Below are 72089 nucleotides of genomic sequence, written 5' to 3'. Positions count from 1 at the left end.
CAATTGGGGGGGGGGGGCGGATTTTTTTCAGAAATATTTTCCCCGATCGACCGCTCGAAGATGATTTTTGGTTTTTAAAGGGGTATTCCTAATAGTCACTTCTTAGCTTTATTCTTATGAATAAACATTAATATATAATACCATAATCCTTATTTATAAAATGCGAGCGCAAAGCGCGAGCTAATTTTATTTTTGAAATATTTTGGCTTCTAAAATCTTTAACATTCTTGGCAATGTTTGTTATCCTGAAAAAAAGATGTGTATGCAACATGAACGTGAAGCGCGAGCAGAAACGAACTGATGGAAAAGGTACTGTTAAAGACTGCTTGCAGTTAGCCATGAAGACGCTACATGTTTTACAAATCAAATAATGCGGCCGCTCGAAGATGATTTTTGGTTTTTGAAGGGATAGTCCTAATAGTCGCTTCTTAGCTTTATTCTTATGAATAAACATAAATATATAATACCATAATCCTTATTCATATAATGCGAGCGCGAAGCGCGAGCTAATTTTATTTTTGAAATATTTTTGTTTCTTAAATCTTCAACATTCTTGGCAATGTTTGTTATCCTGAAAAAAGATGTGTAACATGAACGTGAAGCGCGAGTAGAAACGAACTGATTGAAAAGGTACTGTTAAAGACTGTTTGCAGTTCGCCATGAAGACGCTACATGTTTTACAAATCAAATAATGCGAGCGCGAAGCGCGAGCTGAATTTTTTTGGCAATCTTACATAAGAAATGGAAATTCTAGGCAGTTTAGTGACTTAAACATAATAGATATATATCAAACAATAATGATACTAGCGCGAAGAGCGAGCGGAAAAAAATGAGATTTAAACCTTGTGAACGAGACACTCTATTCAGGTTTTGTAAATAACGAAAATGATGAGTATTAAAGTGGGGATCTTCCTTACATTAATAATGCGAACGCAGAGCGCGAGCAGAAAATTTTTATATACGTTTTGAACCGTCGAAAATGTACTTGTTAAGGACTTTTTGCACTAAGCCATGAAGACGTTGCTATTTCAACAATCAAATGATGCGAGCGCGAGCTGAAAAAAAGACTTTTCTACATAAAGAATGTAAAATTTTAATCAATATTTGTAATCGTCAACAGGATAGGTCAGTGGCGTAACTACGGGGGGGCATGGGGGGCACGTGCCCCCCCCCCCAATCGACTGGCAAAAAAAAACGGGGAAAAGGAGAAAAAGAGGGAAAAAGGAAGAGAAACGTATAGTGGGGGAAAGAAGAAATTGTTGTTTATCATAGTGTTATATTATGTTATATAACATAAGAAGCATTTTTTCACAACTTTATTTGCTTAATTGTGTCTTCATTGTTCCTGGTGCTCACATAGACTTTTTAACGAGATATATAAAACTGCTGTACTAAAGCCTCCGGTTTTCAAATTAATATACAACAAAATAATAATTAGAGTCATTATTGTTTTAAGTAGTGATATATTCTTCTTTTTCATGACTACTGAAAGTTATTGCCCTATTTTAAGGTCTTGATATAAAACATTTCCTGTCCGTGCAAATGTTCGCATTACTAGTGGATTGGTGAGATTTCTGCTCTTCATGAACTCCTGAAATCAGTCCTTAAAATGTCAATTTTTCTGATCTGAATATCAAAAAATTTTAGCTCGCGCTTCGCGCTCGCAGTGTTTCATTAGTGAGATGCGTATGATAATCATGATTACAATGACTTCAAAAAGTGTTCCATGTGTTTAGATGTAATTCTAACAAAATCAGCAAGCGCTTGGCACTCGCATTAGATTACTATGATGAGATATGTATACTCTGACTTAATGGATTCGTAACTATAGTCCTTAAAATATCCATGTTTGGGGTCAATATATACAAAAATTTCAGCTCGCGCTTCGCGCTCGCATCATTTGCTTAGTCAAATACGTAGGGTCTTAGAGAATTCCTACAAACAACCCTTACAATGCCCCTCTTCAGGTCTATATTTCCTAAATTTTCAGCTCGCGCTTTCGCGCTTGCAGTATTTGATTAGTAAGATACGTATGATAATCATGATTACATGACTACAAAAGGTGCTTCATGACTGTGTTTAGATGTAATTCTAACAACATCAGCAAAGGATGGCACTAGCATTAGATGACTATGGTGAGATATTTATACTCTTAATGGATTCTAAAATATAATCCTTAAAATTTCCTTGTTTAGGGTCAGTATATACAAAAATTTTAGCTCGCGCTTCCCGCTGGCATTGTTTGTTTAACGAGACAGTTAAGTATCATGATCACAAAACAATTTGCTTATAATGTCAATTTTTAGCCCCCAATATCAAAAATTTTCAGCTCGCGCTTCGCGCTCGCATTATTTAATCAGTGAGATACATATTCGTTTGATGGCACTGCATGTCCTTAAAATATCTCTATTAGGTCAGTATACCTGACAACTGAGCGCGCTTCGCGCGCTCCCTAAGTGACCCGAAATTTTTGCTGGTGCCCCCCCCCCCAATGCCGTGACCAACGGTACGCCACTGGGATAGGTATATATTGATGCGAGCGCAAAAAATAAATCGAGATTTAGACCTAAAAACGGGACAGACTATTCATGTTTTGTAAATCATGAAAGAATGCATAGGGGGTCTACCTACATAAATAATGCGAGCATAAAGCGTGAGCGGAAAATTCAGCTCTATATTTCAAGCACTTTGGATATGGATCGAATTTAATAAAAAGCTGATATCTTTAATTATCATTACTTTGAGTTTTAACATAGGACCGGGACATCCTTAGGACATGGATATGAAAATGATGACTGTCTTCACATTCCTCTTGCTTAGTGCGAGACGAAACAAAAATGACAGTTTAATCAAAATCAATCTCTTATTCAATAATGCCTAAGGGTGCAAAATCTGATGATATTATGGCCTGTAAACCATGAAAACTGGACATTTCAAGCACTTCTGTAATTATAAATAGGATGCATCAAGTTAATATATTGTAACCATTAATGCGAGCGCAAATCGCGAGCCAAAACTTTTGATGAACTGTCATGAAAAGGGGATTTTAAGCAGTTTATTGTATAATCAATATAGAGACATACATAACTCGCCAATCAAAATGCGAGCGTGCAGCGCTAGCTGATAAGTTTTGACAATCAGACCAGAAAAGGGATACTTTGAAAATATTATATAGTGACATGAAATATTTTCTTAATTATTTTCCAAGCCTTCCCCTCGTCTTATTTTATTCACTTGTTGTCTTCATCTTATGTTTCCCCCTCTTTTTCTCCTCTCTCCTCTCTCTCTCTTCCCTATTTTCTCCTTTTTTCCCTATTTTTCTGTTTTTTTGCTCCGCCAATAGGGGGACCCGGGCCCCTCGCCCCCCCCCCCCTGGATCGGCCTATGTCATTGCAGCTGATCAATAGGTTAGAACGGCGTAACAAAAAATATGCAAAGCTTTGGAGCGGATTTCTTTTTTTTTTTCTCGATAAGAAGAAAATGCTATGCTTTGGAGCGGCTTTCTCTGTTCTTTTTCTCGATAAGATAAAAATGCTTTGCCTGTGAACGGAAATTTGAGTGTAAAAAGGGGTCCCCTCCGCGGCACATACCCACCACGCATCATATACTGAGTGCCGCCCCCCGGGGGGGTTATTGTGCAACACTTTAATTGGCCTATAAATAACAGCGTTCATTTTGTGGGATAACTTAAGCTTTTTATAGCTATTGTTGATTCTACATTGACACTCATGTCGGGTCGGATTCGAGAACAAGCGATTATCGTACATTGTTGGAAGAAATGGATAATTATTACGCAATATTAATTACATCAATTTCCACCTTGAAACGTACAAGAAGTATTTTTAAAAACTATTAAGAGGTTTTTATCTCAATATTTCATACTTTTTGTGTCGGAGCAGAAAAAAACATGCGATTACCGTACAATGTCAGAAGATGTAGATTATTACGAAAAGTAATTAGATTCTTTTCGCCTCACAACTATTTAGAATTATATACAACCTGTTATTTCAAAATGTTTCATACTTTCACACCTTCTTATTGTCGGGTCGGATTCGAGAACAATCGATTATCGTACATTGTTGGAACAAGAAAATAAGGCCTATTACGCAAGGGAAATTTTCATTGTATATGAATCTTTCCATCTCGAAAGGTATCAGACGTATTCTCCTAAAAATAAAAGACCCCTTTCAGCTCATCATTTCATAATTTTATATCTTCATTTCGTTGGGGGTCGGACAAAAAAAATGACTGCTTAAAGTACTTAGATATTCATGAAGACATGCATGAATGACAAATATTTTAGGCAATATTTTGTCATCATGAACATATTCGTATTTCACTCTACAATGCCATCAAAACGGGATATATTATAAGCGCCATTTCAATCTTGAACATGGTGTATTTTCACATAAAACAGGTAACACTAGCGGAATTTTCAATTGTTACCTTTTTTCCCCATCAGTACCCCTCCCGCTCGGTCTCAGTTTTACAGCCCTTTTCATGCCATTTTCGCTCTAATATAGTCCACTCTGGACCTTGGGGTTTGGAAGGTCCCTTTCCCAAAGCTAACATAGAGGGCACATGTCTCCCACTCTCAGCGCCAATCCATTCATCTTCCCTCCCCACCAAGTGAGTGAATTGGCGCTGATTAGAGAGTGCGAGTCAAAAAAATAGCTTTGGGAAAGGGAACTTCCAAATACCAAGGTTCAATGTGGACTATATTCATTAATGTCCGAGATTCTCCGTTTTACAGCCCTTTTTATACCGTTTCCACTTTATTAATTCATGTTCAAGACTCTGATTTTGAGCCCTTTTCATGCAGTTTCCACTTTATTCATTCATGTCCGAGGATCTCTGTTTTACGTTTTCGCTCCATGCGTGTCCGAATCGGGGGCTCTCCGTTTCAAAGCAAAAGCGTAGGCGGGGGGGGGGGGGGGGGGGAGGCTGCACCGAGTGCAAGTGTACCCTCCCAATGAGGCAGAGGAGTTCCGATACTGGCAAGCAAAACGAAATTTTGACAAGGGCGGAAGTCCCAAGGGAGACGCGTCCCCCTACCCAAAAGAGTAGGGGGGGACGCAATATAAAATTCCCCCCTACCATTTTTGGTCTTTTATGATGGAAAGAAATACATCATTCAAAATCGAATTAACATGTATTTTGGACAATGAGATTACCTTTTTCGGTGTATGATTATTTTTTTTTTGCTTGTCAAATTGTCCAGCCGCTGGTCCCCCTACCCTTGGGGAGAGCTTTCCGCCCTTGAAAGCTGATTTTCCAAACTTTAGTTTCACCTCTGTGCACCCCCATATCACTTGAGTCCCAAAATGCACACCTCACCATGTTCAAACCAGCCTAAGCCCTTGCTATCCCTTTTGCTGTCGCCGTTTTCGAAAAGATTTCCTCATTATCATAACAATAACAATTATAATATAAGAAGAATGATTAATCAGAGGGGAAAAATGACATAGTTATGGTTTTAAATCATTATCAAACAGGAAAGAAATATATTACATATACGATGCACTTGTAGTGTTTTTTTTATATAGTCATTAAAATTATTTTAATTATCATTTCTTCTTGAATAATGATTGGTTAAAAGGAACTGGTGGTTCGCTAAAATATCCCCTTTTATTCTTGAATAGATCTATATGTACACAGAAGTTTTGTTTTCCGTACGAGCTTCGATGTGAGTTACCCTTAAAACCCTAACAAAAAGAATGAATGGGACACTAGACCACTATTATGACTTTGCCGGTAAGTGATTATCTCCTGATAAAGTATCCACATCACTATAAGAATTGCTTTTTATATACGCCGAATTTGGTCTCATCCCAGTGGGCGTTTCTATCATGGCGATGGTAGTCAAAAGCAAAGTAACTCACATGCGCCTAGTTGTTAATAGATATGTTTACCTTTGTGATTAGTTTACCCTATTAGTACATGACATGAATCTGTACGCTATTTTGAAAACACTGTCTTTCCTGTTTTCTCTTCTGCACCCTCCTTACTCCTTAAGCGCCGACTGCCTTAAGTACTTAGACATCACAAAAATAATCAGTGACCACGAAAACGATGTCGAGGTGAGGAATATGATGACCACGGTAAAAATAATACAAATGATCAGAGAAAGACCTGCGCGGGTGGTCAGCGATGTCGGAGAGTAAAAAATAGCGCCGATGGCCGTAAGCACTCAGACAACGAAAAATAATATATGACCACGGGAGCAATGACGTGGTGGGAAATATGATGACCAAGGTAAAACTAATATCAGTGATTAGAGAAAGATCTCGCCGGATGGTCAGCGACGTCAGAGAGTAATTAGCGCCAACGGCCGTAAGTACTAAGGCATCGGGAAATAATCTATGAACGCGGAAGCGATGTCGAGGTGTGAAATATGACCAAGATGAAAATATTATCAATGATTATAATAGAGAAAGAGCTCCGTGGATGGAGAGCGATGTTATCGCTAACGGAGCTGACGGCCGTAACTTTTAGCTGAATTGGCCCTCATGCATTTAAAAATGTTAAAATCTTGCATTTGATGTTAATTAACAAGATCACAATTTCTTTAAATTGATGACTTGCGGATGGTTTCGAAATAGTTTTTCTTTTTTGATAATAATTTAGTTTGGTGTCGCATAACTGATGAAATTGTTTATAATGCATGAAGCAGTAGAAGCGGGAAATGACAGCACTATTTTAAAGGCATGTGAGAGGTAACTTTATATCGCAATAACGTTCGCTTCACGCAACCCGGATGTTGTCAGCAGTAATATCGATCCATCACACTAGCGTACTTAAGGGGAGGGGGGCAGGTGACAGACTGCCCCCCCCCTGACGAGTCACAAGCAAAAAAAAAGAAAAGAAAGGAAAGAAAAAAGAAAAGAGTGAAAAGGAAAGAGAGAAAAAAGAGTGAAGGGGAAAAAGAAGAGAGAGGTTAAGATAAAGGGGAGAACAAAAACTGGATTGCACACTGTCGAAAAAATTGATAAACTGTAGTCAAGCACACGGAGCTGTTCCAACTGATTTGTTTTTTAGTTCCACCATCTTTGTCGGTAAATGTCAATTTAACTGTAATAGTCGATTTGACATTTTCCGAACCTAGAAATGTTCTTTCCGATGAAGTTTTTTTCTTGATTCGTGTTTGTATGGGGTCCTAGAACAAATTCAGCTTGGTTGCCAAAAGTTGCCATTTGGGCAATTTTGCTAATTTGCATAAATCCAAAATGGCCGCCAGATGCCATCTTGAAAACCTAACTTTTGAACCCCTGTCCACAAAATGATGAGTAATGACTCGTTTTAGGGGTTTAGAGATGTGTAGAACTGATTTCTGTAATCATTTTTGCAATATAAGGTCATCTTTAGGTCAAATCCAAGATGGCCACCATATGCAATCTTGAAAAATTGACTTGTGTTCCCCTTGCCCCAGAATGACGAGTAATACCTCTATTTAGGGGTTTTGGGGTGTGCAGAATCCATTTCTGCTTTCTATTTTGCAATATAATGTCATCTTCAGGTCAAATCCAAGATGGCCGCCATATGACGCCATCTTGAAATATCAATTTTTGAACCCTTTGCCCCAGAATCATGAATAATAACTCTATTCATGAGTCATTAGGTATGTTGATTCAATTCATGTAGTTATTTTGCACAAAAGATAATCTTCAGATCAAATCCAAGATGGCCGCCAACCGCCACCTTGAAAAATTACTGTCTGAGGCTTATACGTGTTAGAACTAATGTAAAGGGATTTCAGTAAGAATACTCATTTCTTTTATTAATTCTCAAGTTCATTTCAACATTAATTGCTCAACTTAGAATGAATCCTCTTTAGGTTTGGGCTATCCATTTCGAGTGTATTTTTTAAGGTCCATTCATACCTTTGTACTGAAGAGGCTTTTAGGGTCTTATATCAATTTGAAAGTGTTTTATCAATATTATTTTTCTAAATCAATGTGTCCAATAATTGGTAGGCATCAGTTCGCCTTAAAAGACGATGGTGTAGCGCTAGGCCTTACATTTTCGAGAGTGACTATAGAGCTCCACTCTAGAGTGGCAGTCTCAGTTCGAGCAATTTTTAACAGATGAAGGAGGATGGCACTGAGACACGTTTATATAGAGATGCTGCCCTAGCCTTCCTCCTAGGCCTTTGGTCTGCCAATTTAGCATTCCGATTATTTTCTGACGTCTTGACCCCTGTACTTAGTAGCTCTCCATAGAATGGATGGCGACTATCATCTACACCTTCATAAGTGTTAGTGTCTATGCCGGCAAGTTTTATGTCATATTTGCATGTGTCTTTAAAACGGAGGTGTGATCTATCGATGGGGTGAGACCAATCACACAGCTTACCTTACCTTGGCGAATCCAAGAAGGGATTCGCCAAGGTTTCATGGGGCAAACATGCCCCAACCACCTGAGGTGCCTTTGACTAAGGAGCGAGAATAAGCTTTTGATGCTAGCACGTACGCTGAAGGACCTCTGTATTTTTTACTTTGTCCTGCCATTTAACGTGCATGATACGTCCGAGGCAGCTGACATGGAAGGTGTTTAGCCACTTTTCTTGGTCGGCGTTCGTTTTCCAGGACTTACTTCCGTGCAGGAGCTTGGCCATGACTGTGACAGATTTTACAATCCTGATGCTTATATGCTTGTCCTGTGAAAGGGGACAAGAGACATATAGTCGGTCCAAGGTAGGTGAGGAGTCCACCATAACCAGACGAGTGTGTGCTGTTGATATACATATCTGGAGGACAGTCGGTGTCTTGAGTCTATCAGGATTTCTGACTGTCTCAAAGTCTGATGGATGGTCCAAACCCCTTACATGCACAAGACAGGCAGCTGTTATGTATGACTAGGTCTTGTACTCCCACTTCTTGAGAGGCAGGGGCGACATCGTTTCCGTAAAACATTTCACGAATGAGAACAATCCTGACCGTGGAACAGTCTTGGGGAGCCTATCTTCTGCAGGAGGCTAAAGAGTGCACTCCTGCTGACCAAGTCAATGGCTCTTGTCAGGAGGAAAAGTCCAATAATAATTATAAAGGAAGTTAATAATTAAATCAATTTTTTTGAAAAAAAAAATACGGAGAAATCACTTTTTAATTCAAATAATACTTTAAAGTCATTTCACTGGAAAAGTATGGTTGCACAGAAATAAAAAAAGGGATCAAAACTCCCGAAATCATAGCCCAAACCTTGAATGGTTTAATTCTAAAGTAAGCGGTTAATGACGAAATCTATCAACCATCTGACCATCTTAGACATGACTTGACCTCGAACTAAAAATGGAGTGATTAAAAGAAATGAATCATTCTCACTGAAATCCCCTTACATGAGCTCCAATACATAACAACAACCTTATTAGGGACAGCACTTCTTCAAGGTTCAATAGTCTCGGAAGTAGTTTTTTTTACTTCTTAATATGGCGTTTAGTGGTCATGTTGGATTATTTTGACCTGGAGATGATCCTACATTGCAAAATTATGAACAGAAATTGAATAAACATACCAAATAACTCACGAAAAGAGGGATATTATTCATGATTCTGGGACAAAAACTTGAGAATTAATAAAAGAAATGAGTATCTTACTGAAATCCCTTTACATTAGTTCTAACACGTATAAGCCTCAGACAGTAATTTTTCAAGATGGCGGTTGGCGGCCATCTTGGATTTTATCTGAAGATTATCCTTTGTGCAAAATAACTACATGAATTGAATCAACATACCTAATGACTCATGAATAGAGTTATTATGCATGATTCTGGGGCAAAGGGTTCAAAAATTGATATTTCAAGATGGCGTCATATGGCGGCCATCTTGGATTTGACCTGAAGATGACATTATATTGCAAAATAGAAAGCAGAAATGGATTCTGCACACCCCAAAACCCCTAAATAGAGGTATTACTCGTCATTCTGGGGCAAGGGGAACACAAGTCAATTTTTCAAGATTGCATATGGCGGCCATCTTGGATTTGACCTAAAGATGACCTTATATTGCAAAAATGATTACAGAAATCAGTTCTACACATCTCTAAACCCCTAAAACGAGTCATTACTCATCATTTTGTGGACAGGGATTCAAAAGTTAGGTTTCCAAGATGGCATCTGGCGGCCATTTTGGATTTATGCAAATTAGCAAAATTGCCCAAATGGCAACTTTTGGCAACCAAGCTGAATTTGTTCTAGGACCCCTTAGGAACACGAATCAAGAAAAAAACTTCATCGGAAAGAACATTTCTAGGTTGGTGTATTGAGCCTATGAGACTGTCAAATCGACTATAAACTTTTATCGGTAAATTGCTATTTTTACGCAATGCGACTTTTAGAGCTCTCTGAGCATGGACTGGGCTGACCAGGGACAGGAAAAGGGTAGAGAACAACTTGTAGGTAATATAATTATGATAATAAAAAATTCGCTCGCGCTACGCGCTCTTATCAATTTTTTATTTGGGTAGTACTGGGTACCTAAGATAAATGTCTAATTTTCAGGTTGAAATATAAAAAAGATTCAGATCGCACTTCGCGCTCGCGTCAATTGATTGGTTAGAAACCAATTTGTTCATGGTTACTAAAAGTGCTTAGAATATCCAGTCGGAATATCAAAAAGTTTTAGCACGCGCTTGGCGCACGCACGATTGACCCATCTTATAAAACTGCTGGGAATGTCTAGTGTCCAGTTAGGAATATAAAAATGTTTAGCTCGCGCTTCGCGCTCGCATATTTTATTAAGGAATATACCCATGCTATTAATAGTTAAATGCACAAAATGTATTGTTTTAGGGCTACATTTTTAAAAAAATTTCAGCTCGCGCTTCGCGCTCGCATCAATTAATTATTAAGTTAGAAACCAATTTGTTCATGGTTATTAAAAGTGCTTAGAATATCCAGTTCTTAAGTTGGAATATCAAAAGTTGGAAAATCAAAGCTTTGCGCCCGCACGACTCTTTAGATACCCATCTTGTAAAACTGATTAGAATGTCTAGTGTCTAGTTAGGAATATCAATTTTTTTTAGCTCGCGCTTCGCGCTCGCATACTTTATTAAGGAAGATACCCATCCTATTTATAGTTAAGTGCATAAAAATGTATCGTTTTAGGTCTCAATTTTTAGAAAATTTCAGATCGCGCTTTCCGCTCACAATTATTATTTTCTAAATTTAAATGTAAATTGTTAGGCACGTGCAATTTATTTTTTGGGGGGTGGGGCTGTCAAATGTTTGTTAACAGAATGTTTCCCTTGAAAATCCTGGAAATGCCCCTGCGTTGAATATAGATGAGTTCTGTTCGTCGGACGTCAGTAATCGGTACTGATATCTGTCGGGTAAAAGCCTAACTATACCCCTGCTTACACATTCCTTTGGTTATTACCGTCCCCCTTTCTATCCTATGTACCTGATCCCTTCATCCGCCTATCTATCTTTTCCAATTTCTTCTGACATTCCTGCCAGTGAATGAGTGATTTTCCCCATATCTAGTGATATATCATGTTGCATATTTTTTCACGTTCATATTTTTTTCATGAGTGAATGCATACATTTATTTTTGTTTTAACTGTGTATATGGAAATAAAACAAATGCATATCAATACATGAATACAACTGATTTCATTGTCAAATGCCTATTTTATAACGTCTCTAAATGAGCAGAATTGGGAACATAATTTGAACACCTTCAAAGAGAAATGAAAGAATTTAAACAAAGGGCCTAAGCATTGCAATAAGCACTCGATTAGACATATATCGATCACGATCCAATACATTTCATTTCTGGAATGATATACAAAAAAAATAATAATTTCGAAAATAAACTGCAATCGCCCGATAGCAAATATCAGTAATAGCAAGATCCCAACTGTTTTATTGGGCACCCCCTTGGTAACCTTTTCCACCATCAGTGCCACTTCCAGATAGACATTCAAACTTGTATGGAGGTGGGGGCTGCAAAATACAGGGCAACGGGGACTACGAGGTGCCCAAATATCCTCGTGTATTGGTAATTTGATGACCGAATGTACAATTTCTGTAAGTTTCATATCATGTAAAAAGGCTAAATAATATTTGGAAAAAAAATGTTTACACCCTGAGACCAGCACAACGCATAAGGAATTTTTAATGACGTGTGGTTATTAATCCCATTATTCCCATGCTACTTTATCCTAGATTCTTATATAAAAAAGGAAAAGGGGCATAATGACCGAAAGATTTAAATAAATGCTTGGTTCATGGTTAGCACTGACTATTAATCGACAATTGATATAACAAACAGTTTCTCTTTATATATGAAGCACCATAGCCTGATTAGATAACTTGACGTCAATATAATGAGGGGTATTAAAAAATCTTAACTTATATGGTTTGCTTGTATTACTGTTTTACATGTAAAATATTCTAATAGATATGACCTTTGTAGTTGATGCCATCGACGATGATGTTACGTAGAAGTCATCATGATAGCTACCACGGAGTGTCAGGTTCTTAAGATGATTCATCTTACAGATGAACTGAGCGAAATCACGTGATGCAGAGGGGCGTTTACTGAGATCCTCATCATGCCAAAGATCAATCTGATCAATCTGATATCACAGTAACATAAAATGAAGCCAAAATTACTTGACGCTTCTTATATAACAGCGAACACTGACATCATATATGAATTGTTTTATCCACAAATTAATAAATAAATCCGGTAATGATAGTATTCATGGTATGCAAATCGATATCATGTAGAAGATCACGCATTTTAAATGTTGATCATTGCATTTGCACGTTTCCGAAAATGTCACTTATAATACTTTGGGAAAATAGATCCTGCCAAAGAAAATCCGGATAAAACAACGTATTTTTTAAATCTGCTATAAATGGTAATTTTACTCTTCTTCAAAAGGTAAAAATGTTATATATCCTAAAAGAAATTTTGATAACAACTAGGGTTTTAACATACAGGCCTATTCGTCGTATAAAACAAACTTATCATGATTATAATGGAAGATTTATAACTATTTCTTGGTTCATGGTTACAATTGATTATTAATTGACAGTTGATAAAAAAGAAAATTCAGTAAAGACAATTTCCATTTATATGAGACATCATAGCCTCATGAGATAACTTGACGTCAATAGAATGAGGGATATTAAAAATCTGAATTTATATGGTTTGCTTGAATTACTCTTTTACATGTAAAATATTCTAGTAGATATGACCTTTGTAGTTGATGCCATCGACGATGATGTAACGTAGAAGTCATCATGATACTGACAGTAGAGTCTGAGGTTCTTCAGATGATTCATCTTACAGATGAACTGAGCGAAATCACGTGATGCAGAGGGGCGTTTACTGAGATCCTCATCATGCCAAAGAGTCTCAATCTGATATCACAGTAACATAAAAATGAAGCCAAAATTACTTGACGCTTCTTATATAACAGCGAACACTGACATCATATATGACTTGTTTTATCCACAAATTAATAAACAAATCCGGTAATGATAGTATTCATGGTATGCAAATCGATATCATGTAGAAGATCACGCATTTTAAATGTTGATTATTGCATTTGCACGTTTCCGAAAATGTCACTTATAATACTTTGGGAAAATAGATCCTGCCAAAGAAAATCCGGATAAAACAACGTATTTTTTAAATCTGCTATAAATGGTAATTTTACTCTGCCTCAAGAGGCAAAATTGTTATATATCCTAAAAGAAATGTTGATAATAACTTGGGTTTTAATATACAGACCAATTCGTCGTATGAAACATACTTATTGTGATTATAATGGAAGATGTTAATGGGTCAATCGGTTGCATCATTCAAAGGATTTTTAAGAATTTTAGAGTTGGGTAATTGAGTTGATTTATTGATATCCGAACCTCCGAAAATAGTATCATTACATAAAAAACATTCTACAAAACACAATATGATTCCATAATCAAAAGAAAAAAAATACTTCTGGTTGCATGATGTTTATTTCATGATATATCATTCGGTAGAGCTCAAGAATCAAATGAGGGGGTATTACCCTTTTCCATATTTTCCTTGATCCCTTTTTCGGAATAAAAAGGGGAAAATTAGCCGAAAGATTTATAACAATTTCTTGAATCATGGTTACAATTGCCTATTAATTGACAGTTGATAAAAAAGACAATTCGGTAAAGACAATTTCCATTTATATGACACATCATAGCCTCATTAGATAACTTGACAATAATAATAATAATAATAATAATAGGCATTTATATAGCGCCATCTATCTAGAAATATTCTATTCCAAGGCGCGTTGTTATTATCATTATTACCCCGGCTTTAGCTAGAGCTGCCTGTCAGTGCTCATGCATTCAAGGAATTAATCCTGCCGGGTACCCATTCACCTCAACTGGGTCGAGTGCAGCACAATGTAGATAAATTTCTTGCTGAAGGAAACTACGCCATGGCTAGGATTCGAACCCACGACCCTCTGTTTCAAAGTCAGAAGACTTATCCACTGGGCCACAACACTCCACACAATGACGTCAATAGAATGAGGGGTATTAAAAATCTGAATTTATATGGTTTGCTTGTATTACTGTTTTACATGTAAAAACATCCTAAAAGATATGACCTGTGTAGTTGATGCCCTCGACGATGATGTAACGTAGAAGTCATCATGATACTGACAGTAGAGTCTGAGGTTCTTCAGATGATTCATCTTACAGATGAACTGAGCGAAATCACGTGATGCAGAGGGGCGTACACTGAGATCCTCATCGTGCAAAAGAGTCTCAATCTGATATCACAGTAACATAAAATGAAGCCAAAATTACTTGGCGTTTATCATACAACAATGTACACTGACATCATATATGACTTGTTTTATCCACAAATTAAAAAAAAAATCCGGTAATGAGAGTATTCATGGTATGCAAATCGATATCATGTAGAAGATCACTCATTTTAAATGTTGATCATTGCATTTGCACGTTTCCAAAAATGTCACTTATAATACTTTGGGAAAATAGATCCTGCCAAAGAAAATCCGGATAAAACAACGTATTTTTAAAATCTGCTATAAATGGTAATTCTACTCTTCTTCAAAAGGTAAAAATGTTATATATCCTAAAAGAAATGTTGATAACAACTTGGGTTTTAACATACAGGCCTATTTGTCGTATGAAACATACTTATTATGATTATAATGAAAGATGTTGATGGGTCAATCGGTTGCATCATTCAAAGGATTTTCAAGAATTTTAGAGTTGGGTAATTGAGTTGATTTATTGATATCCGAACCTCCGAAAATGGTAAGTGTGTCATTACATAAAAAAATTCTACAAAACAAGATTTGATTCCATTATTAAAAGAAAAAAAAAACACATTTCTAATTGCATAATGTTTGCTTAATGATGTATCATTCGGTAGAAATCAAGAATCAAATAGAAAGGGGATATCAATCCTATGCTAATTTTTCCTTGATTCCTAAATCAAAATGAAATTAGGAAAAATAGCCGAAAGATTTATGAAATTTCTTAGTTCATGTAATTATAATTGACTATTAATTGACAGTTGATATAAATGACAATTCAGTAAAGACAATTTCTCTATATATGAGGCATGAAAGCCTCATGAGATAACTTGACGTCAATAGAATGAGGGGTATTAAAAATCTGAATTTATATGGTTTGCTTGTATTACTGTTTTACATGTAAAATATTCTAATAGATATGACCTTTGTAGTTGATGCCATCGACGATGATGTTACGTAGAAGTCATCATGATAGCTACCACGGAGTGTCAGGTTCTTAAGATGATTCATCTTGCAGATGAACTGAGCGAAATCACGTGATGCAGAGGGGCGTTCACGGAGATTCTCACGGTGCCAAAGAGTCTCAATCTGATATCACAGTAACATAACCATAAAGCTAAAATTACTTGGCGTTTATTATACAACAATGTACACTGACATCATATATGATTTGTTTTATCCACAAATTAATAAACAAATCCGGTAATGATAGTATTCATGGTATGCAAATCGATATCATGTAGAAGATCACTCATTTTATATGTTGATCATTGCATTTGCACGTTTCCGAAAATGTCACTTATAATACTTTCGGAAAATAGATCCTGCCAAAAAAAATCCGGATAAAACAACATCTTTTTAAAATCTGCTATAAATGGCAATTTTACTCTTCTTCAAAAGGTAAAAATGTTATATATCCTAAAAGAAATTTTGATAACAACTAGGGTTTTAACATACAGGCCTATTCGTCGTATGAAACATACTCATTATGATTATAATGGAATATGTCAAAGGGTCAATCAGTTGCCTCATTCAAAGGATTTTCAAGAATTTTAGAGTTGGGTAATTCAGTTGATTTATTGATATCCGAACCTCCGAAAATGGTAGGTGTATCATTACATAAAAAATTCTACAAAACAAGATATGATTCCATCATTAAAAGAAAAAAACATATTTCTAATTGCATAATGTTTGTTTCATGATGTATCATTCGGTAGAAATCAAGAATCAAATAAAATGGGGGTATCAGTCCTATGCTAATTTTTCCTTGATTCCTAAATCAAAATGAAATGAGGAAAAATAGCCGAAAGATTTATGAAATTTCTTAGTTCATATGGTTATAATTGACTATTAATTGACAGTTGATATAAATGACAATTCAGTAAAGACAATTTCTCTATATATGAGGCATGAAAGCCTCATGAGATAACTTGACGTCAATAGAATGAGGGGTATTAAAAATCTGAATTTATATGGTTTGCTTAATAAACAAATCCGGTAATGATAGTATTCATGGTATGCAAATCGATATCATGTAGAAGATCACTCATTTTAAATGTTGATCATTGCATTTGCACGTTTCCAAAAATGTCACTTATAATACTTTGGGAAAATAGATCCTGCCAAAGAAAATCTGGATAAAACAACATCTTTTTAAAATTTGCTATAAATGGTCATTTTACTCTTCTTCAAATAAAAAGGTAAAAATGTTATATATCCTAAAAGAAATTTTGATAAGAACTTGGGTTTTAACATACAAGCCTATTCGTCGTATGAAACATACTTATTATGATTATAATGGAAGATGTTAATGGGTCAATCGGTTGCATCATTCAAAGGATTTTCAAGAATTTTAGAGTTGGGTAATTGAGTTGATTTATTGATATCCGAACCTCCGAAAATTGTAAGTGTATCATTACATAAAACATTCTACAAAACATGATTCCATAATCAAAAGAAAAAAAAATTCTGGTTGCATGATGTTTATTTCATGATATATCATTCGGTAAAGCTCAAGAATCAAATGAGGGGGTATTACCCTTTTCCATATTTTCCTTGATCCCTTTTTCGGAATAAAAAGGGTAAAATTAGCCGAAAGATTCATAACAATTTCTTGGTTCATGGTTACAATTGACTATTAATTGACAGTTGATAAAAAAGACCATTCAGTAAAGACAATTTCCATTTATATGAGACATCATAGCCTCATTAGATAACTCGACAATAATAATAATAATAATAGGCATTTATATAGCGCCATCTATCTAGAAATATTCTATTCCGAGGCGCGTTGTTTTTATCATTATTACCCCGGCTTTAGCTCGATCTGCCTCTCAGTGCTCATGCATTCAAGGAATTAATCCTGCCGGGTACCCATTCACCTCAACTGGGTCGAGTGCAGCACAATGTAGATAAATTTCTTGCTGAAGGAAACAACGCCATGGCTAGGATTCGAACCCACGACCCTCTGTTTCAAAGTCAGAAGACTTATCCACTGGGCCACAACACTCCACACAATGACGTCAATAGAATGAGGGGTATTAAAAATCTGAACTTATAATTCATATGGCTTGCTTGCAGTGCTGTTTTACATGTAAAAACATCCTATAAGATATGACCTGTGTAGTTGATGCCATCGACAGTGATGTTGAGTAGAAGTCATCATGATAGCTACCACTGAGTGACAGGTTCTTAAGATGATTCATCTTACAGATGAACTGAGCGAAATAACGTGATGCAGAGGGGCATTCATTGAGATTCTTACACCCGTCATGAAGAGTCTCAATCTGATATCACAGTAACGTAAAAATGAAGCTAAAATAACTTGACGTTTATTATACAACAATGTACACTGACATCATGTATGATTTGTTTTATCCACAAATTAATAAACAAATCCAGTAATGATAGTATTCATGGTATGCAAATCGATATCATGTAGAAGATCACTCATTTTAAATGTTGATTATTGCATTTGCATGTTTCCAAAAATGTCACTTATAATACTTTGGGAAAATAGATCCTGCCAAAGAAAATCCGGACAAACAACATCTTTTTAAAATCTGCTATAAATGGTAATTCTACTCTTCTTCAAAAGGTAAAAATGTTATATATCCTAAAAGAAATTTTGATAACAACTTGGGTTTTAACATACAGGCCTATTCGTCGTATGAAACATACTTATTATGATTATAATGGAAGATGTTAATGGGTCAATCGGTTGCATCATTCAAAGGATTTTCAAGAATTTTAGAGTTGGGTAATTGAGTTGATTTATTGATATCCGAACCTCCGAAAATGGTAAGTGTGTCATTACATAAAAAAAATCTACAAAACAAGATTTGATTCCATCATTAAAAGAAAAAAAAAAACACATTTCTAATTGCATAATGTTTGCTTCATGATGTATCATTCGGTAGAAATCAAGAATCAAATAAAAAGGGGATATCAATCCTATGCTATTTTTTCCTTGATTCCTAAATCAAAATGAAATGAGGGAAAAATAGCCGAAAGATTTATGGAATTTCTTAGTTCATATGGTTATAATTGACTATTAATTGACAGTTGATATAAATGACAATTCAGTAAATACAATTTCACTATATATGAGGCATTAAAGCCTCATGAGATAACTTGACGTCAATAGAATGAGGGGTATTAAAAATCTGAATTTATATGGTTTGCTTAATAAACAAATCCGGTAATGATAGTATTCATGGTATGCAAATCGATATCATGTAGAAGATCACGCATTTCAAATGTTGATCATTGCATTTGCTTGTTTCCGAAAATGTCACTTAGAATACTTTGGGAACATAGATCTTGCCAAAGAGAATCCGGATTAAACAACATCTTTTTAAAATCTGCTATAAATGGTAATTTTACTCTTCTTCAAAAGGTAAAAATGTTATATATCCTAAAAGAAATGTTGATAACAACTTGGGTTTTAACATACAGGCCTTTTCGTCGTATGAAACATACTTATTATGATTATAATGGAAGATTTTAAAGGGTCAATCAGTTGCCTCATTCAAAGGATTTTCAAGAATTTTAGAGTTGGGTAATTGACTTGATTTACTGACATCCGAACCTCCGAAAATGGTTAGTGTATCATTACATAAAAAATTCTACAAAACAAGATTTGATTCCATCATTAAAAGAAAAAAAACATATTTCTAATTGCATAATGTTTGTTTCATGATGTATCATTCGGAAGAAATCACGAATCAAATAAAAAGGGGGTATCAATCCTATGCTAATTTTTCCTTGATTCCTAAATCAAAATGAAATGAGGAAAAATAGCCGAAAGATTTATGAAATTTCTTAGTTTATATGGTTACAATTGACTATTAATTGACAGTTGATATAAATGACAATTCAGTAAAGACAATTTCTCTATATATGAGGCATCAAAGCCTCATGAGATAACTTGACGTCAATAGAATGAGGGGTATTAAAATTCTGAATTTATATGGTTTGCTTGTATTACTGTTTTACATGTAAAAACATCCTAAAAGATATGACCTGTGTAGTTGATGCCATCGACAGTGATGTTGAGTAGAAGTCATCATGATAGCTACCACTGAGTGTCAGCGTCTTAAGATGATTCATCTTACAGATGAACTGAGCGAAATCACGTGATGCAGAGGGGCGTTCACGGAGATTCTCACCGTGCGAAAGAATCTCAATCTGAAATCACAGTAACATAACCATGAAGCCAAAATTACTTGACGTTTATTATACAACAATGTACACTGACATCATATATGATTTGTTTTATCCACAAATTAATAAACAAATCCGGTAATGATAGTATTCATGGTATGCAAATCGATATCATGTAGAAGATCACTCATTTCAAATGTTGATCATTGCATTTGCACGTTTCCGAAAATGTCACTTATAATACTTTCGGAAAATAGATCCTGCCAAAAAAAATCCGGATAAAACAACATCTTTTTAAAATCTGCTATAAATGGTAATTTTACTCTTCTTCAAAAGGTAAAAATGTTATATATCCTAAAAGAAATTTTGATAACAACTAGGGTTTTAACATACAGGCCTATTCGTCGTATGAAACATACTCATTATGATTATAATGGAATATGTCAAAGGGTCAATCAGTTGCCTCATTCAAAGGATTTTCAAGAATTTTAGAGTTGGGTAATTGAGTTGATTTATTGATATCCGAACCTCCGAAAATGGTAAGTGTATCATTACATAAAAAATTCTACAAAACAAGATATGATTTCATCATTAAAAGAAAAAAAAAACATATTTCTAATTGCATAATGTTTGTTTCATGATGTATCATTCGGTAGAAATCAAGAATCAAATAAAATGGGGGTATCAGTCCTATGCTAATTTTTCCTTGATTCCTAAATCAAAATAAAATGAGGAAAAATAGCCGAAAGATTTATGAAATTTCTTAGTTCATATGGTTACAATTGACTATTAATTGCTAGTTGATATAAATGACAATTCAGTAAAGACAATTTCTCTATATATGAGGCATCAAAGCCTCATTAGATAACTTGACGGTAATAGAATGAGGGGTATTAAAAATCCGAACTTATATGGTTCGCTTGTTTTACTGTTTTACATGTAAAACAATCCTAATAGATATTACCTTTGTAGTTGATGCCATCGACGATGATGTTGAGTAGAATTCATTATGATACCGACCGTAGAGTGTGAGGTTCTTTAGATGATTCATCTTACATATGAACTGAGCGAAATCACGTGATGCAGAGGGGCGTTCACTGAGATTCTCACACCGGTCATGAAGAGTCTCACACCGGTCATGAAGAGTCTCAATCTGATATCACAGTAACGTAAAAATGAAGCCAAAATTACTTGACGTTTCTTATACAACAATGTACACTGACATCATATATGATTTGTTTTATTCACAATCCCGGTTATGATAGTATTCATGGTAGACAATTCGATATCATGTAGAAGATCACTCAATTTAAATGTTGATCATTGCATTTGCATGTTCCAAAAATGTCACTTATCATACTTTGGAAAAATACATCCTGACAAAGAAAATCCGATAAAACAACATCTTTTTAAAATCTGCTATAAATGGTTAATTTTACTCTGCATCACAAGGTAAAAATGTTATAAATCTTAAAATAAATTTTGATAACAACTTGGGATATAATTATCGTGATTATAATGCAAGAAGTTAATGAGTCAGTCAGTTGCAACATTCAAAGGGTTTAAAAAGCAATTTAGATTTGGGTAATCGAGTTGATTTATTGCTATCCCAATCTCCGAAAATTGTGTTTCATTATATAAAAAGCATTCCACAAAACACGATACGGTTGGATAATTAAAAAAAGAAAACATGTTTCTGATTGCATAATGTTTATTTGATGATGTATCATTCGGTAGAGCTCAAGAATCACATAATAAGGGGATATTAATCCTATGCTCATTTTCCTTGATTCCTAAATCAAAATGAAATGAGGAAAAATAGCCGAAATATTTATGAAATTTCTTAGTTCATATGGTTACAATTGCCTATTAATTGACAGTTGATATAAATGATAATTCAATAAAGACAATTTCTCTTTAAATGATGCATCAAAGGCTCATGAGATAACTTGACGGCAATAGAATGAGGGGTATTAAAAATCCGAACTTATATAGTTCGCTTGTATTACTGTTTTACATGTAAAAAAATCCTATTAGATATTACCTTTGTAAATGATGCAATCGACGATGATGTTGAGTAGAATTCATCATGATACCAACCGTAGAGTGTGAGGTTCTCCAGATGATTCATCTTATCTATGAACTGAGCGAAAGCACGTGATGCAGAGGGACGTTCACTGAGATCCTCAGTGTGCCGAAGAATCTCAATCTGACATCACAGTAACGTAAAAATGAAGCCAAAATTACTTGACGTTTCCTACACAACAATGTACACTGACATCATATTGGATTGGTTTTATCCAAAATTAATAAAATAATCCGGTTATGATCATATTTAATGGTATGCAAATTGACATAATGTAGAAAATTGCTCAGTTGAAATGTTTCTCATTGCATTTCCATGTTTCCGAAAAGTCAAGGCCCATATTTAAAAACAAGTGGAATGCCTCTGGCCGTTTCACCTGCATCACGCGGTTCAATATAGCAGCAGTGCTGACTTTGAATACTACTCTAACTCGCACAAGATGTTCAGTGATACATGGTTACTCTTATGTCCACTTTTTATGAACTAGACCAATAAACTTACAGAGATATGATGGTTATTCAACAAAAAAACCCAACATGGCTAAAGTTCATTGACCTTACATGACCTTTGACCTTAATCATGTGACCTGAAACTTGAACAGGATGTTCAGTGATACTTGATTACTCTTATGTACAAGTTTCATGAATCAGATCCATAAACTTTTAAAGTTATGATGGTAATTCAACAGATACACCCAATTCGGCCAAAGTTCATTGACCTTTGACCATGGTCATGTGACCTGAAACGCGCACAGGATGTTCAGTGATACTTGATTACTCTAATGTCCAAGTTTAATTAACTAGACCAATAAACTTTCAAAGTTATGATGGTAATTCAACAGATACCCCCGATTCGGCCAAAGTTCATTGACCCTAAATGACCTTTGACATTAATCATGAGACCTGAAACTTGCACAAAATTTTCAGTGATGCTTGATTACTATTATGTCTAAGTTTCATGAATCAGATCTATAAACTTTCAAAGTTATGATGGGAATTCAACAGATATCCCCAATTCGGCCAAAGTTCATTGACCCTAAATGACCTTTGACCTTAGTCATGTGACGTGAAACTCATGCAGGATGTTCAGTGATACTTGATTAACCCTATGTCCAAGTTTCATGAACTAGGTCCATATATTTTCTAAGTTATGATGACATTTCAAAAACTTAACCTCAGGTTAAGATTTCGATGTTGAATCCTCCAACATGGTCTAAGTTCATTGACCCTAAATGACCTTTGACCTTGGTCATGTGACATGAAACTCTTATAGGATGTTCAGTAATACTTGATTAACCTTATGGCCAAGTTTTATTAACTAGGTCCACATACTTTCTAAGTTATGACGTCATTTCAAAAACTTAACCTCAGGTTAAGATTTGATGTTGACGCCGCCGCCGCCGCCGTCGGAAAAGCGGCGCCTATAGTCTCACTTTGCTTCGCAGGTGAGACAAAAAAATCATCCTGCTAAAGAAAATCCGGATAAAACAACATTTTTTTAAATCTGCTATTAATGGTTAATCTCACGCTGCATCACAATGTATGAATGTTATAAATCTTTAAATAAATTTTGATAACAACTTGGGATATAACTAGAACTGCAATCGTTTCAGAACGATGTGCATGCATTGACGCCTCTGATTTAATAGAGGGCAAGAAACAGAAGGAGATAGAGAGAAAACTCTAGATGATATACATTCTCAAAATATTAGAGGGCGCTATTTTTTTAAAGAATGGTCACTGATGCATAAAACACAGTTGGAGTATGTGAAATGATACAATTGGCAAACCCTGAAAACATGAGACCAAAATAAATTCAAACAAGGAAGTTATGGCAATTTAACTATCTCAAGACTTTGCACGAGAGGGCGCTATTTCTAAAGGTTATGGTCACTAATTATGGACAATATGTCTATCAAATCAAAATGAATTTGGATGAGAAACGGAGGCAGGCGAAGACTAACAAAAATTACATGTTAATCAAATTGGATTTTGGCAGATTTTGCCTTCCATAGGAAGTTACATTCTCGAGTCAAACAGATTTCGTCCATTTTTAGACCATGTGGCCGCTGAACAAAGAGAGAGAGAGAGAGATAAAGACGTAGAGAGAGTAATAGAAAGCATACAAATTCACTGACAATTCATTAACGTAACCCAGTGTTAAGTACATATCAGAACGATGTGCATGCATGAACTGAGTTTATCAATGCAATAGACACTGTGTACAATTCTGTTGTTGATAATGTGTGCATAGTGAGCAGTATACCATGTGTTCAGATTGACTTATCTTGAAATTTTCTGTTGTAACCTATGTCGTATTTGGTATCACTGGAAAGAGTATTCCAATGCGGTGACATTGATACCACTTTTATTTGTGCGCAGGCAATAGACCGGAAGTAAATGCCATATAAAGAAAGACATTAAAAATGAAGGTTTTGCACAATAATTTTAAGCTGACGTCAGCAATTTGTTAGTTTCTGTTACAAAACATTAACGAACTGTTGAAGTATATATCAATACTCAGATCTGCCAAGTTAGAAAGAATAAGCTTCAATAATAAGGAAATAAGAGCAAGTTGAAGTTGTGCTGGCATTAAAGTGCCTTTTGGGGTATTTTGCTGATTTTCGGGAGCATTTTTGAGATATTTCGTCAGTTGTAAGGTATATATTTTTTTAAATGGCATGAAAGGGCATATCTTGAAGACCCTAAATCCAAGAAAGGGTACGGGTTTGGCCGTGCATGACGCAATGAGGAGCATTCAAAGATAAGTGTTTTTGAAACTTTAGAGGGCGCTATTTCAATGACGAAAAATCAGTGATGCGTGAAAACTGAGTAGTATGTATGATATGGTACTGTAATCAACTCCTGAATATATGAGCTCGAAATGAATAAAAACAAGAAAATTATGGCCATTTTACGATTTTTTGACTTTACATTTTAATAAATATGAAGTTTTTGAAGGAAGGCTATTTTGGATTTGAATTTAAGGCATGAAGATGGCATTTTGAAGGTCAAGTTATACATCGCAGATGACGGAGCAACTCTTGGACTATCTATAGCAATTTGTTAGAAGTCTTTAGCATGCAGGATAACTGAGATATGAAAGAATGAAGAATGGTATGCAAATGGACTCGAAATTGACAAAATGGCGCCTGGATGGTCATGCATGAGTGATTTTGGAAAATGGAAGACGAGAGGCACAACTAGGGATGCTGGACAACATGTCTACCAAATTTGGATGAATTTGGATGAAGGACGGAGTCAGGGTAGAGCTAACAAAACCATGTGTTAAACAAATGGGATTTTGGTGGAAGAAGAAGAAGAAGACTAGAACTGCAATCGTTTCAGAACGATGTGCATGCATTGACGCCTCTGATTTAATAGAGGGCAAGAAACAGGAGGAGATCAAGAGAAAACTCTAGATGATATACATTCTCAAAATATTAGAGGGCGCTATTTCTTAAAGGAATGATCACTGATGCGTAAAACACAGTTGGAGTATGTGAAATGATACAATTGGCAAACCCTGAAAACATGAGACAAAAAATAAATTCAAACAAGGAAGTTATGGCAATTTAACTATTTCAAGACTTTGCAATAGAAGGCGCTATTTCTAAAGGTTATGGTCCCTAATTATGGATAGTATGTCTACCAAATCAGAATGAATTTGGATGAGAAACGGAGGCAGGAGAGGACTAACAAAAATTACATGTTAATCAAATTGGATTTTGGCAGATTTTGCTTTTCATAGGAAATTACATTCTCGAGTCAAACAAATTTCGTCCATTTTTAGACCATGTGGCCGCTGAAGAAAGAGAGAGAGAGAGAAAGACGCAGAGAGAGTAATAGAAATAAGCATACAAATTCGCTGACAATTCATCAACGTAACCCAGTGTTAAGTACATATCAGAACGATGTGCATGCATAAACTGAGTGTATCGCCTTATTGGACAAATGGCGTGCCATAGTACGTTCAGTTCGTTTTTGCACGAAACCGATGCAATAGACACTGTACAATTCTGTTGTTGATAATGTGTACATAGTGAGCAGTATACCATGTGTTCAGATTGACTTATCTTGAAATTTTCTGTTGTAACCTATGTCGTATTTGGTATCACTGGAAAGAGTATTCCAATGCGGTGACATTGATACCACTTTTATTTGTGCGCAGGCAATAGACCGGAAGTAAATGCCATTTAAAGAAAGACATTAAAAATGAAGGTTTTGCACAATAATTTTAAGCTGACGTCAGCAATTTGTTAGTTTCTGTTACAAAACATTAACGAACTGTTGAAGTATATATCAATACTCAGATCTGCCAAGTTAGAAAGAATAAGCTTCAATAATAAGGAAATAAGAGCAAGTTGAAGTTGTGCTGGCATTAAAGTGCCTTTTGGGGTATTTTGCTGATTTTCGGGAGCATTTTTGAGATATTTCGTCAGTTGTAAGGTATATATTTTTTCAAATGGCATGAAAGGGCATATCTTGAAGACCCTAAATCCAAGAAAGGGTACGGGTTTGGCCGTGCATGACGCAATGAGGAGCATTCAAAGATAAGTGTTTTTGAAACTTTAGAGGGCGCTATTTCAATGACGAAAAATCAGTGATGCGTGAAAACTGAGTAGTATGTATGATATGGTACTGTAATCAACTCCTGAATATATGAGCTCGAAATGAATAAAAACAAGAAAATTATGGCCATTTTACGATTTTTTGACTTTACATTTTAATAAATATGAAGTTTTTGAAGGAAGGCTATTTTGGATTTGAATTTAAGGCATGAAGATGGCATTTTGAAGGTCAAGTTATCCGTCGCAGATGACGGAGCAACTCTTGGACTATCTATAGCAATTTGTTAGAAGTCTTTAGCATGCAGGATAACTGAGATATGAAAGAATGAAGAATGGTATGCAAATGGACTTGAAATTGACAAAATGGCGCCTGGATGGTCATGCATGAGTGATTTTGGAAATTGGAAGACAAGAGGCACAACTAGGGATGCTGGACAACATGTCTACCAAATTTGGATGAATTTGGATGAAGGACGGAGTCAGGGTAGAGCTAACAAAACCATGTGTTAAACAAATGGGATTTTGGTGGAAGAAGAAGAAGAAGAAGACTAGAACTGCAATCGTTTCAGAACGATGTGCATGCATTGACGCCTCTGATTTAATAGAGGGCAAGAAACAGGAGGAGATCAAGAGAAAACTCTAGATGATATACATTCTCAAAATATTAGAGGGCGCTATTTCTTAAAGGAATGATCACTGATGCGTAAAACACAGTTGGAGTATGTGAAATGATACAATTGGCAAACCCTGAAAACATGAGACAAAAAATAAATTCAAACAAGGAAGTTATGGCAATTTAACTATTTCAAGACTTTGCAATAGAAGGCGCTATTTCTAAAGGTTATGGTCCCTAATTATGGATAGTATGTCTACCAAATCAGAATGAATTTGGATGAGAAACGGAGGCAGGAGAGGACTAACAAAAATTACATGTTAATCAAATTGGATTTTGGCAGATTTTGCTTTTCATAGGAAATTACATTCTCGAGTCAAACAAATTTCGTCCATTTTTAGACCATGTGGCCGCTGAAGAAAGAGAGAGAGAGAGAGAAAGACGCAGAGAGAGTAATGGAAATAAGCATACAAATTCGCTGACAATTCATCAACGTAACCCAGTGTTAAGTACATATCAGAACGATGTGCATGCATAAACTGAGTGTATCGCCTTATTGGACAAATGGCGTGCCATAGTACGTTCAGTTCGTTTTTGCACGAAACCGATGCAATAGACACTGTACAATTCTGTTGTTGATAATGTGTACATAGTGAGCAGTATACCATGTGTTCAGATTGACTTATCTTGAAATTTTCTGTTGTAACCTATGTCGTATTTGGTATCACTGGAAAGAGTATTCCAATGAGGTGACATTGATACCACTTTTATTTGTGCGCAGGCAATAGACCGGAAGTAAATGCCATATAAAGAAAGACATTAAAAATGAAGGTTTTGCACAATAATTTTAAGCTGACGTCAGCAATTTGTTAGTTTCTGTTACAAAACATTAACGAACTGTTGAAGTATATATCAATACTCAGATCTGCCAAGTTAGAAAGAATAAGCTTCAATAATAAGGAAATAAGAGCAAGTTGAAGTTGTGCTGGCATTAAAGTGCCTTTTGGGGTATTTTGCTGATTTTCGGGAGCATTTTTGAGATATTTCGTCAGTTGTAAGGTATATATTTTTTTAAATGGCATGAAAGGGCATATCTTGAAGACCCTAAATCCAAGAAAGGGTACGGGTTTGGCCGTGCATGACGCAATGAGGAGCATTCAAAGATAAGTGTTTTTGAAACTTTAGAGGGCGCTATTTCAATGACGAAAAATCAGTGATGCGTGAAAACTGAGTAGTATGTATGATATGGTACTGTAATCAACTCCTGAATATATGAGCTCGAAATGAATAAAAACAAGAAAATTATGGCCATTTTACGATTTTTTGACTTTACATTTTAATAAATATGAAGTTTTTGAAGGAAGGCTATTTTGGATTTGAATTTAAGGCATGAAGATGGCATTTTGAAGGTCAAGTTATACGTCGCAGATGACGGAGCAACTCTTGGACTATCTATAGCAATTTGTTAGAAGTCTTTAGCATGCAGGATAACTGAGATATGAAAGAATGAAGAATGGTATGCAAATGGACTTGAAATTGACAAAATGGCGCCTGGATGGTCATGCATGAGTGATTTTGGAAAATGGAAGACGAGAGGCACAACTAGGGATGCTGGACAACATGTCTACCAAATTTGGATGAATTTGGATGAAGGACGGAGTCAGGGTAGAGCTAACAAAACCATGTGTTAAACAAATGGGATTTTGGTGGAAGAAGAAGAAGAAGAAGACTAGAACTGCAATCGTTTCAGAACGATGTGCATGCATTGACGCCTCTGATTTAATAGAGGGCAAGAAACAGGAGGAGATCAAGAGAAAACTCTAGATGATATACATTCTCAAAATATTAGAGGGCGCTATTTCTTAAAGGAATGATCACTGATGCGTAAAACACAGTTGGAGTATGTGAAATGATACAATTGGCAAACCCTGAAAACATGAGACAAAAAATAAATTCAAACAAGGAAGTTATGGCAATTTAACTATTTCAAGACTTTGCAATAGAAGGCGCTATTTCTAAAGGTTATGGTCCCTAATTATGGATAGTATGTCTACCAAATCAGAATGAATTTGGATGAGAAACGGAGGCAGGAGAGGACTAACAAAAATTACATGTTAATCAAATTGGATTTTGGCAGATTTTGCTTTTCATAGGAAATTACATTCTCGAGTCAAACAAATTTCGTCCATTTTTAGACCATGTGGCCGCTGAAGAAAGAGAGAGAGAGAGAGAAAGACGCAGAGAGAGTAATGGAAATAAGCATACAAATTCGCTGACAATTCATCAACGTAACCCAGTGTTAAGTACATATCAGAACGATGTGCATGCATAAACTGAGTGTATCGCCTTATTGGACAAATGGCGTGCCATAGTACGTTCAGTTCGTTTTTGCACGAAACCGATGCAATAGACACTGTACAATTCTGTTGTTGATAATGTGTACATAGTGAGCAGTATACCATGTGTTCAGATTGACTTATCTTGAAATTTTCTGTTGTAACCTATGTCGTATTTGGTATCACTGGAAAGAGTATTCCAATGCGGTGACATTGATACCACTTTTATTTGTGCGCAGGCAATAGACCGGAAGTAAATGCCATATAAAGAAAGACATTAAAAATGAAGGTTTTGCACAATAATTTTAAGCTGACGTCAGCAATTTGTTAGTTTCTGTTACAAAACATTAACGAACTGTTGAAGTATATATCAATACTCAGATCTGCCAAGTTAGAAAGAATAAGCTTCAATAATAAGGAAATAAGAGCAAGTTGAAGTTGTGCTGGCATTAAAGTGCCTTTTGGGGTATTTTGCTGATTTTCGGGAGCATTTTTGAGATATTTCGTCAGTTGTAAGGTATATATTTTTTTAAATGGCATGAAAGGGCATATCTTGAAGACCCTAAATCCAAGAAAGGGTACGGGTTTGGCCGTGCATGACGCAATGAGGAGCATTCAAAGATAAGTGTTTTTGAAACTTTAGAGGGCGCTATTTCAATGACGAAAAATCAGTGATGCGTGAAAACTGAGTAGTATGTATGATATGGTACTGTAATCAACTCCTGAATATATGAGCTCGAAATGAATAAAAACAAGAAAATTATGGCCATTTTACGATTTTTTGACTTTACATTTTAATAAATATGAAGTTTTTGAAGGAAGGCTATTTTGGATTTGAATTTAAGGCATGAAGATGGCATTTTGAAGGTCAAATTATACGTCGCAGATGACGGAGCAACTCTTGGACTATCTATAGCAATTTGTTAGAAGTCTTTAGCATGCAGGATAACTGAGATATGAAAGAATGAAGAATGGTATGCAAATGGACTCGAAATTGACAAAATGGCGCCTGGATGGTCATGCATGAGTGATTTTGGAAAATGGAAGACGAGAGGCACAACTAGGGATGCTGGACAACATGTCTACCAAATTTGGATGAATTTGGATGAAGGACGGAGTCAGGGTAGAGCTAACAAAACCATGTGTTAAACAAATGGGATTTTGGTGGAAGAAGAAGAAGAAGAAGACTAGAACTGCAATCGTTTCAGAACGATGTGCATGCATTGACGCCTCTGATTTAATAGAGGGCAAGAAACAGGAGGAGATCAAGAGAAAACTCTAGATGATATACATTCTCAAAATATTAGAGGGCGCTATTTCTTAAAGGAATGATCACTGATGCGTAAAACACAGTTGGAGTATGTGAAATGATACAATTGGCAAACCCTGAAAACATGAGACAAAAAATAAATTCAAACAAGGAAGTTATGGCAATTTAACTATTTCAAGACTTTGCAATAGAAGGCGCTATTTCTAAAGGTTATGGTCCCTAATTATGGATAGTATGTCTACCAAATCAGAATGAATTTGGATGAGAAACGGAGGCAGGAGAGGACTAACAAAAATTACATGTTAATCAAATTGGATTTTGGCAGATTTTGCTTTTCATAGGAAATTACATTCTCGAGTCAAACAAATTTCGTCCATTTTTAGACCATGTGGCCGCTGAAGAAAGAGAGAGAGAGAGAGAAAGACGCAGAGAGAGTAATGGAAATAAGCATACAAATTCGCTGACAATTCATCAACGTAACCCAGTGTTAAGTACATATCAGAACGATGTGCATGCATAAACTGAGTGTATCGCCTTATTGGACAAATGGCGTGCCATAGTACGTTCAGTTCGTTTTTGCACGAAACCGATGCAATAGACACTGTACAATTCTGTTGTTGATAATGTGTACATAGTGAGCAGTATACCATGTGTTCAGATTGACTTATCTTGAAATTTTCTGTTGTAACCTATGTCGTATTTGGTATCACTGGAAAGAGTATTCCAATGCGGTGACATTGATACCACTTTTATTTGTGCGCAGGCAATAGACCGGAAGTAAATGCCATATAAAGAAAGACATTAAAAATGAAGGTTTTGCACAATAATTTTAAGCTGACGTCAGCAATTTGTTAGTTTCTGTTACAAAACATTAACGAACTGTTGAAGTATATATCAATACTCAGATCTGCCAAGTTAGAAAGAATAAGCTTCAATAATAAGGAAATAAGAGCAAGTTGAAGTTGTGCTGGCATTAAAGTGCCTTTTGGGGTATTTTGCTGATTTTCGGGAGCATTTTTGAGATATTTCGTCAGTTGTAAGGTATATATTTTTTTAAATGGCATGAAAGGGCATATCTTGAAGACCCTAAATCCAAGAAAGGGTACGGGTTTGGCCGTGCATGACGCAATGAGGAGCATTCAAAGATAAGTGTTTTTGAAACTTTAGAGGGCGCTATTTCAATGACGAAAAATCAGTGATGCGTGAAAACTGAGTAGTATGTATGATATGGTACTGTAATCAACTCCTGAATATATGAGCTCGAAATGAATAAAAACAAGAAAATTATGGCCATTTTACGATTTTTTGACTTTACATTTTAATAAATATGAAGTTTTTGAAGGAAGGCTATTTTGGATTTGAATTTAAGGCATGAAGATGGCATTTTGAAGGTCAAGTTATGCATCGCAGATGACGGAGCAACTCTTGGACTATCTATAGCAATTTGTTAGAAGTCTTTAGCATGCAGGATAACTGAGATATGAAAGAATGAAGAATGGTATGCAAATGGACTCGAAATTGACAAAATGGCGCCTGGATGGTCATGCATGAGTGATTTTGGAAAATGGAAGACGAGAGGCACAACTAGGGATGCTGGACAACATGTCTACCAAATTTGGATGAATTTGGATGAAGGACGGAGTCAGGGTAGAGCTAACAAAACCATGTGTTAAACAAATGGGATTTTGGTGGAAGAAGAAGAAGAAGAAGACTAGAACTGCAATCGTTTCAGAACGATGTGCATGCATTGACGCCTCTGATTTAATAGAGGGCAAGAAACAGGAGGAGATCAAGAGAAAACTCTAGATGATATACATTCTCAAAATATTAGAGGGCGCTATTTCTTAAAGGAATGATCACTGATGCGTAAAACACAGTTGGAGTATGTGAAATGATACAATTGGCAAACCCTGAAAACATGAGACAAAAAATAAATTCAAACAAGGAAGTTATGGCAATTTAACTATTTCAAGACTTTGCAATAGAAGGCGCTATTTCTAAAGGTTATGGTCCCTAATTATGGATAGTATGTCTACCAAATCAGAATGAATTTGGATGAGAAACGGAGGCAGGAGAGGACTAACAAAAATTACATGTTAATCAAATTGGATTTTGGCAGATTTTGCTTTTCATAGGAAATTACATTCTCGAGTCAAACAAATTTCGTCCATTTTTAGACCATGTGGCCGCTGAAGAAAGAGAGAGAGAGAGAGAAAGACGCAGAGAGAGTAATGGAAATAAGCATACAAATTCGCTGACAATTCATCAACGTAACCCAGTGTTAAGTACATATCAGAACGATGTGCATGCATAAACTGAGTGTATCGCCTTATTGGACAAATGGCGTGCCATAGTACGTTCAGTTCGTTTTTGCACGAAACCGATGCAATAGACACTGTACAATTCTGTTGTTGATAATGTGTACATAGTGAGCAGTATATCATGTGTTCAGATTGACTTATCTTGAAATTTTCTGTTGTAACCTATGTCGTATTTGGTATCACTGGAAAGAGTATTCCAATGCGGTGACATTGATACCACTTTTATTTGTGCGCAGGCAATAGACCGGAAGTAAATGCCATATAAAGAAAGACATTAAAAATGAAGGTTTTGCACAATAATTTTAAGCTGACGTCAGCAATTTGTTAGTTTCTGTTACAAAACATTAACGAACTGTTGAAGTATATATCAATACTCAGATCTGCCAAGTTAGAAAGAATAAGCTTCAATAATAAGGAAATAAGAGCAAGTTGAAGTTGTGCTGGCATTAAAGTGCCTTTTGGGGTATTTTGCTGATTTTCGGGAGCATTTTTGAGATATTTCGTCAGTTGTAAGGTATATATTTTTTTAAATGGCATGAAAGGGCATATCTTGAAGACCCTAAATCCAAGAAAGGGTACGGGTTTGGCCGTGCATGACGCAATGAGGAGCATTCAAAGATAAGTGTTTTTGAAACTTTAGAGGGCGCTATTTCAATGACGAAAAATCAGTGATGCGTGAAAACTGAGTAGTATGTATGATATGGTACTGTAATCAACTCCTGAATATATGAGCTCGAAATGAATAAAAACAAGAAAATTATGGCCATTTTACGATTTTTTGACTTTACATTTTAATAAATATGAAGTTTTTGAAGGAAGGCTATTTTGGATTTGAATTTAAGGCATGAAGATGGCATTTTGAAGGTCAAATTATCCATCGCAGATGACGGAGCAACTCTTGGACTATCTATAGCAATTTGTTAGAAGTCTTTAGCATGCAGGATAACTGAGATATGAAAGAATGAAGAATGGTATGCAAATGGACTTGAAATTGACAAAATGGCGCCTGGATGGTCATGCATGAGTGATTTTGGAAATTGGAAGACGAGAGGCACAACTAGGGATGCTGGACAACATGTCTACCAAATTTGGATGAATTTGGATGAAGGACGGAGTCAGGGTAGAGCTAACAAAACCATGTGTTAAACAAATGGGATTTTGGTGGAAGAAGAAGAAGAAGAAGACTAGAACTGCAATCGTTTCAGAACGATGTGCATGCATTGACGCCTCTGATTTAATAGAGGGCAAGAAACAGGAGGAGATCAAGAGAAAACTCTAGATGATATACATTCTCAAAATATTAGAGGGCGCTATTTCTTAAAGGAATGATCACTGATGCGTAAAACACAGTTGGAGTATGTGAAATGATACAATTGGCAAACCCTGAAAACATGAGACAAAAAATAAATTCAAACAAGGAAGTTATGGCAATTTAACTATTTCAAGACTTTGCAATAGAAGGCGCTATTTCTAAAGGTTATGGTCCCTAATTATGGATAGTATGTCTACCAAATCAGAATGAATTTGGATGAGAAACGGAGGCAGGAGAGGACTAACAAAAATTACATGTTAATCAAATTGGATTTTGGCAGATTTTGCTTTTCATAGGAAATTACATTCTCGAGTCAAACAAATTTCGTCCATTTTTAGACCATGTGGCCGCTGAAGAAAGAGAGAGAGAGAAAGACGCAGAGAGAGAGTAATAGAAATAAGCATACAAATTCGCTGACAATTCATCAACGTAACCCAGTGTTAAGTACATATCAGAACGATGTGCATGCATAAACTGAGTGTATCGCCTTATTGGACAAATGGCGTGCCATAGTACGTTCAGTTCGTTTTTGCACGAAACCGATGCAATAGACACTGTACAATTCTGTTGTTGATAATGTGTACATAGTGAGCAGTATACCATGTGTTCAGATTGACTTATCTTGAAATTTTCTGTTGTAACCTATGTCGTATTTGGTATCAATGGAAAGGGTATTCCAATGCGGTGACATTGATACCACTTTTATTTGTGCGCAGGCAATAGACCGGAAGTAAATGCCATATAAAGAAAGACATTAAAATGAAGGTTTTGCACAATAATTTGAAGCTGACGTCAGATTTTTGTCAGTTTCTGTTACAAAAAGTTGACGAACGGTTGAAGTATATATCAATACTCATATCAGCCAAGTTAGAAAGAATAAGCTTCAATAATAAGGAAATAAGAGCAAGTTGAAGTTGTGCTGGCAGTAAAGTGCATTTTTGGGTATTTTGCTGATTTTCGGGAGCATTTTTGAGATATTTCGTCAGTTGTAAGGTATATATTTTTTTTAATGGCATGAAAGATCATATCTTGAAGACCCTAAATTCAAAAAAGGGTACGGGTTTGGCCACGCATGACGCAATGAGGAGCATTCAAAGGTAAGCGTTTTTGAAACTTTAGAGGGCGCTATTTCGATGACGGAAGGTCAATGATGCGTGAAAATTCAGTAACTTGTATTTTATGATACCGTTATCAATTCCTGAAAGAATGCGCTCAAAATGAATAAAAACAAGAAAGTTATGGCCATTTTACGATTTTTTTACTTTACATTTCAATAAATATGACGTTTTTGAAGGAAGGCTATTTCGGATTTGAATTTAGGACATAAAGATGGCATTTTGAAGGTCAGGTTATGCGTCGCAGATGATGGAGCAACTCTTTGACTATCTATAGCAATTTGTTAGAAGTCTGTAGCATGCAGGATAATTGAGATATGAAAGAATGAAGAATGGTATGCAAATGGACTTGAAATTGACAAAATGGCGCCTGGATGGTCATGCATGAGTGATTTTGGAAAATGGAAGACGAGAGGCACAACTAGGGATGCTGGACAACATGTGTACCAAATTTGGATGAATTTGGATGAGGGACGGAGTCAGGGTAGAGCTAACAAAATCATGTATTAAACAAATGGGATTTTGGTGGAAGAAGAAGAAGAAGATTACGGAATAGGAATATGGAACAAGAACAATGCATTGTCGCCATTGGGCGTCAATGCAAAGAAGATTACGGAATAGGAATATGGAACAAGAACAATGCATTGTCGCCATTGGGCGTCAATGCAATTATCGTGATTATAATGCAAGAAGTTAATGAGTCAGTCAGTTGCAACATTCAAAGGGTTTAAAAAGCAATTTAGATTTGGGTAATCGAGATGATTTATTGCTATCCCAATCTCCGAAAATTGTGTTTCATTATATAAAAAGTATTCCACAAAATATGATACGATTTGATAATTAAAAGAAGAAAACATGTTTCTGATTGCATAATGTTTATTTGATGATGTATCATTCGGTAGAGCTCAAGAATCAAATAAGGGGATATTAAACCTATGCTCATTTTTCCTTGATTCCTAAATCAAAATGAAATGAAGAAAAATAGCCGAAAGATTTATGAAATTTCTTAGCTCATATGGTTACAATTGACTATAAATTGACAGTTGATATCAATGACAATTCAGTAAAAACAATTTCTCTTTATATGAGGCATCAAAGCCTCATGAGATAACTTGACGGCAATAGAATGAGGGGTATTAAAAATCCGAACTGTATATGGTTCGCTTGTATTACTGTTTTACATGTAAAAAAATTCTAATAGATATGACCTTTGTAGTTGATGCCATCGACGATAATGTTGAGTAGAAGTCATTATGATAGCTACCACTGAGTGTGAGGTTCTTCAGATGATTCATCTTACAGATGAACTGAGCGAAATCACGTGATGCAGAGGGGCGTTCACTGAGATTCTCACGCCGGTTATGAAGAGTCTCAATCTGGTATCACAGTAACGTAAAAATGAAGCCAAAATTACTTGACGTTTCCTATACAACAATGTACACTGACATCATATTAGATTGGTTTAATCCAAAATTAATAAAATAATCCGGTTATGATCATATTTGATGGTATGCAAATTAACATAATGTAGAAAATAGCTCAGTTTGAATGTTTCTCATTGCATTTGCATGTTTCTGAAAAGTCACGCCCCATATTTTGGAAAAAAATCATCCTGCTAAAGAAAATCCGGATAAAACAACATTTTTTTAAATCTGCTATCAATGGCTAATCTCACGCTGCATCACAATGTATAAATGTTATATATCCGTAAGTAACTGGGGTTAAAATCTGCACCCTATTCGTCATGTGAAACATAATTATCATGATTATAATGCAGAAGATTAATGGGTCAATCATTTGCAACATTCAAAGGGTTTTCAAGAATTTTAGATTAGGATAATTGAGTTCATTTATTGATATTCGAACCTCCGAAAATTTTAAATGTTTCATTACGTAAAAAAGCATTCCACAAAATATAATGCGATTCGATAATCAAAAGAAAAAAATATTTCTGATTTCATGTTTATTTCACGACATATCATTGGGTAAACTTCAAGAATCAAAGCGGTTATGAATCCCACACACTAAGAAATTCGGGTTCAATTTTCCACCGCTTGGAGCGCAGAGGCCTGTCGCTAAACGGGTACCCCTAAAGGTGTACAACAGACACGGACTCTCACATAAGAGCTAACTCGCACCTCGATGATTCCCCATTAAGGGGTGTACGCACGTATCGTACACTCCATCGGGATTTCTTAGTGTGCATTACCCTAAATTCCTTAATCAAAAATGAAAAGGGACATAACGTCCGAAAGATTCATGAAATTGCTTGGTTCATGGTTTACCATTGACTGTTAATTGACAATTTATATAATAACAATTCATTAAAGACAATTTCTCTTAATATGATTCATCATAGCCTTATTAGATAACTTGACGTCAAAAGAATGAGGGTATCAACAAATCTGAACTTACATGGTTTATTTTTCATGTAAAAACATTCTAATAGATATGACATTTGCAGTTGATTTATTGATTTTATTCGTCAAGAATATCACAGGTGATTACAATGAATTTGAGGAATACCTTGTCAGAATAGCACATGAAAGCCAAAAGGCTTATTTCGAATAGGGTGCTATTGTTAGTATAAAGCATTAATATATTGTAATAACAAAAGGTATACACTACGACAAGTACTGGAATATGGTAAAAAGAAATACATATCCATCAGTCAAATAATTTGCAATCACCTGAAGCAAAGAAAAAAGCTACCTAATATATGAAGAAATATTATATTTTATCATACCCTTCATTATCTACAATACTAAACACCTACTGTACAAAATGGTGATTTGTAATGGCAATACTGTTCTCGAGTAGATTCAGTTTTAGGTTCTTTTTTAATGCACTCTTAAAGTGAGGAAAATTTTTAACAGCTTTTATTTGATTAGGAAGAGCATTCCAAAATTGGACGCCATTAAAATAAAAAGTGTTCCTGATATGACCTTCACGATTTGGTAATACAAAATTAAAATTAACACTTATGGATATTTGATAAACGGGTGAAATGACTTGCTATGTATTGATTAATGTATCCGAATAGAATATCTCATGTACGTGGTGTAATACTAATTGTTTAGATCTTTGTTCTACATGAAGTAATCCTGCCTTTTCAAGTTCATTACATCCGACACGTGCTCTTGGTCCTAAAACATTTAAAAATCTTACAATCTTATTTTGAATTATTCTTAGCTTTGTTTTCTCCGTCGCAGCCAGACTACCTTACCAAGCCGCATTAGCATAGTCGAATATAGGCATTGTTTTAAACCTGTTAAAACAAAGCATAAAATACTCTAGACTTCATATTCAAACAGGTTTGATATCTATACAAAATTTTAAGCGTGAATTTGCTCTTTTGGCGATTGAGTCTACCAAACCTGTCCATGATAGGTCACTTGTTTAATTTATTCTCAAATATTTTACTGAATCTGTTCAATTACATTATTATTATGGAACCTTGAAATCGTGTGTATATCTTAACTTTCGTTTCGAACAAAATAAAATGCTTTCCATTTTCCCAACATGTAAACTAAGCTTGTTTTCAGACATCTATTTGTTGCAATTTGCCAAATCTGCACTAAGTTCAAGACACTATCATCAGCATATAAAATCAATTTAGATTCGTTAATACAAGTACATATATTATTAATGTAAGACGTAAAAACAATGGAGCCTAAAATGCTTCCTTGAGGGACACCGCATTTAATAGGCGGTGAATCAGAAAGAACTGTTTGCAAGGAAACTTGATGACGATTAGGTAAGTATGATCTAAACAATGTCACACATTCAGAGTCTAAACCAATCGCTTTTAATTTCTTTAAAGTAGACAACCGAAGAATCAAAAGTATTTTATAATGTCTTTTTGTGGTCATCATTGTAAAGGGGAAGTATTACTAATCAGATATATAACTTCACTTTTTAAAATAGTGATTAGAGTTTGCAGAAATCAGCTCTCAAAAATGACTTATTTTCATGGCATATTTCTGCCTTCGTCCGTCCTCTGGCGAGCTCCAGCTGAGTGACGTCACACCAAGAGCAGTGAGCAGCTGAGCTGACAGCAGCCCATTGAAGACGATCTTTCCAATCAGCGTTTTTTGCTCTTAGAATTGTTTATTCCTCACAAGATTGGTCTTATTACAAAGATAAAAGTTTGAATTTTCTGAACAGTAAAATGAAATGCACATTTAACATATTTTGGTAACCGATATTTAGCTTAGAAAAAAAATATTTGTTTTCGAGAAATATACGTGAATAAACAAAGCATTTCACTTAGAAATCATGCTTGCGCCACATTGATATTATTATCAATATAAAACATAGACATTCGTCTTCACGACTGAATAAAAATTATGAAATTTAATTACGTAGCAAGTTCAGGAACCACAAAAAAACACGGCAATATCCATCGCGAAATGATTGGAATTGCAGTTGGATTGCCGAAGCATTGCGAGGCAACAGCAGCGAACGCACTTTGTATATATATCATTATGAACCCGAGAACGATACTCTCTGTGGACAAATCTGTACGCACGTATTTTTTTTTCAATTATATTCCTTCCCCGTTCCTACCGGCTCTTTTTCCTCTTTTTATTTTCGTGTGAGATTCTGTTCAGTCCTGTATTTATTAAAGTTAAAGTTATTCAAGTTAGATTCTCTAGGCCTACTTTGGGCAGCGACTCCCTCACGGTAGTCACTTAAGAACCAAGTTTGAAAGGACACTCGTAAAATTACGTCACTCTCGCCGATGAATATTCATTAGATCGTGGTCGTGCGTGTTCAATACAAACTCTCTGCATGCATGCACTCAGTGTGTATTGAACACGCACGACCACGATCTAATGAATATTCATCGTGAGAGTGACGTAATTTTACGAGTATCCTTTCAAACTTGGTTCTTAAGTGACTACCGGTACCCTAGACTGGAGTGGAGCAACACAATGACGAATGCAGTAGACAAAATCGGTCTTTACAGTCCACAATTCAATAAAAACGGGCAAAGGAACACAGTTCTGATTCACGTTTGGTCTGAAGTTGTCGAAAACAGAAATTGAATGTCACATAACATGAAGAAAACGGTAAATTCGGAAGATATTGAACAGGTCAGTAAGGTGATTCAGTGCATGATGCACAGAGAGCTGATGAGCTCGTCTATTGTGTGACGTCATTATTCTCGACCGTTTTCGGCTGCGTAATTGTCGGTCTGGGGGGCTGAGAAGGGTGTCTAATAATTTCATTTCTTGCATTTCCACGACATCTATAAGACTTTTTAGTGATATATTTGTATATAAAAAGACAATACCTTTCCATCCATATATAATTTGTCTATAATCATCACTTTCGTGAATTTTCTTCGTGTGTATCCCTTAAAAGTTTGTTGTGATTTACAGTATCAAAGGCTTTTTGTAAGTCTAGGAGAACCATTCGAACCATGCGCCCATGTGAAATGTCATTCCTGATAAAATCTGTTAAATAAGATTCAGTGGAATATCCGTTACAAAAGCCGGATTGAAATATACATATTAGCTTACCTTTTTGAAAGTATTCTCCACTTGAGCATGAACAGATTTTCCAAAATTTGCGACGCCACACACTCCAAAAATATTTTGATACTTTTTGTAAAATTTACTTAATGAAATTAAGGCAAGACGGTTGCCTTAATTTTATTAAGTTTTGTTTAACATGTGGCATTTTGAGTTTCAAATACTGTCTGAATGTTTGTTTCTACAACTCAGAATAACTGGCTCCAGTAACTTAATTCTCTTGATGAATATAACTTTTCTCAAAATTTGAGTTTTTACAAATGAAAAAAAAATTGTTTAAGGAACTGAATTTTCATAAATGAAAGATAATGGCATCAATTTTCAAGTTATAATATTTAGTATTTTTTTGTTAAGCATACTTAAATTTGAATCATGTTTTTGCCGAATTTACTTAATAACCTTTAAGCAAGATATTTGATTTTCTTACGTTATCAACAGTGATAAAGCTATGCAACTTAATAGAAATGAATAAAAACAAATTATATATTTCCCAATTTTAAGTCACAGCAATTTGTGAATATATGTTCAATCTACTTCAAAATTTAACTCATTTCAAAAAGTAATATTTTTTTTATAAGTTATTGTTACTCAAAAAATGTGGTTTCATACACTATTCAATTGTCTGAAGTTTCACATTTTTAAGTGTTCACAGTGCAAATCTTTTTTGTTCCATGTACTTAATTTTATGAATTCGAAAGTATTTGTAACCTTAATAACATGAGTATATTTACTGTCATGTTTATGCCCCGTTTGTAGCAATTATAGTATTTATTTTAGTTTTGAATACTTTATGTTAAAAGTAGAATCTACATTAAGAGACATGTGTATTGTTATCATCACTCGTTTAATGCAAGTTTTAAATCTGCCATTAGTAAAATCCGATTAAGAATTTTGAGTAAATGTTACACAGCTTTTTAAAGTTCAGTGTTAAAGCAGTGTTTTAAGTTGCATGTACTCAATGGTTGTAACTTCAGATGACAAAGTTTTCTTCTAAGTACGTACACACAGCTAAAATTAATCAATAACAAAGTAAATACAATTTAACCACAGAACTGTACTTTATTAAGTAGAATAAGCATAGCAAAAACATGTAGCATCAAAAGATAACTACATTAAATAGCTATATGATTAAATTGTGAAAAATTGGTGAAAACAACACAAAGTGTAATATTTCCTTGTACCTACACCCCATTCTTTTACTACACTTTAAACATATTGCATGTATCATAAACTTTGACCAAAAACAAATGATTCACACGAAGACATCTTTCCTGCATAGGTCTATTTTTTGTTCCCCAATATGCCTTGATTTTTCAGCATTTCGTGTTAGTACAGGTAACTGGAATTTACATGTCTGTGAAAGCTAGAAAATGGTCTACAAGATCTAAAAATTATGAAATACTCAATACTTTAACACAAATAAATGTAGTAAATTTATATATTTAAAGAATATAAAAATGATGCTTCGTGAAGAGTAAAAAAATGCATTATTAGGTCTTATTAGTGATAGGCAGAATGTGTGTGTTTTTTTAAGTACAATGATAATAATAATAATCTGTTTACTTGACCAACAAATGATCAATGGGGAAAATTTGAAAAGCCTTCCAATTAGCTGCAAAAAATGCCAAAGAATGTCAAAAAGTCCTGCTCCCCGTAAAGGTGCAAAATAAAGAGTGCTTTCACTTTATTACAGAAGTAGAACAAATATTTTGATACATGCACAAAGAAAATGCTGCTCCACAACCTAACTGTGGTTCCAATTTCAGACTTTCAATTATTTTGTTTTGACAGTTTTATCCGGGAGTTTTATTCCACCTAAATATTGACATTAGGTTTCACCATTATATCATCTGCTGCCAGAAAAAACACAAGTGGCTTGCAAACATTAGAACATAGATGAACTCAATAAAATATACTGGGTTTCCCCTAACTAACTGCAGACACACTTCTGATTTAAAATGGGCAATCATTTTTTAATTTTACACCAATTTTTAAATCCTTTGAAAAGAACAATAATAATAATCCAAAAAAATTATAGGGCGCTTAATACGGAAGTTTCTAAGCGCACTGTGTTCTGAAATTAAACTTTACATGGGTGAAAAAAATGAAATGGGCATATTCACACAAGAAAAAAAAACTAACAGATTAAAACTGGTGTGCACCTCCAATGACCGACCCACAACTGGGATTCATTGATTGAAAAGGATGTTTTGAGCAGGGCTTTAAACTAACAGACGGACTTGGCAGTTGGCACTATGTATGTAAGAGGGTAACTTGTTCCAAAGAGAAGGGGCAATAGAAGATTGGGGATTGGCCATTCAGAATTTTATAGGTAAGGAGTAAGACCTTGAAAGATATACGATGATGTATGGGGAGCCAGTGGAGAGAACGCAGGAACGGGGTAATATGCTCAGATTTCCTACAGAGAGAGACCAGTCTAGCAGCAGAGTTTTGAACCCGTTGAAGTGGAAGTAGGTATGTATGAGGGAGGTTAGAAATATTGCGTTACAATAATCTAGGTGACAGGAAACAAATGCATGTGTTAGTTTGGCAGTTGTGGGTCGGTCAAGTAGTTTCCTAATCTTCCCAATTTTGAAAATACCGTATGACGCAGACCTGCAAATATGCTTGATATGATGTTGAAGGGTAAGCTTATTGTCGATCATCACACCAAGGTCGCGTACCCACTCACTACCCTTCACAGAAACATCAGAAAATAAATCAGGGAATGGAGTGGTATTTCTAAACTTTGACGATGTGTGGATAACTTCAGATTCCGTCTGTTTTTACGAGACCAAACCTTAATGTCCTCAATACAGCTTTGAAGCTTTTGAGCTGCTTCAACCTTGCCGTCAGGTTTAAGTGTTACATAAATTTGTGTGTCGTCTGCATACATCACATGCTGAACACCTTGGTGAGATTGTATAAGATTTGAAAGTGGGCTGGTATAGAGAATGAAAAGGAGTGGGCCGACGACGGAACCCTGTGGAACTCCGTAAGTTAGAGGAAATGATTTAGAAAGTGTATCATTAATGATGACTTGTTGGGAGCGGCCATGAAGGTATGAGCGGATCCATTGTAGTTCCAGTGATGGAGAATTTATTCTCAAGACGATCGAGTAACAGGTTGTGGTCAATAGTGTCAAAAGCAGTTGTATAGTCCAGAAGGACTAACGCTAATTCATCGCCCTTATCCACAGCCAGTAGAAAATCGTTGAAAAGATTAAACAACGCAGTCTCTGTCGAATGATGGTTCCTATAAGAAGACTGAGGCACAGGAAGCAAGCCCTCAAGATGAACTCTGAGCTGCCACGACACTATTATCTCCAGAACCTTACCCAAAAAGGAAGGTTTGCGATGGGCCTGTAGTTATTAAGTGAATTTGGGTCGAGTGCAGGCTTCTTGAGGAGAGGAAGGAGTAGAGATGACTTAAACGGTTCGGGGAAGAGACCGGAGGACAAAGAAAAGTTGAACAACTTAGTGATGAGTGGAAGGATATCGCGAAGAGTGTCCTTTAACAACAAGGTGGGGATCGGGTCCAATTGACAGTGCTTTGATGGTAATGATGTGATGAGTTTCTTAACTTCCAGGTCGGTTACAGGACGAAATTCTGAAAAATTGCACTGAGGTGGACCAACTGGAGAGGTGGTTGCTGGTGCTGAAGATGAATCAGAAAAGGCAGATACAACATCGGAGACCTTCTCGACGAAGAACTTTGCGAACCTATTGGCAAGTTCACAATCAGATGAATGGTCAGGAAGAATTGGCGAGTGATGCGGGGAGGAGAGTGACTTCACAAGACCGAACAGCGTCTTGGTATCGGCATCTGCAATAAGGTTCTTAAGGTAGGTTGACTTGGCCTTGAAGATACATTCATAGTAAGATTCACACTCAATACGATATAGTTCTTTGTGAAAACGAAGCCCCGACTTCATCATACGACGCTCAGCTCGGCGTCTTCGCTTCTTTGCCTCCTGAATCTCCTCCGTGAACCAAGGTGATTTAGGTCGGATTGTGATGGTTCTCGTCTGGAGGGGAGCATGCCTATCTAATAAAGTTCTGAAGGAGGTGTTATAACAACTAGCGATCTCAGAGGGACAAGTTACATGTAGATATTCATTCGAGCCAACCCATTGCTATTTTTTTATTTTGATATTGCTGATTGACAAAGTGTATACATATGAATGTCAATCTAACACTGATTCTATTTTTGGTAATTACTGAACTTCCTTTTCCCGAATTGGGAAGAAATATCACCAATTTTGGACTATATTTTCACTGGCGGAAGGATTAGGGCTATTTTGCTGTTTGAGGTGATGAATCTGCTCCCCGAAGATGTCTTTAAACACGCCAATTTATTTTTAAAATGAGCGGTCGAGGGACCCTTTTCTGATCAGATATGGATTGCCAGATATATATCCTATCCACTGGTAGTAAACATTCAACCGCCGAATTTCATCCTTATTTTTTATGAATTTTTTAAAGTGCCAATTTAACACATGAGTCTATGGGGAATGAATTAGGCCTGTGATACCCAAGGTATAGTAGTCCTCTTTGGACTCACCTACGCCCTCAACCTTAGCTATCCGAAGAAGTTGAAATATTGAGTCAGTACAAAAAATCTTCATGGGTCTTGACGATGGTAAGCAGCCTTCGCCTAAAGTCCAAGGACTAAAATTGAAACTGTATGATGTCTGATCTATAGTATCTATTGCTTTGATGCCTTGAGACGACAAACTACTGTGGTACGATCTAAAGTTTGGCATTTTGTTACTTTATACACAGACTACGAACGTTTATTTCACTACTTATGAGAAAAATTCATAAGGTATGATATATCTGTAATAATGTGTTTTGGATTTTTGTATTCACTCGAACATTCCCTTTCCCTTGCTGATGGGATGAGCAATCAAGATGGACACGCAAGATTTCAAGGACAGAATCGCAAGTAGCATATGGGTTATGTGTTCGTGATGCTTGTTCTTCCCATTCTAAAAAATTATGTTTCTCATCATGAAATTAATGCTTGCTATGGGTTGATGCTTTTTATTAGCATTTTACATAAACTTATGTATGTGGAATTAAGCTGTGTATGCAATACTATTTTGCATTTAATCAGATCATATTTATTTATTTATTCATTTATTTATTCTCGAATATTTATACAGAGTGGCCTGATCAGCATTAAAATACATACAATGCACGAAAAAACATAGTAACAGGACATTATGAGATACAGAAAAAGGGAATAAATACAAGGTAAAAATACGAAAATGTGTTACGAGTTACAGGTGGCAAGATACATGATAAAAATATGCAAAATATTAACATTAAACGCTTTTCCGACGGCGGCGGCGGCGTCAACATCAAATCTTAACCTGAGGTTAAGTTTTTGAAATAACATCATAACTTAGAAAGTATATGGACCTAGTTCAAGAAACTTGGCCATAAGGTTAATTAAGTATTACTGAACATCCTATTAGAGTTTAATGTCATATGACCAAGGTCAAAGGTCATCTAGGTCAATGAACTTAGACCATGTTGGAGGAATCAACATAAAAATCTTAACCTGAGGTTAAGTTTTTAAAATGACGTCATAACTTAGAAAGTATATGGACTTAGTAATCAAGTATCACTGAACATCCTGCATGAGTTTTCTGTCACATGACCAAGGTCAAAGGTCATTGAATTTTGACCGAATTAGGTGTATCTTTTGAATTACCATCATAACTTTGAAAGTTTATGGATCTGATTCATGAAACTTGGACATAAGAGTAATCAAGTATCACTGAACATCCTGTGTGAGTTTCAGGTCACATGATCAAGGTCAAAGGTCATGTAAGGTCAATGAACTTTGGCCATGTTGGTTTTTTTTGTTGAATAACCATCATATCTCTGTAAGTTTATTGGTCTAGTTCATAAAAAGTGGACATAATAGTAACCATGTATCACTGAACATCTTGTGCGAGTTAGAGTAGTATTCAAAGTCAGCACTGCTGCTATATTGAACTGCGTGATGCAGGTGAGACGGCCAGAGGCATTCCAGTTGTGTTTATTATCATTTAGTCTAATTGTATTGTTTCAATTGGTCCAATATCCACTTTGTCCAGCATCATTACGTCTATTACTTTTTGATCTAATAGCCAATTGGTCTAATAAGCACTTGGTCTGCTCTCATTTTGTTAATGTTCCATTTGGTCTAACTTAAGCTCGTTCGCTATCTTTTGTCTAAACCCATTTCGGCTAATAATCCTTTGGTATCTAAGTTGCCATGGGTCCAATCATCAATAGGTACAATCACTGGTTCTAGGACAATTACCTCCCTGACAATTACCCCCCACCCCCAAGGACAATTACCCCCGGACAATTACTCCCTGAGGACAATTATCCCCCGAGGACAATTACCTCCTGGACAATTACCCACTGAGCCCTGAGGACAATTACCTCCCGAGGACAATTACCCCTCGAGGACAATGACCCCGGACAACTACCCCCTGGAAAATTACCCCCTGAGGACAATTACCCCCCCCCCCCCCCGGATAATTACCCCCTGAGGACAGGCAATGCGAGCGCGAAGCGTGACCGAAATTTTCATATACTGTAGTGACATAAAAACAAAGTCTTCCCTTTACCTTATTTTATTTACTCCTCTTACTTTCCTCTTTTTTTCCTTTTATCTTTCCCCTTCTTTTTTCTTTATTTCTCCCCTTTTTTGCTCCTCCAATATTTTTTTTTCAGGGGACGGGGGGGGGGGGGGGGGGGGTGGCACGTGCCCCCTGATCTTGTGCTACCATAACATAACAATTATGATAGAATTTTGGGTTTCGTAAAGATTAGCAGATGGAGCTCACTTTTTACGGCTTTCTTACTGCATTCGTTTGACTCCAAGATGCTCGAGAATGCTTTGAGTACTTCTTATTTCAAACGTACGGTCGTCGAATGACTCTATGCAATCCCTTTGTCCAGGTGGTTATTGTCCCCGGGGATGGTAATTGTTCCCGGTGGTAATTTTCCTCGGGAGTAATTATCCTCAGGGGTATTTGTCCGGGGGCCGGGGGTAGTTGTCCGGGGGTTTGTCTAGGGGGTTATTGTCCGGGGGGTATTGTCCTCGGGGGGAAATTGTCCTCGGGTGGGGAATTGTCCTCAGGGGATAATATTATCCGGGGTAATTGTCCTTGGGGGGTAGTTGTCCGGAAGGTAATTGTCCTAGAACCGGTGATTGGACCTATTGGTGATTGGACCAATGGCAACGATACCAAATGATTGTTAGCCGAAATGGGTTTAGACAAAGTGATAGCGAACGAACTGAAGTTAGACCAAATGGAACATTGACAAAATGAGAGCAGATCAAGTACTTATTGGACCAATTGGCTATTACTAGTAGTTCAAAAGGTAATAGACGTAATGATCTTGGACAAAGTGGATAATGGACCAATTGAAAAATATACAACTAGACTAAATGATAATTAACAAAACGGCTATTAGACCAACTGGCTATTAGACGAAATGGTAATTGGACTATGTTGATGGTTGACTAACTAATGGTACACGAAATGATATCAGACCATGCGATATGTGGGAAAAGACGAAAGACGAAGTAGACGAAATGGCAATTAACCGATAAATATCCATACAAATAGTTATCCTGATTTCCAAATCACTTAATTCTCTTTCCCGTGTCTCAAAATACTAGGTGAAAGCATATTTTATTTCTTATCTGTAGCTCGAGTCCTGAAGAAACTACCGCTGCGACATTATGCGTTGCGACATGTGACATTACGCGATGACACTTTGCTACGACATTATGCGTTGCGACATGTGACATTATGCGTTAGAAAAACTACGACATTATGCCTTGACTGCGACATTATGCGTCGTACGCTCTTGTCATAATAGGCACCTTTCGCAAATCTCTACAACGCGAGATTAGAGTCGGGTAACTCAAAAGTTAACGATTAATCATAGACTCGAATTTCTAGATTGATTATACATTACAGTCAATACAATCAAACGTAGAAAACTGTTTTACAATTATTGCCAAGCTTTGTGTTACAGGCCCTATAGATCTTGCTTTTCGTGTGCAAAGCTCTTTCATACGATACCAGCATGCCATGCCATGCCATTTGCCTGCCCAAGCTCGGGGCGGGACTGTACCTGTATCATGGCTATGACTCCAGCTGGCTGGAGACATGCGAAATGTAGATTATGACATGGATAAGAAAGTGGTTTTTCAAACAAATCGAGTACATATTGAGTAAGGAAAAACTTACCGAATTAAGGCTTAGATATAGATCATTACAGTCCATCGAATCGATATTGCATTTAATGTGCATTATTTGTGGATCACTGGCAATTGATTCCATGGGTCGGATCACCTCTCAAGCCGAATCATTTCCCATGCGTTGACATGTACACAGCATGCAACAGGCCATAAACCGTCTAAATTTGCGGAGTTTTTTTTTCCTTTTGCCAGCACCTTCTACATAAACAATATGCTCTAGCACACAATGTAATGGGCAGTATGTTTTACTTTTCCGCAGAAATGGGGGGTTTGCCGGGGGGTACACTTCCATTGATGAGTGGATACCAGGCGCGACCATGGGGTTTCGAAAATTACCCTAAACAAGGGAAGGTCTTTTCCAGATTATGAAAATGCATCTCTCAAGAAGTATTTGGGTTGTGACACCCTACAAGTAGGGGAAATATATCCATTTTCAGTATTTTAATCATTGTTTCTCACACCCTCATAACGCTACATATGCCTATATACGTATACCCACTCTTTCGCTTTTTACGTGTGGTCGCGCCTGGTATCCACCATTCAATGGACGTGGGTCCCCCGGGCGGCCTTTTGAACTCTGGGAGGAACCAAATTTTGATTTGGAAAGTCGTCCTTAATCAGATATATCGCTGTTACCATAGTAGCAACCAGAATTTTGCACACGAAACGCAAATTGAATGTTTCTGTTCCAGATGCGAAACGAAAAAAAAATCTCATGTCACACAATTTGCATTACAGGACGGAGTTTTACGACTATGACGACGGGCCCAAAAGTCTCTCCCAAAATGTACTACCGTTCTAAATAAGCGTACGCGTCCTCAAACGAAAGGTCGGGAATTTTGCGTTGCTGCGACATTATGCGGTTGCAACAAGCCTACTGCCAAATGACATTGCTAAAGACTGCCCTGAAAAAAGTTCCACCATATTGAATGAGGGGTTACTTATTCTTAAACATATGCACCCATAATGTACACAAGTCTATTACAGAAGAAGTGAAAATTAATGTACACAAGTCTAATAGAGAAGAAGTCAAAATTTTCAAAAATTTGAAATGAGGGTTTGTTTCATGGACGGTTTTTGCTACTTCTTCCAACAGTTATTTCATGAAACTTCGCACATGGATTCAGAGTAACACTATCCAAAATGCGCGCACACAAAAATAACCATTCAGCACGGCACAGAGTGGGGCCAAGGCCTTGAACTTTCTTCTAATTTGCATAATTTACGAATATTGTGTGCTCACTGATGCATTAAACATCGGGATTTTCATAAAAATCAAATCAAATGAACTATGCAAGGAGGTTTTTTTTAGCAGATATCCATAGTTGCGAATTGCATTTTTTCCAATAACGTAAGAAAGAGGGCATCACATTCCACATGTTCATTTAAGCGTGAATGTTTAATTAAACGCCTTTGAATCATTAAGCATGTTAAATGGTCGTGAACATAACGAAAAAGTTGAGATAAAATCATTTTCAGTTACCAAATTGAAACAATACTTGCCTATGATATTTGAAAATCGTATTTTTTGGGTTTTTATTAAATGTTCATTGAACCGTGAAGCGATGAATATTGTTGAAGATACTCTCCCAAAAATAACTGTCATCATATTCTTTCATTCTTACTGATATAAATTAGTAAAAAATCCGATTATAGCAAATTTGGACTTGTGTTTATTCAACCATGAAATTTAGCCAAAAAGTTGTATCGTACTTTAGAAAGAACTTTTTATAAGCCTTCTGACTATTTTTCATGATATGAATGTGGATTTAGTTCCAGTAAAATGGAATCAGAGTCATGATATTTGGCTTGTGACTTTTGAAAAGTGACATTTTTGCCTTCTGACGGTGCTCACTGAAGCATGACGCAAAATAAGTCCACAACATTTACTCAGAGGGTAGCTTATAAAATTACCTACACGCTCATGTAAAAATATACTAAAAACTCGCATTGGTTCGGAAATTATTGATGTTTGTTTAAGGGGGACTTACTTTTTTGTTGTGTATATATGGAACTGTATGGCACTCTTCCAGTCTGAAAAGGGTAAAAAAAAATTACACCACTTGAAACAGCAACTCTTCCTTAAAATGTATCTAAAAAATAAGATTTATTCTGTAGTTTAGCAAAATCTTGCAAGCAGTAAAATCCAGGCCGAATAGATTTTTAATTACACATTTTTTTTGCAAAAGTGATTGATTCCAATTATGGTAAACCTTTGCAAAAACTGTATAAAACAAAAACTACTTATTGGTAATGAAACTTTGTGGGTCATTTGTCGATTTAGAGCTGTTCTTTCTTTTTTTTGGTGTGCACCTCCGTAGTTTGGTAGCCCTCTAGTTTAGGCTCTGAATTTTTGTCTTTTTTAGGTAATACTATTTGTTTGATTTGTTATTTGCTGCTATTGATTGATGTTATATAGGTCAAGGAACTGTGTAGCCAATTTCTAGGGAATAATTTTGTCTACGTTTTTGTATATTTTGAGTGTAAATTTTGACATTGGTTTCTGTACTTGAACTGTATGTAATGTATTGCCAATACACATAGTACAGTGTATGGCCATCCCTGGTATGACCTATGTAATGAATCTTATTGTGCTCTCCATTGACTGCTATTCTTTGTATTTCCCATTTGAATGGTCCGCTGGGCTTGCATGCTTCTTTTGTACATGCCTGTTAAAGGTATTTTGTGACAATGCAGGGTACTAGACTACTGAAAGTGCTCTTCTGTGTAACATTAGTTTCATCTGTTCTGAGGGTCTATAGTGATTTTGACCTGTCACTTGTATGTAAGAAATGGTGGCTTAACCCGCAACACTTTGTAAACAACAGGGTTTTGTACTACAGTAACACTCCAGCTTATTTTCGTTTGGGTACTCTAATTTCCGGTGATATCGAGCCCAATCCTGGGCCACAACAACCCAATATTGTTCACTCTGATCATAACGCCACATTACATTATCTCGAATATGAAACTCCAAATCGTATCTGTTATAATATCAATACTTTATATCACCTTAAAAGCCATCCATATCGGCTTTTCCACTGGTCTCCAATTTGGCTGTTGGAATTCACGGTCCTTGACCAATAAAACTCATGCAGCTACTGATTTAGTTGTAGATAATAAGCTTGATGTTCTCGTTTTCACTGAATCATGGCTCTCTGGCGACAGCAGTAGAGATGCCCACACTTTTGCTTATCTGAAATCCTCCTTGCCAAATTATGATTTAACTCACCGACCCCGTATATGGTGGTATACTTGTTCTTTATAAATCAACGATACGGTGTACTGTAAATCCATATCACAAGTTTACTTCCTCTGAGTTATTTGATTTAACTTTTCAATTTTACTGCATCTTCTGTTGTTAGGTTATTCTGTATTTATCGCCCTTCTTCCTCGAGTAACAACGTCTCAAATAGGATCTTCCTGGAAGAGTTTTTAACTCTCTTAGAAAGTGTAACTGTAAATGATTACTTTCCTTTATTATTAGGGGATTTCAATGTACACATAGATGATCCCTATGATAATTTTGCAAAATCATTTTTGGATGGAGTTGATTTTTTTAGGATTTAAGCAGCATGTCCAAGGAGCTATACATCGTGCCGATCATACCCTGGATATACTCTTTACTAGATACTCAGACTCCGATAACATTCCACCATGTCAACGTGTTGTCTTCACTGCCCTCGAATCATTCTGCACTTGTAGCCACAGCTAACCTCACCAGGCCACAGAATCCCAAGAAGCAGATTAACTTCAGACAATTTCGCAAAATTGACATAGATTCCCTACGCAACGATTGAGATTGTCAGGTGGTTCACAACTTGATCTACATGTAAGTTGTTTCACATAATAAAAGGATTTCAATAATGACAAATTCTCCCAATTGATAATGCAAATCTTCTGACTTGGGTTGACAAAAAGTCTCTTCTTTTCTTTCTTATGAAGGAAAAATCAAAGGCAAAAGAAGTTTGAATGAAAAATAATATAATTCAGGTAAATAAATAAATTTGTAAATGAAATTTGACAGCATAATTCAATAATTATGGCAAAGATAATGAAAAGATTAAGAAGAAGTCTGTTGATTAGCCAACAGTCTAATCATCAAATTTCTCATTTCTGCCATTTATGCCCAAGCCTCTTTCTGAACCCCCGACAAAAACCTCGGGTGTTCGCTCAAGCATGAACAAATTTATTTTTTCAAATGGCATTTCAAAGATAAGATCTTAGAGCATCTATTAACATCAAATTATAGATTTGATAATTTGAAACATTTTTTATAGACTTTTCAAAACTCCCGTTTTTTTTATACGTACTTTATAGCGCAGTTACCATGTGCATATACTCAACTGCGCGTTGATACTTGGTATCATATTATTACCCTGTACCTGAGCCACAATACTAATAGGCGCTAAAGCATTAAAGGAATAAGTCCTACCAGGTACATATTCACCCAACCTGTACAACACAACGCGGATAAATTTCTTGCCGAAGAAAATTAAGCCATGGCTGGGATTCGAACACACGACCCTATGTTTCAAAGTCCGGAGACTAATCAACTGGGCCACAACGCTCCACAAGAAAATTTAAGCATGCAAAAAAAAAAGAACTGCATAAGGTAGATAAGACAAAACAGAATATGGCCAGGGAGGGACAGAGACGGAAAACGACTCAAAATGAAGAGAGGGACGGGGAGCGAGTAGGGAGAGAGTGGAAGATCCTCAAAATGTCGTAAGTAGTCTGAATAGAAGGCGTGTTATATTTTTCTAAATACGAAATTGAAATAAATACCCCTTTTATTCCCTGTAGTGAGCCACAGCGGTGATAACAACTATTCCTGAAAATAATATCTATTTATATATTCTTAAAATGCTGACAACATAATGATTATCTTGAAACAGTTAATATATTCAAAAAATTGTTTTTAATTGACATCATTTCATTCATTTTGTGAAACAAACAAGTATCGTTAAAGCGTAGTGTTAGTGGTGTTATTAGCAAGCGACGAGTGCAACACATCAGGGTATTTAGGTATACATAATAAAAATAGAAATTTATATTCGTCAAGACAATACTCCATAAAGTGGAGATATCCGCAGTGGTGATTACCATCATTCTTGGTTATAATATGTAATTATTTACATATCAGGTTTACTTAGGTTTACAATGATGATAACCTAAGCTTTGTGTGACATCGTATTTGTTTCTCATGTGAAAAATCATCGTTCTACGTACCTGTGTATTAGTGGTATTACTAGCAAGCACCGAGTAGAACACATCATGCATTTGTCCATCCGCTAGGTTGTCAGGCATATAGATCGTCACCGATCTTAGGGTGCTGGAGGAGCACATAAATTCAGCCAGGTCCTCTGAAGCAGTCCGTCCACATGGCTTGTTATATTTAATGTTCAGATTTTCCTAGTATGCACAGTATGGGAAAAATTGAACGTCATAGTATGTAGAGACAATCAAAGATAAATGCCATTTGATAGTTCAATATCATATATCGTCTAATTTATCTCATTGTATCGCGTGTCCTTCATAAATATTTTACCAAAACCAATGCGAATGAAGTATTTTCAAAAATTATCAGTGGCTATAAAGACAAAAATAACAATGGTAATAATAATCTAAACATCCCGAAATCCTCGAAAAGATTATGCTCTCGAAATATTTTTTTCCGGTTCTTTTGATAAAGTGGTACAATAGGGGATCAAGAATGAAAATTTTGAAAGCCTATAATGCAAGACGAACCTAATTATTTGAAATTTTATTTTTCTCGTAATACTTTTGTAAACAGCATGCCGCCTTTTCACACGGTACCAAAATCGTAATTTGATTGATGTGTAGCATAGTGACATATTTGCCTTACATTGTGCTATTTATCCGCCTTTAATGATATCTCTTTCAATATTTCATATTCTTATGCCTTGCTATATCTCTGCATTTCTCTTTATTTCTATTCCTCTATGCTATTTCAATCATCTCCTCCTGCTCACATGTAAGCTCACATGTAGTCTTATTGAGACAGTATAGTCTCTCCAACAAATACCAGTATTAATCCTTCAAAGTCATCCCCAACCAGTCCCCATTTTGTTGACAAATAAACCCCCTTTTGTTATGAACTTATTATTTACTATAGGCCTTAAAGCTCCCCAATTGCTGGTAAACCTTTGTTCAGGAAGTGCCCCCATTGTTCCCCTACACCAATTGCCCACACTATGAACAAAGTACTTTAAGATATAAATTTTGGTTACTGGTACTGATAAAGCTTTACCTAGAACCTATTAATGAGCCTTGACTAGACAAATTAATTGAAACATGCATCCCAGCCTTCCTTAAACTTGACCAATGAAAAGTGTAGTTTTATTTAACCCTAAAAAGACTGGTGGGCCTTTTAGGCCCCCCCCCTGTACATAAATCGCGATAACTGTTTTTGCGCATGAAGCGTTCGCGCCGCCATTTCATGACTTTTTTTTCTTGAGTTTTGCGCAACTTTTGATACCAAATTTGTATACCCCCATGCCGCGGTTGCGGAGTTACGTAACATTTTCGTATCACATGTCACGTAAGAAATTGAAATTTGTATTCGTTTGTGTGTAAAGTGTATGGTATTTGAATGAATGTTATACACATTGTTTTCTAACTACATTTTTATTTGTTTCTTTCTATATTATGTCACTTGTGAATTCAAGTAGCAGTTCTAGGATACGAAAATAATGAAAAACATTGCATAAAAAATAAAGAAATACATAAGAAATGCAAAATAAAGAAATACATAAGAAATTAAAATCAAAGAAAAGCATAAGAAAAGTAATGCAATAAAACATGCCAATTATTGTATTTCTCCACATAACGCATGCGGAGTACTTATTTGCATATTTAGTAATTACTAATTTGCATAAGGCAGTTTGTCAAAAGTCCATGCACCGTTCTATAGCGTTCTTACTGCATCCGGGTTTTCCCTTCGGCTTTCCCGCTCAACGTTCCCTTCTCTTCAAAGGAACGGCCGCCATCAAAAGCCCATTGATGCCACCGTTCTTTTGTTCGTCTTTCCTGCAAGTCTTAATTTCTGTCGAAAGACCGAAGAATCTATTCTAAATAGCTCCCTCTACGACCAAAAAATGCGTGCCTTCATATTGACTGTCGGATCGGAGAGTTCGGGTCAGCTCTCTGTTCTGAACTGTGGTTCGCATCTATCATGTCTGTAATGGAAGTTCTGGTGCACTCATAAAAGCCACGGTAGCTTAATAAAAAATCACGCACGTTTTATATAATACTGGTCTGTTATGAAATGTCATTGAACTGTAAGTATCATTGTATACATGTATTTTCCCTGTTACTTCGATAATATCACTTTTTGAACGGAAATAAATAAATCTATATGTTAAAACTCTGCGATTAACTTTGCGATTAACTTTGGTTTATAGTAAATAATGTGAACTTTGTAGAGTATTAACTAAATTTGGAATATCATTCAAGTTTCTTTGATCATACAAAAGGAAGCTCTTGATATTAGCAAATTCAAATATTCACCCCCACCACAAAAAAGTAAGAAGAAAACAAAGATGTTTCTGTCCTTTCCTTGTACATCACCTCGGCCTTTCCATTTTGACTTTTTCCCTTCGTAGTCGAGTTTTCTAATCTAAGAAAAATCTGATTAATTAGAACAGGTTAAGGTTTCAGAATAATTTCGAAAATTCAAAGATCCAACATTATTTGCAGGAAGGAATGTTTTTCCTGCATACATGCACATGTTTTATACTCTGTTTTGCGAGTTAAAGGTTATTAATAAGGCTAAATTATTTTGATATAAAATCTGATTCGCCCAAGAAAGGCATTTTAAACCACTCAATGAAACACCTTTCCTAAAAAGGGATTATTTCAAATTACTCAATCTTTTCTAATTTTTGGACGCTCATAATTTCTTCCTAAATCCATTTTTGTCACCCCACCCCAAAAATATTCTTTGCCCCCATACTTTTGAAAACGCTGGCGGTGTCGTCTTTAATCTAATTGTCAAAATAACGTTTTATCAACAAGCTCTGCTTATCAGTATATTACACCATCTGATCAAGTTTTTTCTCATCTCGATCGTTCTCTGCATGGGTAGTGTCTATTGTTCTAATTGTCGTGTTAAAACTCTTCGATCAACTTTGGTAAATACGTAATTTTGTCTTTTGAATTTTGTTGAGTATTAACAAGCATTCTAAATTGTTGACAAAAGTGCAGTCGGTGATCATTGCATTGGATTTTTTCAGATGTCATGAATCAAGCACCATTTCTCAATGATGTTCTATTTTAGAAATAAGCTTTTGAGCACCAAACGAGCAGACCTAGATCGTGAAGTCTGTCCCGATAGATGGTTTACAGGGAAAAAATACGGATACCTTTTGGTTGGTCGCCAAATCACTGGACAAAAAAAAAGAATGAAAAGTGCTAAATTTTCCAATAAAACACATTTGATTTCATACCTATCACATCACAATCATTTTAGGGCCCGAATACAGTAATAGGGAATGGATAGGTGACATGAACTTTTCTGACCGAGATTTACCAATATAATTATAAACTGAAAACTTTAAATCATAAAGAAGGAATATCAGCGGAAACGCTGCAGTTTTTTGAAAAAAAAATAAGAATAAATTAAATAGGAGGCTTACAAGAAGCATAAATTTTGTGTGAATCTTATATCATCAAAAAGTATGTTTCTTGGTATTATTCATTGAATGTGTGACTTTCGTAACTTTCAGTATTTTCATTTATTATAATCATCAAGGCTACCACATTCACTACCACCGCCACCATAGATGGAATGTAATTATTATTTATATTCGATAGTACACTTACTGGCCTAAAAGCAAAATAAATAGGGTCATGATATAGTCTTCTCCATCAAGAGAATTGAACATAATTGACCTTTCATGATTGCTTGGCATTGATACTCATCGAACTGTTCTTATTTTTTTGCCCCAGGCCTATCATCATGAAAAAGCAAGATCACTCACTCGTATAGTAGAGAATCATTGACAAAAGCACGCGCTCAGCGGGTTCACCACAGAAAACAATGGGATAGACACAATGGGATAGACACAGACTTTAATTCCCCATATCGGCTGTCGTGATTATTGTCGTAATTTCAATAGATGAACCTACTTCAAAAGACCGTTGGCTCGCCCGATCGGGAATCTTTTGTAATAGTATTAGTGTATGCAGTAACTACCGTCCCGACTTCTTTTGTGCCATTTAAAAGATTTTTTACCATCATCGAGTAGCAATTAGCGTGTAAAATCGCATAAATTATCTCACATAACGGATCTATATGCATGTTCATGAATACCAGCATCACCATAATCATTACCACTATCTTTCAAATATTTGTAAATATAAAATTGATACTGGAGAATGATTGGAAATCGATAGTGAATGAATGATGATGGTGACGATGATGATGATAATCATAACTTTGAAGTGATATTAACGGACATGATATTTCGAATAATAATATCAGTGATAATGTTGATGATTAAATATTAACAAATGAAGATGATTTGTATATTATGCGGCAATGAACCATCAGACGCGTTTTTCCTTTATCATGTTTGTTATAAAATGGTTGTCATAATCATGATCCTGAAATACATAGATTATATTTAGATTAAAAAGAGAGAGAATGGATGGCCATCTAATTTTGGAAAAGATTTTTTAGGTTGTCAAGTCCGATGCAGTGTAAAAAATTATTGCATATCGAGGTCGATGCTATTTTTATATCAACGACGTTATCCCCCAGAGTCTATCAAGTTATGAGTTTGTGTGCATTTTTAGCAAAATTGACATTTGTAATACGAGACTATTCTAATTTTAGAGTGCTTTAACATCCGAACTGCATGCTATTCCTGCTGTTTTGAATTCATCGGCTATTTCGATTTCTGGATGTATGTTACCATGCAGTTAAAGCGGTGTACGCCTGAATTATATTGATTGTCATATTAACTTTATAATAACGTCGACATATAAAACAGAATTCATCAGGTTCTTTATCATTACACCAATGATATGAACTTATGCACATAATTTATGCCTACGTCTTTTGCTTGATAGAACACTGACCCCCCCCCCCCCTCCATTAGAGCGAGAACAATATTGTGCTCTCTCATTAATATTGATTTCGATAAGGAGATCGGGAAACGCACGCCATTAATAGTAATTTACATTATTTGTATACCACTTACGAGTGAAGAACAAAATATGTATCTAAACGCTAAGGAAAAATTAGAAAGAGAGAAGGAATTTCACCAAAAATTAAATTAGTTGCACAGTTCACAGTAGGCTGTAAACAATAGAGAGGCTTCACATGCGGCGGGAAAGGCTATTTACCCCCCCCCCCCAAAAAAAAAAGTTTTAACTGGATTTGAATTTCTCTCTTGAATCTCCTTGTTTAATACTTCCTGGTAGTTTTTTCCAGAGTTGGATCCACGGGGGGGGGGGGAGGGGCCCGCCCCCTCCCTCTATTGGCGGAGCAAAAAAGGGGGAAAGAAAGACAAAAAAAGAAAAGGGAAATGAGAGGAGGGAAAAAAAATAGGAGGAAAACTGTTGAATTAGTCATAATTTGCACTATTGTTCGGCTAAACCGCTTTACTAATAAATATAGGTTTCTTTTTTCGACTCGCCGTATGGCCGCCGTAGAGCAAATGTGACCGAGGCATTACCATTTCATATACGTTTATTGATATTTTTGCATATTTAAATATGCAAGCTATACAGAATGCAGCTATATATACGATTAAGAGGTGAAGTACAAAGTTGGAAGGGAAACTATAGGCCAAAGAGGCTTTCATATTACTAACTTTACATCGGTAAATCATGTTTACCTTAGACACTGGGAATCTAATTTGCAATATTTGACGCACTCACATTGCAGATTAATTCCGATATTTGATAGGAAGAATAAATCAATGGCAATATACACGTATTGTACAAGTCAAACGTGAAGGTTAAAAAAAAATAGGTGAAGAAAAAATTTAGGAAAATTCACAGGAAGAAATGAAGTTGGATGAAAAAAAAGGAACCATCAGAATTAAGTTGACAAAATTGAATATTGTAAGTAGAACAGGAAAATTGAAAGAAATAATTAAGCCCCCCCCCAGCGGACTGGCTTGAAGGGGGATCACCATGCATAAAATCATGGTACTTGTGGAGGCCTCGGCCCCCAGACCCCTTTGGTTCTGTGGCTCCTGGATGGTAATCAAGAACACTAGGTCACAGAACACTCTAGATCACAGGGGAAATTTATATAAGAGAATAAAGACTGATCCCAGGTAAAAAGATAGTATAGATTTTCCTGTCCAATATCATGTCGGAGTTAATTTGCATTTTAATTCACGCGATATTTGTCATCGGTCATTCAAAGTTCAGAATGGGATTAATAGAAAACGCTATAATTCCTTTATAAACACTCAACTCGGTTCATGGTCAAGACTACCTCAACTTTGATAATTTCAATATTTATTTTTAAGTGCTTTTGATTTCGTTCGAATGTATAGATGTTTGTAATGGTCTTATAAAGTAACGAAAGTATTTTTTGTTCTGAATTTCGGCCAATGAAATTCAAGAATTGTGCACATAAGCTATAATTACCGATATGACAGCTTGAGCATCCAATTTATTTCTTAAAGTTCAAACTAGTGATATTTCATTTATTTGTCTTGCACGGCATCTGTATTATGTGTGAATATATAAGTTTCTAGAATTTAAATGTTTAAACAAATGCAGTGGCGTACCTAGGATTTTCGACAGGGGGGGGGCAAAATCGCCAAAAAAGACCTCAACAGGATAAAGGACATTTCACAGCAAAAACAAATTGATAAGTAAAAAAAAAAGGGGTCTTCAATTTCTCGCCAGGGGGGGGGCAGGGATAGGTTCCTTGCATGGGTTGTGGCTCGTCAGGGGGGGGGGGGGTAGTCTGCCCCCCCCCGTAGGTACGCTAGTGAACATACGTATAGTAAGAGAAAAATTGATGTGCACCTTGGCTAAATTAAACATAGGTCTATATGTTCAGCTCAAATTTGGATTTCAACGATGCCCTTAGTTTTCAGCCTTTTTCCACAAAAAACGTTTGCATTTTATGTATTATTATTATTTTGTTTGTCTCAGTAGCGTTTCAATGTATTGATTTAAATGCCATCATTTTTGGACCCAGGTATGATTTATATTGCATGTTTTGCGAGGGTTATTGCATTCGTTTACAAAGATGTTAAGGACAATTCCATATTTTTCCTTTTCACCCGACAATGCTGACTGTGCGGGCTCAGTGTGATGAAAAAAAAAGAATCTTACCGGCGCCTGAACACTTACTTTCAGAAATTCAATATCTTAACGGCATGTTCTTCAAAATAAAACAACATGCTCGTGCTAAGGGGCTAAATCCTAAATGTTCTATTAAAGAAATGAAATCTATATCTAATTGAACTTTGTCATATACTGAAACCCGAAACGAAAAATTATCAAAAAAAAATGTGAAAACGTATTAACTTTGGAAAATATATACCCCACTGGACTACGCACACCGATACAAAGGCACAACGATATTCGGATCAGTGACTAGAGATCGGGATTTAACAGTTTGCATAAAACTCCGATATCGTTGACATAGAGGGCGCTCATGCAGAAACATCTTATCGGAAAGCCAACCGGGTGCAACCGTGAGTGTCAAAGGAAAAGATAAAAATGCACGCTTCCGTTTTCGCTGCAAAAGGGCACGATGCCGTCTTGAATGGCAAGAGCACTGACCCGTAGGAGAGAAAAATGGACAATGGAACGTTGAGCGGGTTCGCCGTGGAATATAAAGGTAAAGACGCACGCACACCTTTGACAAGCTGCCTAAGCATATCTAATAATTCAAGCATGAAACAACACAATTCCATGATAAACAACCTCTTCTTACAGCTGAAAACCTTGAAACAGGAATTTATGGACCGCAATAAGTACCAAAATGTGAAAAATTCAATTTTTGATAAAATTTGCATATTCACATAATTATTAATATAATTTGCATAAATTATGTGATATCTCTTATGCTTTGTTTTCACCAGCTAGTGTACATGTAACACATCACTTGTTTATCTTCCAAGATTGCTTTGGCTCATTGCAAGAGAGTGTAATGCAATAAAACATGCCAAATGTTGTATTTCTCTACATAACGCGTGCAGAGTACTTATTTGCATATTTAGTAATTACTAATTTGCATAAGCATATCTAATAATTCAAGCACGAAATAACACAATTCCATGATAAACAACCTCTTCTTACAGCTGAAAACCTTGAAACGGGAATTTATGGACCACAATAGGTACCAAAGTATGAAAAAAAAAAATCAATTTTTTGTTAAAAATTTGCATATTCGCATAATTAATTATACACATATTAAAAATACAATGAATATCAGTATTTTGACTATGTTTTCTTTTAGAGGACATGACAAAGGATGTGTGTGCCAAATTTGGTTGCGATCGGACGACCAACGGCCGAGATCTTAGGGGGGGGGGCCAAAAGCCCCTCCCCCCCCCGAGTTTTTCTAGCCTCCAAAATAGCCCAGTCTTTTTAGGGTTAAGTCACGCCCTCCATCAGATATCCCTGTCCAATTAGATTTGAGCTTAGTGTATTTTACTTTATATGTGTGTTGCCTAACTGTACATAATCAACCAGAAGTGATTCATTTTACTGCTATTATTCATCAACGTGTGATTTTAATCAACGATTTGCAGTGGTAATGTAGCAACTGTTATTACGGTCCCATTAATTGACTAGCTTTCATGTCATTTTTTGTACATTAATTTTGCTTGCCACTGAACTCCACTCATGTACTTTATATATGGAGATAGTCAGAGCTACGATTCTTCTTCTTGACTGATTGCCTACTCTTGCCATTGTAATTGAACTTATTCGTCTATTGTTTCCTAGTATCGTCGTTGCTCCTTCTATGCATTCTTCTATTCTTCATTTATCCTTTTCTTGTGAGAAAAGGTCTGAATGAACTATGAGTCGGAGTGATCACTTCCACTAGGTACATTGAGTCTAGACTGTATACATTATCAATCAATGCTCCAACTTCAAGTATGACCACTAGGAGTAGGGCCATGGAGAAATCAACGGCAACTATGGTGTCTGCGGTGATTAAGGAAATTCTCACTGATCCTAGGTTCATAAGTATTGTGACTGGTCATATAGATAAATGGCTGTTAGATATCAAAGAAGAGCTACAAATCCAAGAAGCACGTATTCTTGACCTAGAATCAACATTGAAATCAAAGAGTGCTGAAATTTAATCCCTTCAATCCCAATTGGAAACCCGAACGAACACTTTAAATGCCTTGAACAATCGTCTGGAAAACCAGGAGCAGTATTCTCGGAGGTATTCACTTCGCTTCTTCGGCTTAAAAGAATCACCAAGTGAGAACACTGATGACATCATTATAAAACCTGCCACTGTGAAGTTGAAGATAAATCTTCGCAAAGACGACTACGATCGCAGCCATGGCATAGGTCCATGTGGAGCCGTGATATGTGCAAACGCCGGGATATGTGCAAACAACGGTATATGTGCAAAATTTCGCCGGGATTTGTGCAAACAACGGAATTTGTGCAAACGCCACGCCGGGAAATGTGCAAATCTGTCAAAATTTATCAACGGCATCTGTGCAAACGTGACGACGGGATATGTGCAAATGAGCAATTTTCACGGGAAAAGTGCAAACCTCCGGGATATGTACAAATTACTGCATTTATCCATATAAAAGTTATTTCTAATGAAATGTTTCATAAAATTACTGTTAAAAAATGAGAAACATGCCTGCATAAGGGAGAAGCTATACAGTGACATCGGCAATGAAAAGCTATTCAGAGAGGCAGGGGGGGGGAATGTTGCACCCACAAATGTAATAACGCCCACAAATGTAATAACACTTTACCCACAAATGTAATAATTTTTGATCGCCCACAAATGTAATAATGACTTTACCCACAAATGTTATAAATTTGAAGGGCTTTTTGGTAAATCCGTTCTTAACGAAAATCCTATAGTAATGCGTTCATATAGCACACAAGCGCAAAGTCTCTTTTCCTGACCCGGTTATTTAACAAATTATAATATAAATCCAAAGTCTTTATTCCAGACCCGGTTGTTTCAAAAATAATAATATAAGTCCAAAGTCTTTTTTCCAGACCCGGATGTTTCAAAAATTATAATATATGTCCAAAGTCTTTTTTCCAGACCCGGTTGTTTCAAAAATTCTAATATAAGTCCAAAGTCTTTTTTCCAGACCCGATTGTTTAAAAAAGAATAATATAAGCCCAAAGTCTTTATTTGAGACCCGATTGTTTAAAAAATAATAAAATAAATCCAAAGTCTTTTCTCCAGACTCGGTTGTTTAGAAGATTATAATATAAATCCAAAGTCTTTATTCCAGACTCGGTTGTTTCAAATATTATAATATAGTCCAAAGTCTTTCCTCCAGACCTGGTTGTTTAAAAAAATTATTAGGTAAATCCAAAGTCTTTATTCCTAACCCGGTTGTTTAAAAGAATTATAATATAAGTCCAAAGTCTTTTTTTCCAGACCCCGTTATTTCAAATATTATGATATAAGTCCAAACTGAGATACGATAATGATGTTCCAGTGGAATAAACATGAGAATCAAGCTTAGTCTTCTCTCCAGACCCAGTTAATTAAAACTGGTGGAATCAATGTCTTTGTTGTTGTTTTGAATTATACGGAATGTATTGTGAATATATTCGCCATGAGTAAATTGAGAATCAAGCATAGTCTTTTCTCCAGACGTGGTTATTTAAAACTAGAAACTGAAACCCTCTAGTAATGCCTTCATATAGCACAAAAGTCCAAAGTCTCGTTTCCAGACCCGGTAGTTTCAAAAAATTATAATATAAGTCCAAACTTAGATACCATAATGATATTCCAGTGGGGAAAAAAACAAAATCGAGCTTAGCCTTTTCTCCAAACCCTGTTATTCAAAAATTGTAAATAACAAAACAACAACAACAACAACAAAAACTGTATAAAGACTCCATAATCTTATTAATGCTGGATAACATGGACATATAGCGTAGTCTTTCAGCCAGACTCAGTCATTTGTTTTTCAAAATAACGCTAATAGTAAAATTAGAAATAACTCCAAATCTAAGACCAAGCAATCCTTGAACCTAAGAACCTGTTTTTAAAAAGAAGTTTAGAACGTTGTCTTTTTTCCAGACCTAATCATTACAAAAATTACGAAAAAGAATCTAACATAAACCCTATCATATTCTTTTGGAATAACACAAGTTTTAAAACGTTCTCTTTCCTCCAGACCAGGTTATATAAAAAAATGAATTAAAAAAGAAAATCAAATCTAAAACCAATTTTCAAAAGTTACACCCACTAAAAAAATATGTCTTTACCCCACACCCATTTTTTTTTTTTATATAATAATACTAAGACCCCTACAAAACATTGGAATTATGCATGGATATAGCAAACGTCCTTTCTCCAGACTTTGTTATTACTATTTTTTTTAATAGTTTTTACCCATATTCTAAAACGAATACCCTATAATCTAACTAATGTGGAATAACATGGAGATCGATTGCAGACTTTTCTCCAGCCACAATTATTTCATGAATAAAAAAAACAATAAAACCGAACCCCCAACAGCGAATCTAAGAACAAACAATCTTCCAAATTAAGACCAAGTAGAAAAGCACACGTTTAGAGCGTTGTCTCTTTTACAGACCCAGTCATTAAGAAATTAATTTAAACATTCTTAAAAACATTAGACTTTGTCATATTCTTATTCCTGTTGAATAACATGGATATTATGCTTAGACCTTCGTCTAGACCCAGTTATTTATAAGATAAAAAAAAATATTGAAAAAAACCCCAAAGCTAAGACCAATTTTTTAAAATTAAACCCAGTTAAAATGCTTGGGTTTAGAGAGTTGTCTTTACCCCACACCCAGTTCTCTTAAAAATACAAATTAAGCAAAAGATTAATCAGGAAAATTTAGACACCAGCCTCTCCCAAACTATAAAAAACCTGTGATAACGCATACCACAGAACGACAAATTAATAAAAGGCGTAAATATTCAGATCTGAATGGTACGCGCCTTAAAAACCCAAAATAACAACAACGTTATTCTACATTAATGATACTGTGTCGTCTTTGTTAATATTGTTTGTCTGTTTTTATCCTTTCTAATAATTTCCTATTTTGAAATAACATGGTCTAGAGCAAAGACTACACCATATTTAAAGACGTTTGTCCCCTGGAAAGATCAAACCTCAAGATGTTGATGGACCTGAATCCATCGACGGGACAGCCTAACCCCGTAACTCTGGTACGGGTGTGGGAGGGGGCTCCTTTTTCTTTGCCTGTCTCTCTTTCAGTCATTTAAAATCATTTTTTCCCTATCTTATCACTTCTTGATCACATAAATCCTTCTCTCTGTCTCTCTCTTTACTTTACGGGTCAATATAACCCCAGAAAATATATCTTAGGCCTCTGAGATTATTGGAATTGTAACTAATAAAAAAAATGCTGAATATATTACAAATGGTGCTTGGTACACTGAAAATTTAAAGTACCGAAGAACTTGTTAAAACGTTATCCCCTATTGTTAGAATCATTTTCTTTTATATAATATCTCATAGATCGTCGATCAACAACCTTATCGTTTTGGGGAAGTAATCCTCATATTGTGTGCTGATATCTTATTCCTCAGCTTTTTGTTTTATATTTAAAGGTTTTGTTTTATTTTTTTCATAGAATAAAAAGGAATGAATATATAAGAAATAATAATGATAAAAAAGAAGTAATAAAAATAACACTAATTAAAATTGTTACCCTACTTCTCATACAGTGGGTGGCAAAAATAGTCAATCATGACTTATTGCCAAATGAAAACATGGAATGGAATGGTTATCCCCTCTTGATCGAATGTTTTTCTTTTATATACTGTATCATAGATCGTTGATCAACAACCTTATCGTTTTCGGGAAGTAATCCCCCTATTGGTTACTGATATCTTATTTTTCTCAGTTTTTTCATATGTATTAAAAGTTCTGTTATTTGTGTGTTTTTTTTTCATAAAAAAGGAAGGAATATACAAGAAATTATTTTTTATGGTTTGCAGGGTCGTTCTTTTGTTGTTGTTATTGTTGTGTTTTTAATGATTTTTATAACTGGGTCTGACAAAAAGACTACGCTATATTTTCATATCTGAATGACATTCATATCTGAATGACACGCGCCTCAAAACCCAAGCTAACAACAACAACGTTATTTAGCATAAATAGCATCATGGGTCTATGTTTTTTAGAATTATTATAATTTTTGAAATAACCGTCTCTGGAAAAAAGACTTTGGACTTATATTATAATATTTGAATTAAGCGGGTATGGAAAAAAGATTTCGCATTTTTGTGCAATATAAATGCATTACTATAGGGTTTCAGCTTTTAGTTACCGGGTCTGGAGCAAAGACTATGCTTGATTCTCAATTTACTATTAGCGTCTGGAGAAAAGACTAAGCTCGATTCTCATTTTTATTCCACTGGAATATCATTATTGTATCTTAGTTTGGACTTAAGTTATAATTTTTGAAATAACCGGGTCTGGAAAAAAGACTTTGGAATTATATCATAATTCTTTAAACAACAAGGTATGGAAAAAAGACTTTGGATTTATATCATTATTTTTTAAACAACCGGGTCTGGAAAAAGAGACTTTGGGTTTATATTACTATTTTTGAAACAACCGGGTCTGGAATAAAGACTTTGGATTTATATTATAATTTGTTAAATAACCGGGTCAGGAAAAGAGACTTTGCACTTGTGTGCTATATGAACGCATTACTATAGGATTTTAGTTAAGAACGGATTTGCCAAAAAGCCCTTCAAATTTATAACATTTGTGGGTAAAGTCATTATGTACTTTATTCTCATCCTAATCCCGATATTTTAGTCAATATATTGAACATTGAACTGGAGAAACTAGTACAATGGATAAGATCTAATAAATTGTCAATCAATGTACAAAAAACGAAATGTATGCTTTTCAGCAATTCTTTAGATAAATTACCATACGATATTAAATTGGACAACGCTGACATTGAAGTGGTCACTACAACAAAATTTTTAGGTCTGATAGTAGACAACAATTTATCTTGGAAAACACACATTGATTTTATATGCCGTACAATTTCACGCAATATTGGTGTTATAAATAAGGTCAAGTTTTTTCTTCCAACTTCCTCCCTAAAAATGCTTTATTCAACATTAATTTTACCCTATCTAAACTACGGGATAATTGTCTGGGGAAATACACATACATCATATCTAGAACGAATATTACTTTTACAGAAAAAGGCATTGCGCGTTATTTTTAATATGTCCTGGAGATCCCACACAGACCAATTGTTTATTCACAATAAAATCTTAAAAGTAAAAACATTATATCAATATAACTTGGGTCAATTTATGTATCAATTAAATAATAATATGCTACCATCAATCTTTGATTCTTCGTTTAATAAAAACAAAACTATTCATAAATACCCTACACGTCAATCCGAGGAATTTCATTTTCCTCTACCCCGGACAATTCTTGCCAAATCCATCTTCACTTTCGAAGGCCCTCGACTTTGGGGCACTCTTGATAATACTATCAAAGATTCCCCAAGCCTAAATTCTTTTAAATTTAAGTTGAAAAAGTTTCTCCAAGACACTCGTTAGTTTTTTTAACTCTTCATCACTCATACATTATATTTTTCATATATACTCAGCACTACGAGCAGTGAAATATGATATTTTTCGTTCTCCTGTTCTGTAAATTCGCCTTGAGTGTTGGGGCAAGAATCTGGAGACCACTGATCTTGCTATTTTCTCTCTTTTTCTATTTCTTTCTTTTTATTTCTTTTAAATTATTCATTCAGATAGATTTAAGTTCAAATGTCTACTATGTTGGGTTTGTGCTTTTGTTTATATTCTTCATACGTGTGTTATAGGAGGCTGCATCCTACAAGCTTCGCTTTTTAGCAGCCTCCTCCGTTTCCGACCTGTTATCTTGATTATTATACATAATAAGTTTCTTTGTTTTATTGATTATAATTATATCAAGATGTATGTAACAAAACTATTGCAAATGTTAATGATTGTTGGAAATGGAAAATAAATGAAATGAAAATATTACATTTGTGGGCGATCAAAGATTATTACATTTGTGGGTGCAACAGTCACCTCCCCCCCCCCTGCCTCTCTGAATAGCTTTTCATTGCCGATGTCACTGTATAGCTTCTCCCTTATGCAGGCATGTTTCTCATTTTTAACAGTAATTTTATGAAACATTTCATTAGAAATAGCCTTTATATGGATAAATGCAGTGATTTGCACATATCCCGGAGGTTTGCACTTTTCCCGTGAAAATTGTTCATTTGCACAAATCCCGTCGTCACGTTTGCACAGATGCCGTTGATAAATTTTGACAGATTTGCACATTTCCCGGCGTGGCGTTTGCACAAATTCCGTTGTTTGCACAAATCCCGGCGAAATTTTGCACATATACCGTTGTTTGCACATATCCCGGCGTTTGCACATATCACGGCTCCACAGTCCACCCTAGGAGTCGACTCCTGAAAACACCAAACCACGGGCTATCATCATGAAATTCGCTTTCTACAGGAAACGTCGTGAAGTCATCGGAAACCGGGGTAAACTAGCAGGTAAACGAATGTCCATCTTGGAAGACCTGCCTGCAAAGAATGCTGTTCTTTTCAGTGCTGCTCGCCTTAGTCCTAAAGTGAAATCTGCATGGTCCATTGACGGTCGAATATTTGCATTGCCCAATACTGCTGGTAATGTGAAGAAACTTCTAACTTGTAAGGAAGATATAAACAAGCTCTGATCACATGTATTGATCTGCCATGTATACTTCTGGTTGACTCTTACCATTTATCCTCCTCACTGTGAAACCGGACTCTTATCTCGAACTTTTTGGAACTTTGCCACCTTTTTCTCACTTTGGTGAGTATTTGTAATACTGTATAGAATGTTTTCATATTTTGCATGTTTCTTGTTTCTCTTTCCTTCTTATTGTTCTCGACTACTCCGTTTTGTCTAACCTATTCCTTCTGTATCCTTTTCCTGTTATTTCTATTACTTTATTCTATTGCTTACACAACTTGATGTCAGGTGATGATTTCTACAGTTGTAATACCAATGATCCTATGCAATGTTTATATATGTATGATTCTGTATTCCCTGTTCAGGGTTTAGATGACAATGAATTCTGTGTAATATTTCAAGATACAGCGACAGATTTTGACAGACATAACTTTAATGAACTCTTACAAAATAACGATGAATTCCATTTTAGCAGATTTCTTAACTGTAAATATTTTGATGACGACGAGTTTACCTCTCAGTTCAACGACATTCATGATCATTTTAGTATTCTTCTTTTCAATTCTCGTAGTCTAAATAAAAACTTCAATGCTATCTCTACTTTTATATCCACTTTGTGTATCGATTTCTCAATATATGATTTCTCTGAAACATGGATGTGTAAAAACATTCCTTTGTTATTTAACATTCCAGGTTATTCTTTTGTCCACTCTAGCCATGAACATGGCAAAGGTGGTGGTGTTGATTTATTAGTTTCTGATACTTATAATTTTAATATCCGTAATGATCTTTTACAACCTTCAAATAATTATGAATCACTTTTTATTGAAACTGACATGTTTAAAAAAACCCCATTATAATAGGTGTAATATACAGGAAATTTCAATCAAATATAAATGAATTTTCAACTATCTTTGAAAATTGTTTGAACAAGCTTGATTCTGAACACAAAATTCTTCAAGTTTATCCTGCATTTATGTAATTTAATTATGCCAATTTCTGAATGCTCTCAGCATCAGTATCTCAATATTGACTCTGATGATGGTACACAGCCTGTTATCGATAATGTGAATTGTGAATATATGTCTTTAAACAACTTTACTGTAAAATACTCTAGTATGAACAAAGGGCTTTCCCTTTTACATCTTAATGCAAGAAGTCTTTACCGCAACTTTGATGAAATTCTTATCTTTTTAAAATCTCTAGAATATAGTTTTTCTATTATTGCAATATCTGAAACTTGGTTTAGGGCTAATACTATTGTAAATCTCTTTCATATTGATGGTTATAATCTAATTCACAATTGTAGAAATAGAAAGACTGGTGGAGGTGTAGCATTGTATGTCAAAGACTCATTGAATTTCAAGGTCCTTCACGATTATTCTGACAGTGACACAATATGTGAATCTTTATTCATTGAATTCAAGCAAGATAAGGGAAAACCTATAATAGTTGGATGCTTATATAAAGCCCCTGATTCAGATGTTATTCACTTTCAGGATAGAGTTGACAAATATTTGAATAATATTAATTGTGATAAAAAAGAACTTTACCTTCTTGGTGATTTTAATATAAACTTGCTCAATTATGACTCTGATAATAAAACTGGTGAATTCCTAAATATGATATTTTCTCATGATTTACTGCCATTAATAACAAAACCAACTCGTATAACAGAAAAAACTGCAACTCTAATTGATAATATCTACACAAATGCCACCATTCTTCAACTAAAACGTGGCCTTATCTATTC

The 72089-nt window shown here is 35.6% G+C and overlaps 1 protein-coding gene across 1 annotated transcript; it reads right to left on the bottom strand.

Moving 5' to 3' along the window:
- Positions 1-11859: 11859 nt before the first annotated feature.
- On the bottom strand, positions 11860-45043 carry LOC121413174. The gene is made up of 9 exons (XM_041605936.1): positions 44447-45043; positions 21991-22155; positions 20911-21099; positions 19806-19970; positions 15705-15869; positions 14601-14765; positions 13204-13368; positions 12405-12575; positions 11860-11940 (listed from the first exon to the last, which is right to left on the bottom strand). The coding sequence occupies exons 1-9, from the start codon at positions 45041-45043 to the stop codon at positions 11860-11862; spliced, it is 1863 nt and encodes a 620-aa protein (XP_041461870.1).
- Positions 45044-72089: the final 27046 nt, after the last annotated feature.

The sequence above is a fragment of the Lytechinus variegatus genome, chromosome 4 (assembly GCF_018143015.1).
Source record: "Lytechinus variegatus isolate NC3 chromosome 4, Lvar_3.0, whole genome shotgun sequence".
In the NCBI taxonomy this organism is placed as follows: Eukaryota; Metazoa; Echinodermata; class Echinoidea; order Temnopleuroida; family Toxopneustidae; genus Lytechinus; species Lytechinus variegatus.
This window is presented reverse-complemented; position numbering and strand designations above follow the sequence as displayed.

Bases quoted from the DNA above. Each gene is read 5' to 3' on its own strand.
- LOC121413174 (XM_041605936.1), bottom strand. From the start codon at position 45,043: ATGAAGTCGGGGCTTCGTTTTCACAAAGAACTATATCGTATTGAGTGT. The intron at 19,971-20,910 runs GTAATATCTATT...CTGTGATTTCAG, and splicing joins CGATGGCATCAACTACAAAG to ATTGAGATTCTTTCGCACGG. The intron at 14,766-15,704 runs GTCATATCTATT...CTGTGATATCAG, and splicing joins CGATGGCATCAACTACAAAG to ATTGAGACTCTTTTGCACGA.